Source organism: Ascaphus truei, chromosome 5 (genome assembly GCF_040206685.1).
Source record: "Ascaphus truei isolate aAscTru1 chromosome 5, aAscTru1.hap1, whole genome shotgun sequence".
Classification (NCBI taxonomy): domain Eukaryota; kingdom Metazoa; phylum Chordata; class Amphibia; order Anura; family Ascaphidae; genus Ascaphus; species Ascaphus truei.
Genome location: NC_134487.1, coordinates 183,956,957 through 184,029,045, shown reverse-complemented (window position 1 = coordinate 184,029,045; position 72,089 = coordinate 183,956,957). Strand labels below are relative to the sequence as shown.

General features: G+C 42.8%; 1 long non-coding RNA gene across 1 annotated transcript; it reads right to left on the bottom strand.

Annotated features, from left to right (window-relative positions):
* Positions 1-44,939: 44,939 nt before the first annotated feature.
* On the bottom strand, positions 44,940-62,535 carry LOC142494513 (uncharacterized). Its single transcript, XR_012801501.1, has 3 exons — positions 61,001-62,535; positions 48,449-48,491; positions 44,940-47,802 (listed from the first exon to the last, which is right to left on the bottom strand). It is a non-coding gene; the product is annotated as an uncharacterized LOC142494513 (long non-coding RNA).
* Between the last annotated feature and the right edge of the window lie 9,554 nt (positions 62,536-72,089).

The following is a 72,089-nucleotide window of genomic DNA, read 5'->3' as shown; positions in this document are numbered from 1 at the left end:
GTAGGTGTTCTCATGGGGCTTTTAGTGCAGATGTAATAGTTCTGGCAATAGTATTTGGCTTGTATCTCTTCTGTCTGAACGATTTGGTCAGGGTTGTGAGATGCCTGTTTCTGTCTTCAGTGTCAGAGCATATGCGGTGGTATCTTATAGTCTGACTGTGTATGACACCTTGTTTTGTATGAGTGGGTTGTAAGCTGGAGTTGTGGAGGTAACTGCATCTATTTGTTATTTTCTTGTATACAGATGTGTGTAGTATCCATTTTTCAGTGTTACTGTTGTATCTAGAATGTTAGTGTCAAGGATTGGACTTCGGCTGAAGTGGATCCCAGTGGCAGGAACAGCAGGGAGCGAAGTAGGGTTCACAAGCAGAGATCAGAGGCAGGCGGCAGGTAGCGAAGTCAGGAAACAAGCAGGGGTCCGAGGCAGGCAGCAGGTAGCGAAGTCAAGTAACAAGCAGGGGTCCGAGGCAAAGAGGAAACTGGAACAGGATGATAGCAATAGCTAACAAAGCAGTAAACACAGGAACCTTGCAGGAGTTAAGGAACCAGTATAAACAGGCAAGGAGGAACAGGAAAGGGAGGTTTATATAGGCAGGCTGAGAGGTGGAGCACAGGTGCAGAGGTGTCAGGTATCAGGTTCTGGAATGTTCCTAGTTTAGCAGCAGCAATCCCGGTGGACAAGTTTAGGTACTGCAGGCTATAACAAGACATTTAGAGTGGCAGCAGTCCCGGTGACCAAGCATGGGTACAGCAGGCTAGAGAATATGACATTACTCCCCCCTCCCAAGAGTGTTCTCCGGACGATCCTTGCTAGGCTTGTCTGGATATCGTCGGTGGAAAGCTTTGACTAGTCGCAGACCATGTACAAAATCTTTGGGTTCCCAAGACCTCTCCTCTGGGCCATAGCCTCCCCCAGTGAACCAGGTACTGTAGTTTCCCTCGGTGTAACCTGGAATCCAAAATTCTTTCCACAATGAATTCCTCTTCGTTATCCACGATGACGGGTTCAGGGGGAGGAAGTCTCCGTCCAGGAAACGGGTACTCATGGAAAGGTTTCAGCAGAGAAGAGTGAAACACAGGGTGTATTTTGATGGTCTCAGGAAGCTCTAATCTGAAGGACACTGGATTTATTAGTGCTGAGATGCGAAATGGCCCAATGTATTTTTGGCCTAATTTAATGGTTGGAACCTTTAGACGTAGATTTTTTGTAGAAAGCCAGACTTTATCCCCGACTTGAAATTCTGGGGAGGGTCTGCGGTGTTGGTCTGCTGCTCTTTTGTACTTTACTTGAGTCTCACGAAGTGTCTCTTTGAGGGTCTCCTGGATGTCTCGCAGAGTCTCCAGTTTCTCTGTAACTGCTGGAATGGGGCCCAAAGATGGAAAACACGGAATAAAGGTTGGATGAAATCCAAAATTTGAGAAAAAGGGGCTCTTCTGAGTCGATGAATGATGTGAGTTGTTGTATGAAAACTCAGCTAATGGTAGGAAATCAATCCAGTCATCCTGGAGATGACAAACAAAACATCGTAAGTATTGTTCCAATGTCTGATTGGTCCTTTCTGTCTGGCCATTGGTTTGTGCATGATAGCCAGACGATAAATTTAAACAAATTCCAAGAGAGGAACAGAAGGTCCTCCAAAATTTTGAAGTGACTTGTACCCCTCTATCGGATATGATCTTATCAGGAACCCCGTAAAGCCGAAACACCTCTTTCACCATCAACTTGGCTGTCTGGTCTGCAGAAGGAAAATTCTGTGCTGCAATGAAGTGAGCCATCTTTGTAAGTTGATCCACCACTACCAGGATGGTATTATGTCAATTTGATCGTGGCAGGTCAACAATAAAATCCATTGATATGGACCCCCAAGGACGAGTTGGAACCGGAAGAGGCTGCAGTAAACCCACAGGTGATGCTCGAGGGGTCTTGGTCCTAGCACAAGTCTCACAGGAGAGGACATAGTCTTTAACATCTTGTGCTAATTTAGGCCACCAAAAAGAGCGAGACAACAGTTCCTGTGTCTTGAGGACACCTGGGTGACCAGCGGGTCGGGAGTCGTGCATTAATTGGAGCACCTCTAATCTTACCTCCTTAGGGACGAACAGACGATCATTACAGTTCCAGAGACCATCACATAGAAATAGTTCTGCTTCCGGAGGAGGGTTTTTAAGAAAAGTGTCATTTGAGTAGGCTCCCTTTATTCGTGTGAGGAGATCGGCAGAGAATGTGACGCCCAAAAAAATTATTTTTGGAAGAATAGTTTCTTCTTGCTCTTTGTCTGAACTAGGATTTGGAAAGGACCGTGACAAGGCGTCGGCTTTCCCATTCTTGGAGCCAGGGCGGTATGAGATGTGGAACTGAAATCTTGCAAAGAAGAGAGCCCATCTGGCTTGTCGCGCAGACAGTCTCTTTGCGGATCGAATGAATTCTAAGTTCCTATGATCCGTAAAGACCGTAATTGGATGATTGGCCCCCTCCAGTAGATGTCTCCACTCAGAGAATGCAGCTTTTATTGCCAAGAGTTCTTTGTTTCCGATGTCATAATTTCGTTCAGCTGTTGACATTTGGTATGAATAAAAGGCATATGGATGAAGGAGCATCTTGGGTCCAATTCTTTGTGACAGAATGGCACCAACAGCGGAGTCGGATGCATCCACTTCCAAGATGAATGGTAATTCTGGATTTGGATGGATGAGGATAGGGGCAGATGTGAAGAGTGACTTCAATTGTTCGAATGCCGCATCCGCTTTAGGAGACCATTTGAAGGGGAATTCCTTCCGTGTGAGTTGGGTGATTGGAGCAATAATGCCAGAGAAATTTTTAATAAAACGTCTATAGAAATTGGCAAAACCCACAAATCTCTGAATGTCCTTTTCATTTCGAGGGATTTGCCATTCCACCACGGCTTGAATCTTACCTGGGTCCATACTCAAACCCTCGGGAGAGATGATGTAACCGAGAAATTGCATGTTGGTCTTTTCAAATTAGCATTTTTCTAACTTGATGTACAATTTGTAGTTACGGAGACGCTCAAGGACAATTCGGACATGTCTCTGATGATCCATGATGTTATCTGAGAAGACAAGGATGTCATCCAGGTATGCCACTACGAATTGGTCCAATAACTCTCGGAGGACAGCATTAATTAAATGCTGGAAGGTAGCAGGGGCATTACAGAGTCCAAAAGGCATCACCAGATATTCATAGTGCCTATAACGGGTTCGGAAGGCTGTTTTCCATTCGTCACCGGGTCGAATGCGGACCAAATTATACGCTCCTCTGAGATCTAATTTGGTAAAGATTTTGGCTGACCGAATTCTTTCCAATAGTTCAGGTATCAGAGGTAATGGGTACCTGTTCTTCACCGTAATCTTATTAGTTCCCGATAGTCAATGCAGGGGCGTAGAGAACCGTCTTTCTTTCCCACGAAGAAGAGCGCAGCGCCTGCTGGAGAAGTAGAGGGTCGGATAAAACCCTTTGATAGGTTCTTCTGTAGGTAGTCATTGAGGACCTTCAATTCCGGTTCTGAGAGGGAATAGATTCTTCCAAACAGAATGGCAGCACCCGGTAATAATTCAATGGGAGAGTCATAAGAGCGATGTGGGGGAAGCGTATCTGCATTCTTCTTGTCACACACATCTAAAAACTCAGAGTAAGGAGCCGGCAGAAGATTTTCTTGAGACGAGGAAATCTTATGTGTTCCTACACACTCTGGTATAGGAGTTTTAGGTAGACAGACTAGCTGACAGTGCTCCAAGGGAAACGTGAGGGTCTTTGTCTTCCAGTCAATTAGTGGGTTATGGATCATGAGCCATGGAATTCCCAGAATCACTGGAAACAAAGGTGATGGAATGAGACCAAAAGAAATCTTCTCCTGGTGATTGGGCTTCATGATTAGTGTTAAGTTACTGGTTTCATGGGTAACAGGTCCAGAGCTCAAGGGAGAACCGTCAACGACTTCCATCCTTTCTGGCGATTCCTTGGCTACAAATGATACCGAATTGTTCTTGGCGAATTCTATGTCCATAAAATTCCCTGCCACCCCTGAGTCAACCATTACTGTGGTTGAAAAACGATGTGTTCCTTCCTCGATTATAATAGGAACCAGGAGGTGAGGGTGGAGCGAAGGAGGGTTATCTTTCCCTTGAGAAGCAGAGAAAACAGTCTTTGAAATAGCGTGCAGCTGATTTCTCCTAGGGCTCTGGAAAGAAGACCGCCTGGACTTGTTTGGGCAATCAGCGAGATAGTGCCCATCATTTCCACAATATAAACAGAGATCTTCTGTTCGGCGTCTATTCCTTTCCCCGGTTGAGATGGGTCCCCGCAGTGTATTTACTTGCATCGGCTCCTCCTCAGTCTCCCTGGAACGTCTTGGGGTACTGACATCTCTAAACTCAGGGTTGCTTGGTATGAACCCCTGTCTCTCCAATCGTCTTTCCGTAAGCCTGCGCTCAATTTGGATGCATAAACGGACAAAGTCCTGAAATCTATATTGGGGCTCCACCCGGGCTAGTTCGTCTTTAACTTGCTCCGAGAGACCCTGCCGAAAAAGATATTTCTGCGCGGCCTCATTCCAATCAGTATCGTTAACCCATCTGCGGAAATCAGCGGCGTATTCAGCTGCCGAGCGTCTTCCTTGACGAAGATTGTTCAGAGTTGCCTCAGCGGTTGCACTACGATTTGGGTCATCAAAAATAAGACTCATGGCTTCAATGAACTCCTCCAGGTCCCTTAGTAGTGGGCTATCTTGTTCTAACATAGGGGAGACCCATGCAAGGGCCTCATCCTTGAGCAGGGTTATGATCAGTCCAACCTGGGCTTCTTCGGTATGATAAATGATGGGCTGAAGCTTGAACACAAGTCTGCATTGATTAAGGAAATTCCGGAAAGACTGTTTTTTCCCCCCAAATTTTTCTGGAAGGGATATACGGGGTGCGGTTTGCACAGGCACAGTGTTTTGACCAGACAAGGTGATTAAGGCTGCACGTAGTTCACGATTCTCAGCTTCCGCAGTGGCGGCTTTTTCTTCCAAGCGGCCAAGACGATTAAACACGTGTCTTTGTTGTTCCTGGTAACCAACCATGATATGTTGTAAGTCATGGAGTGTCTGAGCCTGAGTCGGGTCTGTTCCAGCAGAATCCCTGGTAGGGCCTGTTTATTCTGTCAAGGATTGGACTTCGGCTGAAGTGGATCCCAGTGGCAGGAACAGCAGGGAGCGAAGTAGGGGTCACAAGCAGAGATCAGAGGCAGGCGGCAGGTAGCGAAGTCAGGAAACAAGCAGGGGTCCGAGGCAGGCGGCAGGTAGCGAAGTCAGGAAACAAGCAGGGGTCCGAGGCAGGTGGCAGGTAGCGAAGTCAGGAAACAAGCAGAGGTCGGCAAAGAGGAAACTGGAACAGGATGATAGTAAACAAAACTGTATGGTGCTCTAACATAGACCTGACCACTTGCTGGGTTTTTATGCATTATAGGCATTATTCCATATCCTTGAAGTGTCCCACACTATCATGGACCATCTATAGATTATCACACCACATCCATTACATCAATAAACTGGAAGAGCAACACCTCTTGATTGATGAATACTCACACTTGCTTGTGTCCAGTCTCATGCATTGAATAGGATTTCTGTGGTGTAAAAGGAGCAAATCACTCACTGTTAGTAGATGGGTCTTCAGTGGGTCTTTTTCTTCACAGGTGTGTGCTGCCGGTTCTCTAGAATTTCCACAGGTTCGACAGGGAGAGATGGAGCACTACAGGAAAAAACTGCTAGAGAGTGTGTTCCCAAAAAAAAGGTTTATTGGATCAGAGCATAGTACACAAAAAATGAGCCCTAGGGCCCCCACCAACGCGTTTCGAGCTTCTGCTCTTTCTCAAGGTGGAGCACAGGTGCAGGCTGAGAGGTGGAGCACAGGTGCAGAGGTGTCAGGTATCAGGTTCTGGAATGTTCCTAGTTTAGCAGCAGCAATCCCGGTGGACAAGTTTAGGTACTGCAGGCTATAACAAGACATTTAGAGTGGCAGCAGTCCCGGTGGCCAAGCATGGGTACAGCAGGCTAGAGAATATGACAGTTAGATACTACAGTAACACTGAAAAATAGCAAACTACACACATCTGTAGATGGAATATGGTTACCAAATAAACCAAATGGATTCTTTAAATGTGATTAGTGCAAGGCCTGTAAATTTGGGGTAGAGAAGACCGATTTTTTAATTTCAAATGTGACTAAGGAAACATCCAAAATAAAGAGTTTATACATTGTAAAAGTTATTTTGTAGTATATGTCCTTATCTGTCCCTGTGGATATCAGTATGTGAGCCGTACTATTCGCCCATTCAGGGTCAGGATTTTGGAACATATACAGAATATCAGATATCAGTATAGGATTATAGACCCATAATGTGTCCCTACACTGTAAAAAATATCATTCTGGTCCTTCTGGTCTTAAGTAAATGGGTATCGAACAGGTGCCTGCCCACTGGAAGGGTGGGAATAAGACAAGTAGCCTTATCCAAGAGAAAATCCTTTTGGATCTATCGTTCAAGTACTCTGCAACCTAGAGGCTTTTGACATAAACGCCTTTTTGGTTTAAATACTTTATTACCATCAGTATAATTTGTACTCTGTTATCATTATATTGGAATTTAGTATTTATTATTTTATATTTTTTATTGAACTCACTTTGATTAGTTTTATTTTAGTTTCATTTTTTCTTCTTTCTTCTTAAATTGTATTAAAAAGATTTTTTGTGGTAAGCATTATTTATGCTTTTAAATTATGGTTCATTTTAAATTAATATTGACGATGTTATAAGTTGTATATATGAATTAATGAAAGGGGTTTTTATGAATATGTACTCCATTTTTTAATGTAACAGCTATTTGTGTTTAAGCACATATTTATTTGTATTTTAGATGCTACCGTTTTTTAGACTAGTTATTATATATAATGTTGTTGTATATGTTACAATTTTAGTGTTGTGCTTATTGTAATATATTCTGCTCAACCCAGTTATAGCGTGATCCGCTACAATGCGAATCCGCTACAATGCGAATCCGCATATAACGCGGTCTGAGCGTGGCTCCCGAGATTTGAAAACCTCCATTTTGCTGCACAAGGACATACGGCATCTAGATCTCTCTCCTCTTTGCTGTCAACTCTCTCCTAACTTCATAGGGCTGTGTCCATGTGCTCTTCTGTCTGTAGCTGTCAGATCTCCTGTGCAGCATTGCAGAGGAGGGTCACGATACACCTTGATAAAAGGCACACGGCCTGAAACGCGTAGGTGTGGTATTTCTAAGCGCTCTAGGGGTTATGTTGTATCCAGTTCAAGAATAAAGGATTGATTTTATTGTGAGCCTCATCCTGTCTTTCTGGCAGTGCACTGCCCTTTCCATTTTTCACCTGTTTATCCTCTGGTGGATTTGCACGCCGTTTGGAACCGCAATTGAACTGTACTGAGGACCTGGGAATCCTAACAGTGAGTTACCCTTGTGGATTTATACACTTACCAGCTTTATAAGGGACATTATTTTTACTATACATGTGTGCCAGAGAACACAAGGTACTAGTCCCCTATCCGCTGCCAGGGATGCTGTATTCATATCCTATATAGTGAATGGTCCAAGCGGAGATTCAAACTTTATGAAAAAGGATTCAATCTGTTTCTGATGCACTGGTCACCTCTATCTGTTCACTTTTACCCAGGGTGGTCTGAATGCTTACCTCAAAGACACTTATGTAAGTGCGTTACTTTGTGTTTTATATTTATTAAAGCAATCTTCACTCTATTTGCTTTGTCTCCTATACGTGGGATTCCCCTCCCTCTCTTCTCCTCTTCTGATCATATGGAAAATCGTTTCTGGATGTATGAAGAATCTAGTCAGTGGGGGACGGGGAGGGGGGAGTGAGGGGTAAGGAGGGAAGAATCCTGCTCAGCTCAAAATAGACTTTCTAGGGAGGTGCTATCAGGGTGAAACTTAGCGTATAGGAGGAGAGAGAAAGAACCCTATGTGATGCACTCAGCCCTACTAATAAAAAAAATAATAAACTTTTATTTATTGAAAATTGCAAACATAACAAATATATTAAAACCTAAAAAGTGTACTGTGCAGTTCTGATGTGCATTCACTCTGAATGACCAGATAATGTCATAACTCGTGTGATGCACAGTAGATAAGAGAGACTGTAGACTCTCACAATGCTAGTGTGTGAATATAGTGGATGCACTATATTCACACACTAGCATTGTATGAAGAATCTACCAGATGTTCTTCTAAGTTGGTTACTCTATATAACCCCACTGTCTGATTGTCACGTGGAGCACGTGAGTTTAATTTTCAAAGAATTATCCGATTCTGTTTCATATTGTGTATACTGTGTTGCACTATTATTATTATTTATTTCCTTTATGTCTCTGGATGAAATTTGCTCCCTGATTTTTCGTCATTAATTAAATGCCTGGGTAAACAGGTAGTCTTTGAGCATCTTTTTTTTCTCTTTTATAGATTTCCAGAGAGGGGACTAAACTGTACAAGGCAAACTGTACCAAAAAGTGTTATTAGCGTGGCTAGAAGCTCGGGCCCCCAAGGAAGTCAAGGAGATTCTGAAAACTGTTAGGAGTCAGTAAACCTGCAGATTAAAGTGAGAGAATGGTAGCTCTTTCAGATAGCTGTGACCCTGGTCATCTAATGCTTTGAATGTCAAAAAGTCAATCTTGAAATAAATGTGCCATTTTACAGCCAGCCAGTGCAGAGAACGGAGAACAGGTGTATGTTGCAGGAACAGGTCTGGTTAGTTAACATTGCTGCAACAGCTGAAGGCACCACAGCTCTGTTTCCGGAAGACCCAGGTAGAGTACATTGCAGTAGTCCAGGTTTAAGGACACAAAGGCATTAACAAGCATAGTAAAATCCTCTGGGGGGTTCAAGTGCTTCATCCTGGCTATATTCCTCAGGTGGAAGAATGAAGATTTGATCACAGCTGAACCACCTGTTAACCCCCATTTAAAAGAGTGCAGACTCACAGGACAAACTTAGAGTATGTACCTTGAGTTTTTAAACTCCCCATTCTGTCTGCTATAGATCACCATCTATATCATTGGAAAGTTGGAGAATCAATGGCAACACTACAGTACATCTACTTTTACCAAGTTCATTATTACAGATGCAACATGATTAATTGTTCATTCTTGATGAGAGATGGTATCATATGTAGTCATATTCTGCGCTAACACTGCTATTGAATAATACGAAGCCTTTGTGATATTCTGTGTTATCCGATGGAATGTCTCATGCTACATCTGTTGATCTTTGTTTTTTAGCACTGCCAATCCAGCATTAAACCCAAGCAGAAAATGATAGCAGATTTCCTTGTAATAAGTATAAGACGGTTTACTTAAAGAGCTCCTGACACCTAATGACAGGCTGAGTGTGTTATGTCTGCAGGCTTATTGCTCTTGGGATCAGGGGATGGGAGGGAGGAGCGCGATTCATGGGAACATCAGCTAATTGGTAGAAGGTGACAAATCCATGCTCATTAATTTCAGCATACACGTGCACATTGGATGCTAGACAGCTGTAAATACTACTTCTAATGGAGTTATGACATGATTGCCAATAAAAGTCATTTTCTTCACAGTATAATAGTTAATTATACGCAGCTGGAGTCATTTATTTTATGTCCCTTGTTATGTTTGACTGGCCTCATTAATGGAGAATGTGGGATTGGTTAATCCAAATCTTTGCAGGCATAATATTAAATTAGGAAAATAGAAATATTGCTTAACTACTGTGTCCCCCTGGAGAGCCACTTCATGGGAGAGGTTGGCATAAGCATATAGGCCATCTTTTTTAAGCAGTGTTCTGCCATAAGAAATATTACAGCCCATTACTACTTAATAAATATTGTCCATCATCTGTACAGTACACAACTTACCAAAGCCACAAATTCATGTTTCTTCCTTATCAGTGTAATAGCACCAGTGTCCTGAGTACACTAACCGATTGGGTATGCGTAACACAAAATCAGGAAAGGCGGGTAGTTGCTGCTAAACATTTCTCGGATTTCAGAATGCTCTTATTAAAGTTGCTTTTTAAAAGTACAGTCTCTGGAGACTTGCGGTGACATCACTGAGCATGGACGCCTGAGCGAGGGGCTCCTGAGACCCTCCGAGAGCAAAAGACAAGATAGGGCAAAATTGAACCAGATTTACACTAAATCAGAGGAAACAACATACAGCCAGTCAGGACATTGCTGGAAAAGGAAAAAAAACACGCAAACCCCAGATGTCTCACAGTTTTTTGCTACGTGGCAGCGCACGGCAGAGGAGCACAACTCTGATTCGCAAGATGGCACTGCAGCATGCGCGCCAGGAGAATCAGCCCGTGAGCAGCCGTCTAAGCTGCAGATGCAGGAGGAGAAAGAAAGAAAACAAAGAAGTGACCAACGATTATTTGGAAAAGCTATTTGCAAAGATGAGACAGGGATTTCAAAAAGACCTGACCACTGTAATTAATGGACTCATATGAAATAAATTCCCTCACTCAGCGAACGGACGGAATGGAGATTAAATGGAGGAAATACTAATATCTCAATCCTCCGCTGAGGACAAGATAAACAGATTGGGCCACGAAATTAACACTTCAAAGAACAATATTGAAGACCACGAAAACAGGGACCTCAGGCAGAAACTGCGAATCCACAATATCCCTGAGGCAGTATCAATAGAAGCCCTTCGACCTTACCTGTGTGAACTGTTCCTCCTACTGGTTCCAGAGCTTGATGTTCGGGACATAGAAATAGATCATACCCACAGGGCACTGGGCCCAAGATCCGAAGATCCAAGAAGAAGGCGAGACTTAATCGTAAAGCTCCATTCCTATTCCACAAAGGAGAAAATAATGTTCGCACGCAGGGAGAGAGGAGAACTGCAATTAAAAAATGAAGCTTTATAAAATTTCAGTGACCTATCTAAAGTCACAATCGCAAGGAGAAGAGAAATGAAACCCCTTACTAAAGTTCTGAACGACCACAAAGTCTGATACAAGTGGGACTTCCCCTTCAAACTTATAGTAAAAATAAATGGAAAATACAAGTCAATTTCTCATCCTGAAGAAACGTCAAAGTTTCTCAAAGCCCTAGGACTGCCAGTTCCAGAACGACAGGAAGAGACCAATGAAGGCCAAAGGATCAACAATTTCTCAGGTCCCTCATGGGCATCGGAACGTTTGACTAGTCAGAGAAATAGCAGAACAGGAGACTGAGGACAAAACAGCACCCCAATGAGAAGAAATCTGTGAATGGATTTCAAACAATAAAAGAGGTTACACCTTGAACTTTTTCTGATGAACTCGAGTGAGCACTTTCCCCAAGTTGATGTTACTATACTCCATTATTTCCAAAATTCCCTTGTTGCACTCTCACCTAATGGGGATATATGAAACCTGAGTATACCCACCCCTGCGGAATCAAAGCCATAATCAACGAAAGCCTGGATCTGTTATTCTTACGACTGCCTAACATTCTTGCCATCCGGACACATGCCCCGGTTCCCCTACACCCCCTAGACCATACAGAAAAAAGGACTGTAGTAATAGCTCACCCACAAGTATCATACAATCCTGGGGCTCCCTCTTCATTCAGAGATTTTTGCAGGAGGGAGACCGGGAACGGTGAATGACTGTGGAGGAAATTGCGTCTACACATTGAAAAACAAAAAAGTGAATCCCTGCGCTTCTCCCTTTTGGATAGCAATCAATGGGGAATATATATATATATATATATATATATATATATATATATATATATATATATATATATATACATATACATATACATATACATACATATACATACATACATACATACATACATACATACATACATACATACATACATATATATAGCAACTGTAAATATTACTGTATATTCATTTGCATGTCTTAGACAGGTCTGCAACCCTGTCTTTCCCCATTGTCACCCAGCTTACAGCACTTCCACTGCAGCAAGGGATTCTGGGAAATGACATGCAAATGAGCACTCAGTGCCACCTTTTGTCTCAAGCTCGTATTACACAAGCCAATCCTCAAGCCAATGCATGCTGTTTTAAACACAGCTTTTAAACAGAGGCTGGGATGAGATGCAAAGCCATTAGACCTACTCACATACATGTTTCAACCTTGATGGGTATCATCAGTGTGAGGCTGGTCTTAATGGCTAGCAGGTTTGAGACTAGACTAGGTAATCACCACTGTCATTAAGGTTATGGTGGGTAAAAAAAGTGACAAAACCCTCCACAGTAAAGCATAAAGCAACTGTAAATATTACTGTATATTCATTTGCATGTCTTAGACAGGTCTGCAACCCTGTCTTTCCCCATTGTCACCCAGCTTACAGCACTTCCACTGCAGCAAGGGATTCTGGGAAATGACATGCAAATGAGCACTCAGTGCCACCTTTTGTCTCAAGCTCGTATTACACAAGCCAATCCTCAAGCCAATGCATGCTGTTTTAAACACAGCTTTTAAACAGAGGCTGGGATGAGATGCAAAGCCATTAGACCTACTCACATACATGTTTCAACCTTGATGGGTATCATCAGTGTGAGGCTGGTCTTAATGGCTAGCAGATTTGAGACTAGACTAGGTAATCACCACTGTCATTAAGGTTATGGTGGGTAAAAAAAGTGACAAAAACCCTCCACAGTAAAGCATAAAGCAACTGTAAATATTACTGTATATTCATTTGCATGTCTCAGACAGGTCTGCAACCCTGTCTTTCCCCATTCTCACCCAGCTTACAGCACTTCCACTGCAGCAAGGGATTCTGGGAAATGACATGCAAATGAGCACTCAGTGCCACCTTTTGTCTCAAGCTCGTATTACACAAGCCAATCCTCAAGCCAATGCATGCTGTTTTAAACACAGCTTTTAAACAGAGGCTGGGATGAGATGCAAAGCCATTAGACCTACTCACATACATGTTTCAACCTTGATGGGTATCATCAGTGTGAGGCTGGTCTTAATGGCTAGCAGGTTTGAGACTAGACTAGGTAATCACCACTGTCATTAAGGTTATGGTGGGTAAAAAAAGTGACAAAAACCCTCCACAGTAAAGCATAAAGCAACTGTAAATATTACTGTATATTCATTTGCATGTCTTAGACAGGTCTGCAACCCTGTCTTTCCCCATTGTCACCCAGCTTACAGCACTTCCACTGCAGCAAGGGATTCTGGGAAATGACATGCAAATGAGCACTCAGTGCCACCTTTTGTCTCAAGCTCGTATTACACAAGCCAATGCATGCTGTTTTAAACACAGCTTTTAAACAGAGGCTGGGATGAGATGCAAAGCCATTAGACCTACTCACATACATGTTTCAACCTTGATGGGTATCATCAGTGTGAGGCTGGTCTTAATGGCTAGCAGGTTTGAGACTAGACTAGGTAATCACCACTGTCATTAAGGTTATGGTGGGTAAAAAAAGTGACAAAAACCCTCCACAGTAAAGCATAAAGCAACTGTAAATATTACTGTATATTCATTTGCATGTCTTAGACAGGTCTGCAACCCTGTCTTTCCCCATTGTCACCCAGCTTACAGCACTTCCACTGCAGCAAGGGATTCTGGGAAATGACATGCAAATGAGCACTCAGTGCCACCTTTTGTCTCAAGCTCGTATTACACAAGCCAATCCTCAAGCCAATGCATGCTGTTTTAAACACAGCTTTTAAACAGAGGCTGGGATGAGATGCAAAGCCATTAGACCTACTCACATACATGTTTCAATATATATACATACAGTGTTTGACAAACCTATACATTTGCACGCCCCGGGCGAGTGGATTTAACATCGTGGCGAGCTTCTATTGGCCCAAGCAGCACACATGTGGTACTAGGTGGTGAGTAGATTTTTTTGTTTGGCGAGTAGATTTTTTGGTGATTTGTCGACCACTGTGTATATATATATATATATATATATATACACACACACACACACACACACACACACACACACACACACACACACACACACACACACATATATGTGTATGGTGTAAATACCTATAAGAAATAAGAAAAAAGGAGGCTTTTGGTATACATCTTTGATCAAATAATGCCAAGCCTGCTAACCACGTCAAGGTAAGTCACAATAGCAGGTCCCTACGTTAAATGCATATTAGTGTTATGTGAAATACAGTATTTCAGTATATACTAGTTTTATGTGAAGTCTACACATTGAAGTCAGGTCTGATTGTATAATGTGTTTTATGTTTCTAGCTGCACCCCCAAAAAAAAAAAAATATAGGGTCCTGGTACCCCCCCCCAACCTCCCTCCAACCCCTACATAAGTTCACAATACTATTAGTTAACAAAGCTGATTCCAGTCCTCCATCCCTCTCCCCCCCACCTCTGCTCCCCTTCTTCCCCTCCCTCCCCTCCTTCCCAACCCCCACCCTCCATTCCCCTCCTTCCCCCTAGATAGATGCCAGAATAGGATGCTATGCGTTTAAAGCTTTAAGGATACTGCAATAATATAAAGTTTTGCTGCCCTCGGGCGCCTTTGCCCTCCTCCCTCCCCCTCATATCAATGAACACAAACTATACAAGAAGTTCTATTAAGTCTAAAACATCTCCAGACCGAACAAGAAATTATCTAAGCGTGCCACTACACTGAATAGAAGATATAATATTCATCCCAAGATTCTCAGAAGCAGCCCCTTTAAACCACCCACCCCCCTGTTTCCCTTCCCCCCTCCCCCAGAAATAAAGGTTATAAAATGAAAAGGTTAACTCGGTACTCTATACAATAAGGTAAATGATGTTCTATAAAGATGAATAACAACATAAAAAACGTAAAGTATAGTATGTTTTAAAAGATATATTGTTTCTTCACTGTACAGTTCATGTCTCTGCAAAATTGCAGCCCCCCCCACCTCTCCCCCTCAAGCTGAAATGGAAAAAACTGTAAAGCTGTTTTTGCCCCTCCAATACTATCCCCCCCACCCCCCAGCTGCCCACCCTCCCCCCTCCTCTCCCCCCTCCTCACCCCATCCCTTCCCCCATCCCCCCAGAAGTAAAGGTTCTAAAATGAAAAGGTTAACTCGGTTCTCTGTATAATAATGTAAACAATGTTCTATAAAGATGAATATCAACATTTTAAAATTTAAAGTATAGTATGTTTTAAAAGTTATATTGTTTGCTTTCACTGTAAAGTCCGATGATGTCAATATGTCTTCATATCTCCATGCTTCTGCAAAACTGCAGCCCCCCACCCCTTCCCCTAAGGCTGAAAAACACACCCACCCTCTCCCCCTCCCCTGCCCTCCACTACCTTCTTCCTCCCCCCCTCATCAACCACCTCCCTTTCCCTTCCTCCCCTTCCCCCCATCCCTCCATTGCCCCTCTTCCATCCCCACCCCCTCTACCCACCCTCCCCCTACCGTTCATCCCCTTTCCCTCTCTCCCTCTCCTCCACCCCCCCCCCCCTGTTTGTCCCATCCCTACCCTCCCATACTAAGGGGCCATCAATACTCTTAGAAAAGAGGGTTAGACACACCTGAGCTGATTGCCAGATCCTCCCATGCAAACCAAGAACCAAGCAGCTCTAAAGAAATCCCTGCTGAGGCTCTGGCCCCCTATCTCTATCCCTCCCCCACTCCCATCCTTGTTCCCCCCTTCCATCACCCGCCCACACCTTCTCATCCAGGTTCAATCTTAACTCAGGTCCCCTAGCTCAGCAAATTCCTGAAGTTCATAATATTGCTTTTTATGCTGTAATGTTGCTGTTTCAAAAACTGGTTGTTATATGGTTTCAGAGGGTCCTCTGCGCTTTCTTTTGGCGACACCTGTGCGTGGTTAGAGGGGATTTCTCCCAAGGGCAACTTGCCTGCATACCTTATCACCTTGGTGATTAAGGCTTCCACTTTGGGGCTATAAATAATCCCACTCTCTCTTTTTCTTTTCTTCTCTTTTTCTTTCCACCTCCCCTCCCCCCACCCCTCCTGGTCTGCCTCCCTCCTTCTCCCCCTTGTCCTGCTGCCCCTCTCTGTGCCCACGGCAGAAAAGCTGAAACACCAAAGTAGTACCCCTGTAAAAAAAAACGTGAAATAAATCAAGGCCTCCACCGTGGGAAAGTGAAGGCCCATATTCTCAATTAATCAAAAAAAGACTATGTCAAGCACAACCTCTGTAAAGCCAGTATCACTTAATGTCAAAGGTCTAAATTCAGTTAGAAAATGGAGAAGCTCTCCTAGAATTAAATAAACAAAACAAAATATATTGTTCATCCAGGAGACTCACTTCAATACTCCTCCACCACATACATTTAAGAATATGTTTCCTCAGACATACTATGCTTCTTTCTCCAGTAAAAAAAGAGGGGTGGCTGTCCTAATTAAAAACACCACCAACGTGGCATTGGACCCAGGGGGCAGATATCTGATTGTTTAAGGATTCCTCTCGGGAGTCCCTGTTACTCTCGTTAACGTATATGCCCCTAACGAAAACCAAATTGCCTTCCTAATAGAAGTACTGAAATCCCTATATCAACAATCTCTGTCTTCACCAAAGACAGCAGGAGACATGAATATGGTTAGCTCCCCAGAGCAGGATAAGTCTACTACCCTGGGTACCTCCCACTCAATTCAAGTTCAGGGAACAGCCAAAATATTTAAGTAGCTGATGAAAGATTTCTCCTTAGTGAATATATTTTAGATCACAACATCAGGGTCAACGGGATTATACCTTTTCCTCAGCTCCACAACAGACCTACTCAAGGATGGATTACTTTCTGGGTACCAAAAATATTCTACAGGCATCCTCTTAGTCAAACACAGGCCCAATAACCTGGTCTGACCATGCCCCTATCGAGTTGGTCCTCTCTTTTACCTTTGTCAAAAATAATCCATATCAATGGAAACGTAATGACTCTCTATTGCAGTGGTGCGCAAAGTGGGGGGCGCACCCCCAGGGTGGGTGCTGGATTTGTTTGGGGTGGGGGGGGGGGCTGTTGCAGAGACCCTGCACTCTTCCCTGAGCCCCGCGCTCTTCCCTGAGGCATTTAAATTAAATGCCAGGTGATCGCGTAAGGCCTCTGCAACTCACTTACCGTGATTCTGCACTACTGGTAAAACGTGTTGCTATGGCAATGCGGCATCAAATTACGCGTAAGCGAGGGGGAGCAGGCAGGGGGGCGCAGCAAAAAAAGTTTGCGCTCACCTCTATTGAACTGCCCAGAAATAGAGAATACAATTAAACAGAAATTATCGGATTACTTTTCCATAAACAAGGGCACTGTATCATTACCCTGCTATGCTATGGGAAGCTCACAAAGCATGAATTACAGGAGCCTTTTATCCATAGCTTCATACAGGAAAAAAATCAAACAAACAATTTAAAGAAATTTCAGACAAATTTGTTAAGCTATAACAATAACATAAAAGTAACCCATCCCAAAAGCTTTACAAACTGTTAGCTAAAAGAAGAACAGAGCTTAAACAGTTTCAATTCTATGAGGAGGAGAGAGCATTAAGATTGACAACAACAATACTACGATAAGGGCAATAAGCAAGACAGGTTATTAACAAATAAATTCAGAGGTTTGAGAGTTAAATCCCAAGTCACGGCGATTCGAACAAAGACAAGACACTTTACTTATAATGAAAAAGATATAGCTCAAGAATTCACAAAATTTGACTCAAAAATATAACTTAGATTCCCCGGAAGGTTCCCCTACAGGCACCGAGACAATATCCCAATACCTAAAGCAATGCAACATACCCAGGTTATCTAAGAAAGACTCTCAAACATTAAATAGGAAAATTACGCAAGAAGTATTATTTGAGGCGATCAAAACTCTAAAGCTAAATAAAACCCCAGGCCCAGACAGCTTTTCTAGCATTTATTATAAGAAATTCCAAGCGATTCTATCTTGTATGTTCTTAAAACATTTAATTAATTTTTGGTAGGTGAGCCAATCCCACCCTTAATGTCTATGGTCAATTTATAAGGAAGGTAGATACCCACTACAATGTGGAAACTATAGACCAATATCATTACTCTATTCAGACCTGAAAATCTATAGTAAGATCCTGGCAAACATGTTGTACCCGATTCTACCAAGGTTAATATATATCAACCAAGTAAGTTTTGTAATGGGCAGACAAGCCTCGGACAACACCCGGAAGATCATAAACATCATTGACCACGTGCACTTGATTAGTACAAAAGCTATAATATTAAGCTTGGATGCCGAAAAAGCGTTTGATAGAATAAAATGGTAATTTTTAGATCAAGCTATGTTAAAATTTGGATTCAAGGGCCCATTTCTAGAGGGTGTTAGATCTCTATACCAGTTTCCCACAGCGTATGTCAAACTTCCAGGAGGAGACTCAGACCCTATCATAATCAAAAATGGAACCAGACAGGGATGCCCTTGTCCCTGCTTCTCTTTGCCTTATCGATTGAACCCCTACCGGCCACAATTAGGGAGGAGGTCATAAATACAAGGAATCCCAATTGATGGAATACACTACAAAATCTCCCTATTTGCGAATGATGATATACTAACGTTAGCCAACTTATTGACATCCCTTCCAAATCTTTAATTCACACTAGATCAATTCGGTAAAGTCTCGGGCTACAAAATTAACAATGATAAATCTGAAGCCCTAAATATATCCCTTCCACCCCAAGAAATTAAGCTATTGCAATCAAACTTTAATTATAAATGGAGCTCTTCATATATCAAGTATCTAGGAGTTAAGATTGCAAACTCATACAAATCCCTATGCAAATTTAACTTTCCGCCCCTTTATGCTAAAATTAAAAAAGATTTATAGACATGGAATAAACTTCAGATCTCTTGGATGGGGAGAATCATTTCCACCAAAATGAACGTCCTCCCCAGACTTCTGTTTTATTTTCAAACCCTCCCGATAAATACTGTGTAAATATGTAAAAACTTAAAAATACTGTATAAATATGTAAAAACTTGTACAGTATATCCCTGTAAATACATTAAAAAAAAAATTGAAAAAAAAAGTACAGTCTCTAATAGGACTAAAATAAAGTAACCTGTTTAAGCAAATTAAATGCAGGTTATCTCCTCTTTTATAAGCATCAGACACATATCAGTATTTTAAAATGTGTACATTTACATCTGTAAAGGGGCAATCCCTCGGAGACACAAAATGAATTAATTCCAGTGATATGTTTAAGGGGGTCTCATTTGGGTAATTGATACCTTTCTTGCCCAAACCTTACACCTATAAGCATGTTTTATTTATTTTGTTACAGTTAGACTTGGGAGAGGTTTGATTTCCTATGACTACATCCTTTTGTGTGTTCTAACTGTGTGTTCAGCAAGTGCTTTACATTTCTTTAATACGTATACAGTAGGATAAGATAGGGTTTGATTGACAAACACTTCCACATTCAGAGACCCTTAAGAAATTCAACTGGCCAACTACTGTATGTGGGATTGCAACTTTAATACAATCGTTTGTAAGTTCAATTCTAGCTCCACCAATTTATGCTAAATCTTGATTTGTGTCTAAATCACTTTATCTCGCTGTGGTTCATCTTTAACCATCTGTATAGAAAACATATCACTTTTCCTATCTCTCCTCTCTCCTTTGCAGGCTGCCTACCAGTCTTGGTTGCAGTACCGAGGTGGCTGCATTAATGTCTCCCGAGCAGAATTGTAAGTCGCTTTGCAATTGAAAATAGCTACATAAATTCATCACATGATTATATTATTCATATATATTTTTTAAGCCTCTCCAAAATGTTTCACTAATTTTTCTCCTTATTTGTCATACGCTAATAGTTTCAGTCCATGTTCATGACGGGTTTTAATCACATATCTGATTAAGCTAGGCAACTGGAACTTCTTAAGACATTATAAGGAAAGGACTCCCACCTCTTGCATGTACATACTGTATACATGAATCTCCCTTTTTTTCTCCCATTCTTTCCTTCCAGCAGTGCTGGTGTATAAAATTTTATGATAATTCAACATGCTTTTGCTAACGAAGACTAATTGCTCGCATAAATTAGCACAGTGATCCATTTCCGACCGCTGAGAGCGGGTCTGGCTGTTAGCACAAAGATCTCAATGATTTGTGTTTACAGTCCCCGGCAGCTCCAAGTGCCTTTTAATTTAAGGAGAAATTGGCAGCCCACTGGGTCAGCAGGACTTTGTAACGTGGGCAGGTTTCTTCTGGAATATGCTAATAATTACTGCTGTGTACTGTACTTTGTTATATGCAGTTAGGAGACAGGAACATGAGGAAACAAGCTATAGAATGTAAACAAATGTGTTGCAAGCTCCCCTTGTCAGCTAACGTGTTTAAATTGATCTTTAAAAACAGTTGATAAGCTCCTTATAACATATTCACTGCTGGAAGTTACTTTACCTTACTAATATGATGGGGTGGTGGGAGTCATACTAGGATAAGGGAACAGCTGCACACCTATAACAATCAATATATAAAGATACAAATACCGGTGCTCCTGGTTCAGGATTCTCTGTGTAGTAATCCAATAATCACTGGAAAGGTTGAAAAGAACAGGGCACTAAGGATTTTAGAAGGCAAATTTATTGTCAATGGTTTTGACATGACGTTTCGGCCTCACGTGGCCTTTCTCAAGAGCAAATGGCATCAAGAACCATTTGCTCTTGAGAAAGGCCATGTGAGGCCGAAACGTCACGTCGAAACTATTGGCAATAAATTTGCATTCTAAAATCCGTAGTGCCCTGTTCTTTTCAACCTTTTCAGTGGTGGGAGTCTTTCCACGTGTTTGGAGATGAGAACAAATTTAGGGAGCACATTTTATTCTATAGGAGGTTTATAGATGATCTTCTTTTTATTTAGGATGGTGATGTGGCGACACTATTATGTTTTATTGATGCACTTAATCTTAATGATTATAACCTTAATTTCACTTACACATTTAAATATCAACATATACACTTTCTTGAATTATTTCTATATATTGATACTGCATTAGATATTCAAACCGACATATATCAGAAACCTAATTCACACACATTTCTTCGGGCGAGCAGCTGTCACCCCAAGGCCCTACTTAAGGGTATACCAAAAGGGCAGTTTATGCGCCTTAAACAAAACTGTTCCAACGAGCAGGATTATGGAATCCAAGCTAGGGATCTTTATGATAGATTCCTTAAAAGGGGTTACAATAAAAAAAAGACCTAGACAAATCATTCCAGGAAGTCTCCACTATGAATAGAGTAAGCTTGTTGAAACAGTCTCCATAGAAACCTCTAATAATTGAAACCCCCTATTCATTACCTCCTATAGAGCACAAGCGGAGCAAATTAGGTCGATCTTTTAGAAACACTGGGGACTGTTATCTCTTGATCTGTTCTCAAGCCACTTATTTCATCAGACCCTAACATAGTCTTTAAAAGAGCCAAAACAGTGGCCAATTCCCTGTCCCCAAGTCTATTCACAACAGAGGTTGAGATTAGATCCAATCTTCCTAAAGGATCTTTCAGATGTAACAAATGCAAGATTTGTATTAAGATGAACTCAACTGATACCTTTAGTTCCACAGTAACACGTGAAGTCCACAAAATGCACACATTTACTAACTGTAATTCAACATTTATTATTTACTTACTAACGTTTGGATGTGGTCAACAATACGGGGGTAGGACCACAAGGTGCCTTAAAATCATGATAATGGAGCACCTTCGGCTTATTTTGAAGAAGGATCTCAATCACCCTGTCCCTAAACACTTTTCTGGTTGTCCCAGAGGAGGCATTGAGAATATCACTTTTCAGGGTATTGTGTGTTCTCCCCTTACCCAGAGGAGGTAATAGAAGCAAAGCATTAGACCCATGTGAGGCATTCTGGATCTTCACGTTGAGAACTAGAACAACCCATTGGCTTAACATAGACTGGGACTTGAGTCATATTCTTTAGTTATAGATGCAGTGACCGTTATTCGAACATTTCACGAGTTGTATACCTGGGAATACCCATGTCAAGGTGTGTGATTTCTTCCATATTTACCGCGTTAAGACGCGTGTTGACTAGTGTTTTATTGAGTGCAGAAAATGGCAATTTAGCATTGTCTGCAATACCGTAGAGAAACTCAAGGGGCCGATCGCGAGTTGTTGTCTTACAAATCTAATAGCAATTCAACCTGTCTTTTATTGAAGTACAGTACTTCAAGTGCAGGTAATTGTAATTTGAAGATTAACGTTACGAGTTCATACTGTATACTGTACATGGGAAAGAAGTCCTTTCTGAGGCTCCTTAGCCAAACACAAATCCTCTAACTGTAGAAGATTAAAAATATGAGCACACACAACAAAAAGTATTTTTAACAAATGAAATGTTGTATTTGTACAGAATAATAAAGGAAAAAGGAATAATACAAAAAATACGTTTCTTCTCCTTCCGAATCTAAAATATTTTTACCGCGCATGCGTGTACTACAGATGCCTGCGGAACATGTGCACAAGGCAAACAAGGCACGCAAAAGCACAATATTACTCTGACAATCTCTACCAAAATACATCAAACCCAGCTAACTTCTGTAAGGTTATCAACAATATATTCCAGCCTTCTAACCATCAACAACAAGTAATATCACTAAGGGGGATATTACTCTGACAAACCTCACTGACATTGCAAATGCATTCAATGATTACTTTGTGGGGTGTGCCACTAACTTATTAGCAAAACGCAGCCCAAACCACAAACCTGAATCTCATCCTGGGACTGCCCAAATAGCCCCACCCCCTCTCAACACTGCCCACAATTTTCAATTTGGCCCAGTATCTGAAGAGGAGATTACACAAGCGCTCCTCAAACTAAAACTAAGCAGCCAATGTGGACCTGACTTACTACAATCTGGGTTCCTATGACTTGGTGCCCCAGCCATTGCCAAACCCATTGCTTCCATAGTCAACTCTATTCTGTGTGCAGGCCATATCCCTAAGACCTGGAAACTGCCAGAGTTGTCCCAATCTTCAAAAGTTGGGACAAAAACACTGTCTCAAACTACAGACCAATCTCACTTCTCCCAATTCTATCCAAAGTCATGGAAAGATGTGTCCACTCCCAATTAAGCGATTACTATACCAAGACAAATTTCCCTAGCCAATTCCAATCTGGCTTTCGTCCCAAACACTCCACCGTAACTACCCTGCTAAAAGTTTGCAATGAAATCCAGTGTGGAATGGAACGGGGACAAATCACTGGTGCAGTATTCCTAGATTTTGCAAAGGCTTTTGATACAGTTGATCATGCTATCCCACTTAACAAACTCCAGAGCTCTGGAATAGGGTAGCGTGCTTTAAACTGGTTTCAGTCCTACCTATCAGGAAGATCCCAACATGTGTCCATCTCAGGCTCTAACTCCAACCCCCTGGATATCACCAGTGGTGTCCCGCAAGGCTCTGTTCTGGGGCCCCTACTCTTCTCAGTGTTCATTAATGATCTTCCCACAGCTTGTAAGGAAGCCTCAATACACATGTTTGCAGATGACACAATCCTATATGCACACAGCCATAGCCTCTCTGACCTTCAGCACATACTTCAGTCTGACTTTTTGAGACTCGAAAACTGGATTTCCCAAAACAAACTGTTTTTAAACACTGACAAGACTGTAACTATGGTATTTGGGACCAAGACTAAATTTTTAAAGCTTCCAGCGACTGAGCTCCAGATTAGAACCAACGCTAACACCACCCTAACCCCTGTCACTAGTTTTAAATACCTGGGCTTATGGTTTGACTCCCACTTAACATTCGGAATGCACATTGATACCCTGACAACCAAGACCTATGCCAAACTAGGGGTACTTTACAGGAACAAATCCTCCCTAAGTCTCCTGGTCAGAAAGCGTATCGCACAGCAGATGCTAATGCCAATTATTGACTATGGAGACATAGTATATGGCACGGCACCTCAAACCCACCTTAGCAAACTTGACATCCTCTACAATTCAATTTGTTGTTTTGTTCTCCAATGCAACTACAACACACATCACTGCGAAATGCTCAAAGAACTAGATTGGTCATCACTAGAGTCTAGGCGCAAAGTTCACCTTTCCTGTCTTGCCTTTAAATTCTTTATGGGCAAGCTACCCAGCTATCTGAACAAGCTCCTCACCCCTACCACATACAGCACTTATCACCTGAGATCAGACTCCAAAAGACTGTTCATGGTCCCAAGGCTCAACAAAGTATCCGGCCGTTCCTCCATCTCTTACCGTGCACCCCAAAACTGGAACAACCTACCAGAGACTCTCACATCCACCACCAGTTTAAGTTCTTTCAAATCTAAGGCTGTCACACATTTTAATCTGGTCTGTAACTGTTTCATTCGCCCATAATATATATTTTCTTTAACTGTGCATGCAATGTCTTGTATATAATGTATACCCTGTTCATTTATGTAACTGTATTTGTAACCATGCATTATTTGTCCTAAGTCTGTGTCCAGGACATACTTGAAAACGAGAGGTAACTCTCAATGTATTACTTCCTGGTAAAATATTTTATAAATAAATAAATAAATAAGTGTATGTCTAAGGGGAATCTTGTTCAAACGCATATGCTTGTCATCACATGTATGCACATGCGTATATGTCTAATTGCCTTACAAACAAAAGCGAATAAGTCCTTCATGGGGATTTGGCAAGAATGACTTCCCATTCAATGTGAATTTCAAGTCTGAAAACAAAAAAAAGGCATCCTTTTTTGTTCTTTTTTTCTTGACATGGGCCTATTGAATGAGTGATGTTAAGAAACCATTATGTGAAGCATGTTTTTTATACTTTATCAATTTTTGCCATTCTTAATATCCCTTGCTTTTTAATTCTACTGTACTGAATACCGCACAAGGTGGTACTGATGGAGCGGCCGTTATTTGAACGGATCTCGAATCAGTTTTCGTGTTGACCGCTGTATTCCATTTGGTATTTCCGCGTTTTGACCACTATTCATGTCGCGTTCGCGCCATCCGGCACCGGGCAGCCACATGCGGTTGATCTGTTTAATTTAATTTAATGGTTTATTGTTTCTTTGGATGCAATTCTTCGCATATCCACCATGTGGCAGAAGTTAATGAATTATAATTTGGTTGCTATTCTTTGCGTATCCGCCAGGTGGCAGAAATTAATGAATTTAATGAATTGTATTAAATTGTAATGTGCATGGTACTTTGCTACTTTGTAAGGGTGCAGGTGTTTAAAACAGATAGCACCCACGTCTATACTGGTACATACTTACAGTGGCCCATTGTGAATTGACCTTGATTTTTCGAAGACGTTATAAAATTAGGCATTCTTAATAAAAAGCTTTAAATACTCAATGTGTGCCTTTTTTTTACATTCTTTCCCCGCTCAATTGCTGAGTGGACATTATGGCTACACCACATGCGTATAAAAAACCTGACTGTAGTTATGTATTTCTAATATATTCTGCAGTAAATGCTGCAGCAGATAAGATGGAGACTGTATCTGAAATATATGAATATTTAATTTCGAGCTACGATTTTTACAAGTTTTCACCAGATGTTCATGTGTGGAAGCGTGCGATAAGAAAAACCTTAAGTAACGATCAGTGTTTTTTTCACATTGCCCCTCCTACCGGAGAGATTTGCGGATATTGGGATGTCATGCCAGAATTTCACAGAATGTTTGATCATGGCAATTTCAAAAGAAGAAAGGTCGGTTTTAACCCATATCAGAATCGTCAATCCCAATCCAGCAATGTGCCAGCAACAGCACCAGCACCGGCCAGTCCAACCTTCAGTGATAACCTGGTGAACGGCAATCCTTTGTACCTGTCCCCACCAGAATGCCTGGAAAATTTCCAGCCTGAGCATGATTTCGCGTACAGGTACCAGCAAGCTTGCATTTACCAGTACCAAAATGATTTCCAGCTTCATCAGCTGTCAACTACAAGTGTACCAGGCCAGCTGTCACCTGTCAACTATAATGCAGACTTGAGGAGTCACAGTGAGTCCTCACCACCCGTTTGACAAAGTTTATAATGAAGGTACTGCTGCGGCCGAGTTTATTCGAGCATTTGCCCATTCTCGGCCGCAGCAGTAACCTGGCGCGCGCCGGAGGGTGCCGGGCGCGCGCCGAAGCAGCGGAGGAGCGCCCTCCGATCGGGGCTTTCTCCCTCCCGCTGCCGGGTCCGCCGGGTCCCCCGGAACCCCCTGCCGCCGTCCCCCACATCGCGGGACACCAGGGCTCCCTCGGGGAGCCCTCGACGCGCGTGCAGGGGGCGCAGGCACCCGATGATGCGTGACCGCTCATCGGTGATGCGCGGCACGCTGAGGGAGTGCGGCTAGCACGCCGGGGCATCCCCCGGCTTGCGGTGCTAGCCGTGCTCGGATAAAACGTGTCGCCTGTGTAAATATACAGTACAGAAATGTACTATACTGTATTAAACTAAATTTGACAGTATTACTGTAAATTTGGATCTGCAGTTCAAGCTGCCGTGTGTCAAAACAAAATTATTTTTTAATCAATACTGTACGTACTTTACAGTATTGTACAGTAATGTATGTGCATCAATACAATACTGTATGTGAGTTGAGGGGATGTTTCTCTGTTGAGTGCACTTTGAAGAATGATTTGATTGGCCGTCAAAGTACGTGACGCTACTCCAGCTTAAAAATGTAGGGAGAGGGTGGGGCTGAAGAGTCAGAGCCAATCAGAAGTTTGTTCTCATCCTTCAGACACAGACGTAGGATATTGCTTTAATTCCCAATGACGCGACTTGACGCATGCGCAATATCGGCAATAATAGCATATTTTTTTGTTTTTCCCCAGAAAAGAAACTTTGACATCAAGCGGAAAAAGACAAAAAAAGGGATTTGGATGGACCCCCAATATCGCTTTTTTAAAAAGTTGCTTGCTGTAAGGAATCCACTACTGGCTTTGACTATTTCCTTGCAGACTTATGCTGTTGCAAGCTTTCCCTGGCAATCTATGGCACATGTGCGGCCTCTCATTGCAGCTTCTGCCCTGTGCTACATCATTGGAGGAATACTCACACACCCTCCTACTGTGATTGGATCTCCGCCCTTTATATTCTAGGCGTCGGCACTGAACCAGTGCCGAGCATAACCATTCCTACCTCTATGTTACTGTCTCTGCCACAAACCACCCCAGGCCTCTCTCCTAGCGTTCTTACCTTCCAAGTTCCTGAGTATCCAGAGGCCTGTTCCTGGACGTCCGTGCTGAAGCGTTGTTGCCAGCACTGGTACCTGCTGCATTCCCTCCTAGCAGTGGCTACCCTTTCTGTTCCTGCGGCCTGCTGCTATCCCCCTGCAGTGGCCTGTCCTGAACGTCTGTTCTGAAGCGTTGTTGCCAGCACTGGTACCTGCTGCATTCCCTCCTAGCAGTGGCTACCCTTCCTTTCCTGCGGCCTGATGCTATCCTCTTGCAGTGGCCTGCCTTGGATTTCTGCGCTGAAGCGTTGGTTCTTCCCGACGCTGCCCTGCGGTGAACTTCAGCCAGCCTGCTGTCTCCTCCTGCTGAGATCAGCGTCATGGGCCGAGGCCGCTCCTCCCGCAGAAGCCACCCCCGCGCTCACGCTCCTTAGCTGAAACGGGGAACTCCTGACTTCCTGTTGCCGAACGCCTGCTTCATTAACGACGATGCTGCCTTCTCCAATCCTGACCCTGCAAGGTACGACTACGAACTGCGCACTCCGGATCAGTCTGCGTGGACTAAGGTCGGTGATTATATAACCCCACCTCAGCCCCGCGGTCCGGTCCCGGTTTGTGGCGAGCATCGGCGTAACACTTGCGCATTGTTTGCCAAATAGACATTTAGTGACAGTGCCATTTTTATTGATAGAACAATTGTGAGCTTTATAGAAAACCTTATACTGTACAGTATGCTGCTTTTTTATGTAACCATGCTGTAAAATGGTTGCAGTCATCTCTCCTGCTGACAGTAAGGCCTGGTAAGTTATGGGCATGCCAGCAGTAATCATGGAGGTTTGCCCTCACACCCTAGTGAGGTGCCCTATGTATGGATGGGAGTGGTCACAGGTTCTGACTCCCTGGTTGGTGATGTCAGAGTTGTGTCAGCCCCCAGAGGATACATAAGGCACAGCACTGATTCAAAAGTTAGTTGAGAGAAGGAGTTGCCAAGTGATTAGGAGGAGGAGAAGTAGTTTGCTAAGTGGTTATGTTATAGTAGCTGAATGAGGAGACTGTGACCAGGGACCTGGCACAGAATAGATATCCCTGCGGGGATAGGGAATCCCTACATTAGAAGGACATTACCTTTCAAAGGGAAGTACGGTGAACAATGGAGGGCTGAAGACACCCCATTGTGGAGGGCAGTTGGTCCACCGTACCAATAAAGATGACTCTGATAAAAGATACCCTCGTGTGTAAGTGTGGAGTGATTACACAGGGGGCTGCACCACAGAGGAGTTCCTCATCAGATTCATCCACAAGCGGACGCTGGGATCCTGATGAGGTGGAGGTGCTGCACTGGATCTAGGTAGGACTCAGCACACACCCTCAGCTGCCTGTCTGGGTTGGCAAATCCCCACACACCATCATGCGGGAGACTCAGGAGTCCTGTTGTCAATAGGTGCACCACCAGACACGACCATGTAATGGGGACTGGTTAGACCACAGGGGCCAATGTGAGATTGGGTGGGTCAGGCCAGGTCAGAAAATCCGTTACATTTAATATTCAAATCTTTTTTTTACATTGTACAGTAATGTCATCATCACAACTTTTCTTATAAACACCAAAAATAAAAATGTATATCTTTTATTCTTTACAGTATGTATTATTTATTATTCAATGCTTTCAACTTTTGCAACAGTACTACTGTTTTTCTTTTACCTGTATGCGCATGCGTGTACAGTAAAGTACTGTACTGTGCTGTACTGTACTGTGCTGTATGTCTCATTTGGACATTTTTTTTTTAATAACCGGTAAGAGATGCGGTGTGCAAATCTCACCACTTCTACTTATGGATCAGATGTTATGAACGTACTTCACTATTGTACTTTTCTCTTTTATCTCTAATCTTCCCTTTCAACGAGGAGTGCTGAATATCTTGAACATCTGTACTATGAGAACAAACTTGTTGCATTTAAAAAAAAAAGAAAAAGGTTTGAAAGACATTTGTAATGTTTCTAATGTACTGTAGGAAGCATTTCCAAAGTGACAGCCCCCTTCCCATTCTGATAGGCTCTGGCTATTGAGCCCCGCCCTCTCCATAGCAGTTCACCAATTGTATCTACTGTAGTAACTGCTCAGTCAATCGTATTGCAGGATTACATTTTCAATTATGCTGTGCAAGAATTGAATGAAATAACCCTGAGCAAAGCGATTGGTTAAAGGAGAACAGACGATCTGCAGTTTACTGTAGCTAATCACTTGTCTGTCTGCATATTGTATTGAGGCACATGTTGTTTTTAAAAAATAGAATAATTAAAAAACTTAATACTGTACTGTGTAGTGAAATACAGTATACTGTAGTACTGTACATTATATTTACCTTCATTATAAACTTTGCCAAATGGGTGGAGATGAGCCACTGTCACTCTTGTAGTCTGCATAGTAGTTTGCAGGTGACAGCTGGCCTGCTACACCTGTAGTTTACAGCTGATGAAGCTGGTATTCATGTTGGTAAGCATGCTGGTACGTGTAATCTGGTTGGAAATCAGGCTGGAAATTTTGCAGCTAATGTGGCAGGGACAGGAATCAAGGATTGCCATTCACTAGGTTTTCATTGACGGTTGGACCATTATTGTAAGCCGGTGCTGGTGCCGCGCTGGCACATTGCTGGATTGGGATAGACAAATCTTATATGGATTCAACCCGACCTTTCTCCTCTTGCAATTGCCATGATCAAACATAGTGTATAAATCTGGAATCGCACACCAATACCCTCTTGTATCTCCGGTAGGAGGGGCAATGCGAAAAAAACAATGATGATTAGTTTAGGTTTGCCTTACTGAACGCTTCCACCCACGAACGTCAGGTGAAAATTTGTAATAATCATAGTTTGAAATGAAATATTCATATAGTTATGATAAAGTCGCCATCTTATCTGTTGCAGCATTAATTGCAGAACATATTAAAAATGCATAACTACAGTCAGGTTTTTTATACGTGTACGGTGTACACATGGTGTCCAGTCAAGTCAGAAATTGTGCAGGGATAAGAATGTAGAAAAAAGCCCACAGCATTGTGTTCAAGAGGTTTTTATTCTGAATGTATTCAGCGTCTTCAAGGACCAAGGTCGATTCACAATGGACCACTGTGGTACTGTAGACTTGGTTTTTATCTTTTTTTTAAACACTTGCAAATTGACACAGTAGCATAGTACTGTACACATTACAATTCATTCATTTCTGCCACCAGGCGAATATGCAAAGGATTGCACCCAAAGAAATCATAAACCAGGTAATTCAAAGAAATCAACCGCGGTAAACACAGGTGTGATTGGTGTGATTGGCGGCATTCACGGCAGCGTTCCCGGAAGAATAAAAAAGTGAATGCCGCGTGGAATACAGCAGAGTTCACGAAAACGGCTCCGTTAAATGTTCGAATAACAGCCGCTGCATCTGTAGTCAATAGGGCATTGCATTCCCCTTCTTTTTTCTTTTTTGCCTCTTTTTTTCCTCCCTTCCACTTTTCCCCCCTTCTTTTCTTTATCTCGCCCCCCCTCCCTTTTATTCTTTTCTTTAGGGATGTTCAATATTGGCATAATAATATTATTTATATTTCCTATATATTAATTAATGTATTTCATATTTTTGTATGTTTATATTATTTAAATATACTTTGTGATTTTTTTATTATTTGCCAAGATGTGCGCTATCATTTAAACTGGTTTTATGTTTCTGTTGTAAGTGGGTATGTCGGGATTCCCAGTATTTCATGCAGGTTGCGTGATGGGTTACCAGCATTAATTATGTTCTTTAATTACTATTATTATATAGTTATGGGTTTTTAGCTTTTTATTTTGGCTGTCAATCAATTCTCTATATACCATAATGGATTATATCCCAACCTCATGTTCTATTTTTTTCCTATATATCCTTTGGGTATCTAATATGTGCTTATTATAACATTTGCATTTGAATTGCTCATAGTCTTATAGTCTTTTGTTAGATCAGGAGGACGACTCTATATCACTGATTAGACTGGATTAAATATGCACTTGGGTATATAAATGGCTTTAAGAATTAGAAGAAATACACCCTAATTAAAACTTAACTTTATTATAACTGATTAAAATAAATTGTTTGGAGAAACCACATATATAAAACAAACATACAAATAATAATTAAAAGACGGAGAGTTGTGATAGGGTGTTTAGTGGAGGTGTAATTATATATAAATACCTCTCTATTAATACTTAATAAACCCTAGAATGTGGGTGATCTCTATACTAAATAGGTATAGGTACATATATCTGGACCCCTATAACCAAAGCAATGGAAAGAGGTAAGAGCAGGTGAATGTGCTTAACTGCTGAATGGAGCAGTGAGGCTGAATATAATGGTGGCTGAGTTGAAACAGCCACTGCACACCTCACTTAGTATATAAATGTACACTGTTATAAGCTCTATTGCGACCAGTCTATTGTGAGACCAGCCAAAGTTTTAATTAGGGTGTATTTCTTCTAGTGCCACACTAAAGGGATTCTTTCTTTCCTCTTACTCACTGTGCATATATTCCCTGTGAGCACCACCCTTTCAGCAATTGTTTGGATCAGTCTGCAGCTTCCAACTGCGTGCAGATTTTCTTTTCTGCTTTAAGAATTAGTTCTGTTTTGCTACATGCATATAATATTATCTATGCTAATGTGCTAATATGCTAATTGATAATGTGCTATTGTCTATTTTTCTTTTTGCCTTTCATTTCACCATTTTCTATCATCATCTATGCATATTATTTCAAGTATCTATAAGTCTGACAGTGTTATATACAGTACATGTTTTTAATTTATTGTTTATGTTTTCATTGTTTTATTCCTGTTTTTGCTATGTTTGTCCATTTAGGGACTGATTAAAGTTTTTTTATTTTTGGTCAGCTTACACTCCGGGCCTATGGGGCTGACCTTTCGTCAGCATGACCTGTTTCTGGGGCGCACGCCGATGACGTCACGCCTGGCAATGAGTGGCACGAAAAGGTAAATTATAAAAGTGTTTATTTTTTATATGTAACTCACACCTTGATAAACACATAGGTGCATTTTTTTTCACCTTCCATTGTGAGCTACACTAAATAAATTAATCTATATCTGGAGTTGCCCTGGAATCCTTTTTTTTTCATCCTGGATCCTGGCTGTGCTCCTGCTTCTACCCATATCTTCTGGCTTTACCTTCAAGGATTGCACGCCCTGGGGTGACTGGACTGGACTGTCCTGGCAGCATACTGGCAGATAATGGGCAATAACCCTGTACTATATTACTGTACCTACTGTATGCTGTACTATTGATTACATAATATATTATTCCCTTGGGAGCAAAGTATTAGGGCCATTTATTGTGGTTGTCAGGAGGACGTCATTAGGCTCCTATCTCCCGTGGGTTATTTTGTGCATGGACTGCCTTATTGGGGACATTTATACAGCACCCTGAACATTTATGGAGCGATCTGATTATTCACACAGAGCATACATGTGATTTGGGAGCATCATTCGTAACCCAACTTTACTAATATTTTGCATGTTATATTACAGACCTGTCATTTTCTGTGAGTCCCACTGATTTGGAGTCCGTCTCATGGAGATTTAGCTCAGGTTTCATAGACTTAAAATGAGTCATATTGATGTCAGAATTGTCCAATTAAAATGCAATTTTTTGGTCAAGAACACCCAAATCTTACAGATTTTGATCCTCAGAGGTCAACATCTCTGATGAAATGTTGTTGTCTCTCGTCTGTACTGTACTGTGCTACGGAATGTGTTACTGCCTTGTAAGTAAATGATAATAAATGGCAGGCATGGCTAGCACTGTAGGTCTTTAAGGGCAATGTGCATTTGGGGATGTGGGGGGTGTATGTTTAACCCACTCCTATAAATAAACATAGGCTTACTGTGATAATGCTAGCTGTTTGTATAAATTGCAAAGAGTTTAAAGTAGAGGTAGAAAACAAATAATGGGCTAGTTCTAACCTTCAAAGGAAACAACATGTTTGGGAGTTATAGCCTTTATCCCCTTGTGAAAATACAGTAAATCTGTGGGCTGTTCTTGGCCAAAATTCCCCATTAAAGTAAATTGGGAATTTTGTCTTAAAACTGTCCAATCGACTGCTTCAGCGGATATAGAATAAGCTAATTAACTGTATATATGTAACCATATGCAGATACTCCTTTACCCCTTTGCTTCCAAAGGGTCCAACACCTCCACTGTGTGTTGTTAAGGGGAATTAGACCATTACTAGTAAAGAAAATAAAAATCTCATCAATGTGTTCAATTTTGCTCCCATTACGTAGGTTGGAGCCCACATTAAATCCAGCTCTATGTGTGACTTATTTCCGGGGCTCCATACGAGCAACATTCCATGATTTGTGATATTTACGCTGCCTTTTCATCTCCCCCACTCCCTGTGATTCATGCTCATTTTACTCTGGTCTGTTACACGGGTACAAATGATAATTTTTGCAGATGCTTTTTGCAATTCATTTACAGTCAAAGATTTCACACCTCTAACTAATCCCTTTAGCAAAACAAATCACTTACTTCACTGACATTTAAGCTTCTGACAGCCCTGTTTTCTCGAAGGGTTTCTGTATTTCTCTACCATGACTGGAGGAATTATAGTGTCACAGTTCATGAATGCAACCAAATAACAGGTCTGTATTATGATATATTATTAACTGTATATACAGTGTTTGGTCGGATTTTGGATTTTAGTTCACAAATGGAATTTTGTTCGAATGGTAAGTGGAAATATTGCCCAAAAATGATACCTTGTAGTTTGCAGTAATGAGTTACTCAAAAGTCCAGACTGATCACAAGAAAGTGATATAAGGAATTTAGTGTATAAAGGAGTAGGAAGTAGGAAATATGCAAATTTAGAATATAAAAGAGGAAATCTCACAGCGTTAAGTTTTCACAGGCTATTTAATAAATAAATAAAAAAAGTGTGAGGTAGAAGCTGTCAGGAGAACTCTCACAAAGGTTTTACAGGCGGTTGAAATTGATAATTTGGCTATGTTAACGTGTATAGATATGTTCCGTCATAAGTAGAATAGTTTATCCAGTGTCCTTGCTCAAGGGGAGAAATGCTCTATTCAGCTACTATCAAGGAGTAGGGAAAGAGAGCATAACACCAAGATTGTCATGAAATCAGCATGCTAATACATTTGTTTATTTATTATGTAGTTTACAGAAAAAAATAAATTGAGAACTACCTCTTGTTTTCAAATATGTCCTGGGTACAGAATATTATGACAGCAGTATATATTACCATTACAAACATGTTTGAATTATGTATCAGCCAAGTTGTGAGAGGTCTTTATATAGGTGGGGTTTTTGTGAAACTCAGATAAATTGTCCCAGAAGTGAGGAGCTCCGTAAGAGAAAGAAGGGAGAGCTGTTTCTTTATTGAACATTGAAACCATAAGCAGGCTTCTGGAAGATAATTTTAAGTGATACAGTACAGCAGGGGTGAAAAGCCAGCTCAGTTAATTGGGTAACGTGTTAAGAAAGTAGTTGATAATAAGACAGGAACAATGGACCTTGTGTCTGCACTCAAGGGATAACCATGTTAACATTTCATGATAGGTGTTGTAGAGGCATAATGACATAAAATGGCATATCAACTTGTATAGAACGTAAAGTTTGCTGAGGTGAATTTGGGGTGCTGTGCCATGCAATATACCCCAATATTCAGTAATTTGCCTTGGCATCTGCTGTGCAAAGCACTATCTGAGTGGCTCAGGTAAGATTTATGTCTATAAAGTACTCCCAGTTTGGTATAGAATTTGGCTGTCAGCAACAGTGTGCAAATATTCAAAACAAACTTTTGATGGGATTCCAGCCATAAGCCCAAATATATATATTTTTTAAATCTAGTAACTGAGGTTAGATTAGTGTTTTAGTTTTGTCTCTGATCAGTAGCTCTATCATTCAAACTATCGTTTGAAGTTTTAGAAATGTTGCATTAGTCCCAAATACCATAGTTGCTATTTTGTCAGTGTTTAATACATATTTGTTTTGAGTGATTCAGTTTGTGACCTTTGAGAAATCAGATTACAGTACATTTTCAAGGTTGAAGAGGCTGGAGCTTCTTGCATATAAAATAGTATCGTCAGCATACATGTGCATAGAATTTGTCTTACAAACTATTTGAAGATCATTTATAAAGACAGAAAAGAATGTGAACACCACAGGTAACATCAAGGTGATAGAGTTAGAGGCAGAGAGACACATATTGGGATATTTTTGATAAATAGGACTGTGAGGGATATGAAGAAGTTAACTCCCTCACTCTTCAAGGCCCAGGAGACCACTTTCCCAAGCTTCCAGGTCTGCTAGGGTGTTCCAATCAACTCTTGATTGGAACTAAAGGTCTATAAGACACATCAGCTTCCCTGTCTCATTGATCCCCCACCTACAAAGAAGCAGGTTCGAATTCTTCTAAGAAGAAGGGTGTCAGGTCCCTGAAGGATTGCCTAGGAACATTAAGTCATTTGTCACCGGATGTGAGTTCCCTGTTGCGTCCTTCATCAAGTGTGATACCAAATTCGTAATTGATGTTTTGAATTGCGGATGTGGCAAACAGTATGTAGGCCGCACCACCAGGGCCCTGAAGGTACGCATCAGGGAGCATATGGGACTCATCAAAAAAGGGGACCTTGATGAGGCGCATGCGCGATGGTGAGGAGATAGGAGCCCTGACTACTGAGCTCCGCTCCCATCGGCACCATTAACGCAAATTTATGTAATAAAAACTAATCAAATTATAAATATAAACATACTGCCTGTGACATAAACCTCTGAGGATGACAGCAGGCAAAACTACACGGGCGAAGAGCCAGCCGGTATCTACCTACTTAAAAAAAAAAGGGGTAACCCCCTCGGAGAAACCGGAGCTTAACGCGCTGACAAACAGTATGGACCCCGACAGCGATCCCTCCATTGATGACGGCCGAGATGAAGAAATGGTCCGCCGTAAGGATTTAAAAGAATTCTGTGCCCAGATGCAAAAGTTCTTTAGAACCGAACTTTGGGCTTTAAAAAAGGAGGTTGATGCGTTAGGGGAACGAACGGACTCTCTAGAGAAACATGCAGACGAAACAGCCTCAGCAGTCACTCAAAATTCAGATCAAATCTCCATAATGCAGGACAAAATCAAACTGCTAGAGGACAAAGTGGAAGACGCCGAAAACCGGGACAGGCGCTGCAACATAAGACTGAGGGGGGTACCTGAATCCATAATGGACCTGGAGGACTTTACCAACAGCTGGTTAGAATCTGTCTTCCCGGACAAACCAGAGTCCGAAATCCGCCTGGACCGCTGCCATAGAACCCTCCGAAGCAAACCCCAAAAAGGAGACCCCCCCAGAGACATAGTGGCCCGCTTCTACCACTTCCGCACAAAAGAAGCAGTCTGCAGAATTGCCAGGGAAGATAGCTCCCTAGAGTTTGAAGGAATCAAACTCCAAATATACCAGGATTTATCCCCGGCCACCCTGGCCAAACGAAAGACATTCACCCCCATAACAAAAATTTTGAGGGAAAACAACACAAAATACAGATGGCTGTTCCCATGCACCCTCATGTCCATCAAAAATGGCGTGGCGCACACCCTATGAAGGATTGAAGATGGAGAGGGATTTCTGACTGGCCTCGGAATTACAAGTTCCTTCCAAAGCCCTCCCTGCCCATCCACAGAGAGCTCAGTGTCTACCGCGCCCATCTGGAGTCAAGTGGGAGCTGCCCGAACAAACACCAAGGCGGCGTAGTCTTCGACAATTAATCCCAATAAAATATATAATTCAAATCCCCAATAAATACTACACCATAAGTCCTAACAAGAACCTCCACCTCTACCTGACATGGACTGTATCCCGACTGTGAGCTGGATACCTGCATTCACCGAGGGTTCCGGAGCCTTTCGACACACATACAGACTTGCCCGAGACTTTTCAGCCGGCTGAGAGATCGAGGAGAGGGCCTTCAGTCGGAGCGAGCCTACACCCAACTTCGGAGCGGCAGCCATCTTGTAGAGGTCCTCACCGGTCTCGAGCGGGAAGTATAATGGCTTTCGCGCGCTTGAGACGTGACGTCACCGCTGAGCGTCCGGCTATCGCGAGATCTCGGGCGCCTCCCTTGTGACGTCATGACGCAGGGCTCAAGTTGTGGAAGATGGCCGTCTCCGAGTTGCCGGGACAAAACAGAATTGGAGGAGAGATGAGACAACAACATCTCTCCCTCCAATTAACCTAAAACCGTCAAAATTAATAAAGTTGACACTGTTCACATTAATACACAGCCCCTGATACTTCCCCATAGTATACCTTTCAGCCCAATAATTAAAAATTATATCATCATTATAAAATCTTCCTACAGGAGTAATATCATGATGTCATTATATTGTACTATATTGTATTGTAATGTCTTAATGTAGTATTATTGTGAAATTGTGGTAGTACTGTAGTATATCATATACGATACACTATGGTATATTATTACAGTATATAATATTATTAAATTGCCCTAAGTCACTAAAAATCACTCTAAACATATTACCCCATATTAATTATATATATATCAATGCTTATATACGGTGTTGTATATCATTAGACACATTAATTGGTATATTATTATATAAACGTTTGTGATCTCATGAATAGGATTTTATATTATACAGTAATATCGTGTGCTATACTTTACCACATAACGGGTATTATATAACAATGAAAAGACGAGAAGCTGATAAAGAGGTTGAATCAGACAAATAAGTTAATCAAGGGGATATAAGTTAGGTATAAGTTCTATTTATAAATTATAAACATAGTAGATTTTAGGCACGTTTTAGATATGCTATAGTTGATATTCATGTTAATTAAAGTATATATACAAGATATAAATTATAAGTATATATACCACACTGTGCAAATGCTATGTATATATACATGGCTATTGTTGGTTGTGGTAATTATGATTTATATAATAACTATATGTTAAATATGACAGGGTACTTTAAACATATGAATCGAACGTGCACTATATCCGACATGTCCCTAAGCAACATATTGCTATATCCCCTTACTAGAAAGATCACTATGCAATAAGGAGATACAAGGCAGGAGATTTAGGGGACACATTATATGTTTTGGCCTAAGGTTTGTCATAGTTCTCAGGTTTTATTATTATTATGTTATTTTACTATACTAATGTCACTGACATATGTTTAGTCACAATTACAAAGTTCACACATTATTGAATGGTGCTGGGGGAGCCACTCACCTTCGAACATGTGGCCCCCCTTTCGGTCCCCAGTTTTAAGGGCCCGATTACAAGACCCAGGGTTGTCATCCTCCACGTTTGGAGACTGGCTCATCTTCGTGAAGAAGCCACACGACCCACCCTCTGGGCGCAGGAGCTACTCTCGGGGGCTCCCGAGATGTACTCTTGCATTTTGTTTTTTTCTTGTTATTTATTTATTTTTCGTTCTTCTCACCCTTCCCATTTTTCCCCACCCTCGTTCTACACCTCTCGTTATTTTCCTTGTCTTGTCTACCTACCCCTGCCCTCTCCCTCACCTCCCCCCACCCAGGACGCATTGTTCCCGGCGGGTTCCCCGTGGCGATGTGACAGATATAGAAACATCTTCAGGAAACCATGAGAACAGCACCAAATGTAAGTATACAGATCACTCTACATATCACCTCCTACACCATAGGATATGGCGCTAACATTAATCTCACATAATGTGAAGGGCTTTAATAGTCCGACCAAAAGAAAACTGGCCTTCACAGATTATAGGAGAAAAAAGGCAAAGGTGTTGTTCCTGCAGGAGACACACTTCAGTAGGAACAACTCCCCTAGGTATCTAGACAAAGGTTTCTCCCAGTTCTATACGGCCTCAGCAGCAGTCAAAAAAAGAGGGGTAGCCATTTTATTTCACAATACCGTACCTTTCGTGGCCCAGACAATCAAAAAAGACGCAGAAGGTCGTTTTATTATCATAACTGGAACAATTCATGAGCAGCCCATCACACTAGCCTCTGTATATGCACCCTGCGTTCAAGAGGCATCTTTCTTTGATAGATTCTCCCTCTTGTTACAATCAGTAGCCAAGGAGCACATCATAGTAGCTGGAGATTTTAACATTACTCTACAATCTACCTTAGATAGATCAAGAGGAGGCGACTCAGATAACAAAAAAGCCCAAGGTGCCCTACGCAGTGCCTTAAAAGGCAATCACCTCGTTGATATTTGGAGGGAACTCCACCCTACATCTAGCGATTATACTTTCTACTCCCACCCGCACACATCATACAGCAGGATCGATCACCTCTTCGTTTCGTGCCACCTGGTTCCTAAGGTCACACATACAAAGATAAATGATATTTCATGGTCTGACCATGCACCAATCGAGCTTTGGTGCAACAATATTCAGACCAATCGATCAGGCGCAAACTGGAAACTTAATGAATCTATTCTCAAAATACCTGACATATGCAACACAATTGGTCAAGAAATAGCTCAATTTTACGAGTTAAACACAGGCACTGTAGAGTCCCATATAGTATTATGGGAGGCTCACAAAGCAACTTTAAGGGGCATACTAATCTCCACCACGGCCAGTAGGAAAAAATTAAGAGACTCCAAAATTCTGACGCTTCAATCCAAATTGCATACCCTGCAATCAAATCATAAGAACACCCCAGACCCAATCCTGACTCAGGAACTAAAAGACACAAAAATTGAATTAAATATGCTATTGACTTCCCGGGCAGATAATTCTTTATGTTGGTCTAAGAGGAAATTTTACGAAAAAGCAAACAGGCCGGATACGATGCTGGCTCGGGCTTTGAAAGATAGGCAATCTAAGTTTAATATCCAAGGTATACGCTTAAAATCGGGCACAGTTACAGCCAACCCCAAAAAAATAGTAGAAGAATTCGGTTCATTTTATGGTTCCCTTTACGATGGAAAGAAAGTGGCACATAATAATAACACAAGCAGAGCATTGAGAAATTTCTTAGCCAGCTCAAAACTTGAGAGGTTGACAGAGCAAGACAGAGAAGCTCTGGGCGCTGACTTCACATTGGAAGAAGTGTCGCAGGCCATAAAGGAACTTAAACCATCAAAGGCACCAGGCCCTGATGGGTTTTCTGGGCTCTACTATAAGAAATTTTCCGAGTTACTTGCCCCGAGGCTGCTCCAATTGTTTAATGCTATCTTAGCAGGAGCCCCTATTCCCGAGGACATGTTACGAGCGTCTATATCGCTTATACATAAACCTGGCAAGGACCCGCTAAATTGTAAAAGCTATAGGCCAATATCTCTAATCAATACTGATATTAAATTATATGCTAAATTACTGGCCAATAGATTAAGTCTTATCCTACCCAGACTAATACACCCAGATCAGGTCGGTTTTGTTAAGGGACGGCAGGCTGCGGATAACACCCAACGATTTATTGATCTGTTGGAATTGGCTAACAAAAATAACACGCAAAGCATGCTATTAAGTCTGGATGCAGAAAAAGCTTTTGATAGGATAGACTGGCCATACTTAAAAGAGACGCTCGTGGCATTTGGCTTCGGAAATCGGGTGAGTACAGCGATTATGTCACTATACTCAGGCCCAACCGCCAGGGTCATACATCAGGGCTTCCCCTCAGTCCCTTTTCAAATCCAGAGTGGCACAAGACAGGGTTGCCCTTTATCTCCCCTCCTGTTCGCCCTATGTATCGAACCCCTCGCGGCACGAATTCGAGATAGTCCGGATATCTCAGGGTTAAACGTTTACTCCCAAACACATAAAGCGGCCCTGTATGCTAATGATATCCTATTAATTATCTCCAAACCCCTTACTTCATTACCTAACCTGTTTGACCTACTAGATAAATTCTCTAAGGTTTCAGGTTTCAAGATCAATCAATCCAAATCTGAAGCTCTGAATATCAACCTCCCTAGACATTTAGAGAAACTACTGAAGCTAAATTTCAATTTTAATTGGCAAAAGAATTCAATTAAATACTTAGGGATCCACATCACCAAAGATGCAAAAAACATCTACAAAGCAAATTATCCCAAACTGATTCGGACTCTAAAACAAGACCTCATCAGATGGTCTTCCAAGAAAATCTCTTGGATCGGAAAGATTCACAGCGTTAAGATGAATCTACTTCCTCGTATCTTATACCTCTTCCAGACATTACCTGTGCCACTCAAACTGAAGGACATACTCTCACTTCAGTCTGAAATATCGAATTTTATCTGGGGAGGTAAAAAAACGAGAGTAAATAAATTAACTATGAAAATACCTACCTCAGCTGGTGGCCTAGCGGTACCCTGCCTGTTGTCATATTTTAATGCGGCTCAATTAAGTCAGATCATACAATGGCATTCTGACCCCAAATTAAAAAGATGGGTAGAGCTCGAACCCGCGGCCTGCTCCCCTATAGAGCTTAACAACTTAATTTGGCTACCTAAAACCTCAAGGAAAAACACTATTTTACCACTTAGCTCAATGACTAACTCCATATCTGTTTGGGAAGCTTCAAGATTAAAAAACTCACTCACCTCAAGAAGTTCTCTGATGTCACCCATTTGGAACAATCCTAGCTTTGCGCCTGGTCTTATTGGTTACACTCACACAATTTGGAAACAAAAAGGCTATGAAAGACTCAAAGATCTGGAGGGATATGATCTAAAAATTAAATCTTTTGACCATCTCAGATTAGAAAAAGACATCCCCCACGCTGAATTCTATAAATACTTCCAGCTCAGATCATTCTATAATAAATTCGCCCCATTCCCCCCATTGACGAATTTTGAAAAGCTCTGTCGGGCAGAAACCGACACTAAGGGACTCATTTCTACAATTTACGGAGAGGTGGTCGAGCCTGCAGCCTCAAAGCTACAACCACCTTCATTCTGCACCCAATGGGAGAGAGATTTGGGGGAAACCCTAGACAGCGAAGATTGGACTACTATATTCCTGGGAGCCGCGAAAAGCTCGATATGCACCACACTGAAGGAGAACGCATATAAGGTTCTCATGAGGTGGTACCTCACCCCACTCAAACTTTCTAAATTTATACCAGGGTCCTCCCCATTGTGCCCTAAACAATGTGGAGGAACGGCTGACTTGTTACATATGCTGTGGTCCTGCCCGAAGATATCCCCGATATGGGAAAAGATCAGAAATTGGATCCAGAGAATATTTGATCTCACTATTCCCCCAGACACTTGGCTGTTTCTTATGAACAGACCCATAAAGGGCCTATCAAAATCACACAATAAACTTATTGCACATTTTGCTCTAGCTACACGGTGCGAGATCGCAGCATTATGGAAACGCCCCGAAATCCCAATTATCCCAAAAATTCGGAATCGTATTTGGTTTATCTGCCAGATGGAAAATTTAACGAGCTTAGTTAATGACACTTGCGACAATTATCTAAAAGTATGGGCTCCCTGGCTTGCCCAAACAGACATCCCTGGGGTAGAGCGTAACACAATTTGGCTTTAATAGTTCTAAATGCGTTCTCCCTCGGGGGCATAAAAGCCAATCTTGCAACGAGAACATCACACTCCCTATACCCATTCATTTATACTGCGGAAGGACCGCGTTAGCTGATCCACAACCTTCACGGCGCCGCGTTGCCTCCTGGAAACAGATGTATCTTTATCCTCAGATCCCCCCCTTCCCTCTCTCCTTCGCCTCACCCCCTCCCCCCCCTTTTTTTTTTTTTCTTTTTCTTTATTATTTATAATAATTATTATTTACCCCAATACCTTACAGTACGAATGAAAATTCTCACTCACGTGGTTAAGTAGGGCTCGAAAAACTACGTGAGTTTATTATGACTTTGTTATTGTTTATGATATGCTAAATATGCACCTGATGTATTTTTTTTCTATGTATATCATGCATTTATGTATAATAAAATACAAGTTATAAAAAAAAAAAAAAGGAGTCCTTATTCATCCGGTGTCATACCATTTTACCAATTATAAAATGGGTAGCATTGATACTTTCAATTATATGGGGATAGAACATGTGCCAAGCCCAGTCAGAGGTGGTAACAGAGTGGAACGTCTGGATAAACGTGAATTATATTGGATTTTCACCTTAAAAACAAGAATTCCCTCTGGTTTAAACTCTGATTGGGACTTGGCACCATTCCTACATTGATTTATCATATAACATGCTTATGAAGGGTTAAGTGCATATATTTCCCTTCTTCCCTCTGCTTTTTCTTCATTGTTATTATGTTGAAGGAGTATACAAATTCCTCCTTTCTTTCCCACTTCATTTATATTTCTGCATATATAACTTTGCATATATTGCCTATACGTTTGCATGTGCTAGTCAAACCTTTGTCATGCTTATAATGAATGAGCTCATTGCTATAAACAACTTTTCATAGGTATTTTCCACCCATTTTAGGTCTATACTAAGTGGTATGTTGGATCCTTAATACCATTTGAGAAATTAACCTATAAAACAGAATTTTCAGTTTATGTTAAAATACCATCTTTTTCTATATGTAGTCCACAAATGTCACTTCCAAAGTTCTCCACACTATTACTTTTTCTTTCTTCAGATGGGTAATAATGATGATTTTTATGCATATTTTTTTTTACATCATTACAAACAAATTATGTATATACATATAATGTTAGGTTACACATATTTGTGTGTTTATATACATTTCTACCATCTAGTTTATCCATTTGGTTAGGTATGTTATTTCTTGTTTTTAGTAGAAGTATTCATGTTTTATTTAATGATATTTCCTTTTTAATAAGTATTGTCTATCGTTTTTTGTTTGTTCCTACGCTAGGAATATATGCCAGGTACTTCCATGGGCATTTTTAACATTATTGATGTTTTTTTGTTCATGTTATTAATAAAGTTGTTATCTTTTGATTTTTTTTGTATCCCTCATGTCGCGTGCTGACGTCATCACGCAGACGTCACTCTGAAGGTTTCAGGAAGTGAATGCTGATGAATAGCAGCACGCTTCAAAGGGCTATAAAAACGGGCATGTGAGTACTTTAAAGTCACCTTGAAAAAGAGCTTACGCTCGAAACGAGTTGTTGGGGGGGGCTATGTACCCCATAATGTTGTTGTAACCCTTGCTGGAATCCATTTAATCATCTTTTTAATGGGCACACGCTCTTTGGATGTTCCTTTATTATTTTTTTGTTCCTGCTTTGCTGGTGCCTGCTTTTTCCTATCTGTCTTCTTAGGAATATCTGGGACTCACAACCAGCACCAGAACCAAGAGCGCTACAGAAACCTGCTAGGAAGCAGGGTTTCAGTTCCCATTATGGACTGCCTCAGAATGGCTTGTACTCACACCCAATAACAAAACCACAACTTACACAAGCCTGCAAGGAAGCAGCTTCACAAGCCTGCTAGGAGGCAGGGCTTAAGTTCCCAGAAAGATTGACTGAGAGTAACACACCCAGCACAAAAGATAGGGACACTCTATGTTGTTGCAAATCTATGTTGTTTGTTTGCTTGTTTACAGTTGGTTTTCCCAGTCCAGAGAAATAAGGGACTCTTTATTTGAGAGTACATGGTGTCTGGACTCGGTATTAACCCTACCTTGAAGGCCAATCTGGCATAAGGAGTTAAGAGAGTTTCCAATTCCAGAGCACTGAAGCTTTTTTAACATGATAGTTTGGTCAATCGTATTAATAGCCTTGGCAAAATCTAGGAATATTGCACCAGTCAACTGGCCATGCTCTATTCAACATTGGATTTCTTTGCATATATATTCAAAGGGTTGCTACTTACTCTGGAGTGTTTTGGGTGGAAGCCATATTGAATTGACTGAGGAAATGTAACTTCTTATAATAGTTGATTAGTTGGCAATGAACACATTTTCAATTGCTTCAGATAGTATAGGTAGAGTAATATAGAGATTGGTCTGTAGTTGGAAATCATGTTTTTGTTACCACTTTGAAAACTGTGGTGGCTATTGCAGTTTTACAGGCCAACATTCTGCAGCATGGTACAATGGGGGACAAAGTTATATCTATTACATAAACTGTTACATACAAATGAAGACAGACGTGCGCAAACAGATACATTACAAAGGGGTAATTAGGGCCCTAAAAATTAGTTAAAAAAGGGGTAATGAGGGCCCTGCTCGGAAGAGCTTACAATATAGAGGGAATGAGGGCCAACCTTGAAACAAGAAGCTAAAGTGGCTGCTCATTGTAGTATGGAGTGTATCACAGGTTGCAATATGTCACAATATACTCTTTGATAAAGTCCCATGCTAGGGATGAAACGCGTCAGAGTGGTTCTACTATGATGTCCAGCCTTTTTTTCTAAATAAAGCATTTTTATTTTACTAGCTTGTAGTGTTACTAGGAGTAGTGACCATCCGCTTTTCCTACTTCCATTTACTCTACTGGTATGGAGCACACAGCAGTCTCTGAGGCTACAGGTGATTATTATCAACACTAAACGGAGGCGGTATCCAGCTGATCTGCACTACGGCAACACCCTGCATGCAGTATCCCAAGTCCCAGCACGGCCGTTTGCTTCTGGAGGCAGACCCAGTGAGATCGGAGGGTTGGAGCGCTCTACCCGGGGACCCCAGTGCAGTACAGCCGGTGAGCTCTGTGACACTGCCTACACGTCATCTGCCTTGGTCACAGCACGGCTGGTTGCCTTGCGGTATAGAGCCCTAGTGTTATTCATGGGCTTGATCGCACTACCCGTGGGACACCAGTACAGCGCGGCCGTGGCTATCGGTGACGCAGCCCCTACGTCATCAACATCGGCGAGCTGAGGGTTTTGGCATACACGCCAGGCAGCAGATGAGTTGAGGTGTCTATTGGCAGATCAGCGAAAGGAGCACCCCGGTTCTTTGATTCCTCTACAGCTGGGATTCCCCTGCCATATACAGGTTGGAGGGGATTTTTTCTTCATCACATCCCACGGCTGAAAAGGTGGCAGGATTACCGGTCGGGTCAGGTTAGCATTATTGGGACTATTATTGATCAATAGTTGATGTGGCTGCGGTCTCACTGCTTTGTATCTCTGGTTCACATTTGCAATTAACCCCCGACTGGTGTGCCCATACCTTCATAGCCACCTTGACTTTATTCCTTTATACTTATTATCTTACACCTGCCTAAAGACATTCCTAGTTACTCCTGGACAGTGATTGCATTTTTTGAGCATTTTTTGCTTGTTTTTTATGATTGCAGCATTGGAATATTGGGGTTCACTCTCCATTTTTTTCTATGCAATATGTCACAGCTTGACAGCTTGTTCCATTAATATCTTTGGGAGGGGGGGTGTCAGATATGTTACAGAGGGTGGAGATTTGTCCAGCTGCACCGCTGGTCTCAATGGGTTTAGAAAGGGGGGTGAGGGGGAAGAGTTGGGTGTTGGCAGTATGACAGGCTTCCTTTAAATGGTGAGTTTTCAAGGAGTTTTTAAATATCTAGAAAATGTCCACTTTGGGAAGCCTTATATGTTATTATATTTTCGATGCCTAATATCCCACTATATATATATAGCATAAAATATTAGTTCCCAGTTTGTAATGAAAAAACAAATTGACCGGCACTTGCATTAAGAAACAAAGACAACAGTATAAATAGTAATCCCTTATCTGAATCCACTTTGCGTTGTGTTATATATAGTATTGCAGTGTCTGAAGGTATTTTTGCCACTGTCCTGTGCTGCTGCAGATATAGAATGTGGACAGTCTCCTCCTCAATAATACAAAAACGCTCTTCCTGGATGCCGATGCATCTCCATATAGAATCTGCTGCTGTGCATTGCCATCCATATCCTGTGTAAACAGTGTCTTATGGTAGAATGAAAATGAATGCAGAACTCATGATCAATGGCCCATAGATTGCTCTGAAGATTGAAAACAAATTTATTAAGACAAAAAGGTATACAAATGACATAGAAGCCTAAAGCCCAACTGGTTTCGGTGTTACTCACACCATTCTCGAGGGATACACAATACACATTGATGTTCACAAAATTTGTGAGAAAATTCACTTTCAAAACACCATCAACCTTTTATCCTAGTTTTTGTAAAGAAATTTTTGTAGATACGTTCTCAAACGTGGTCATTGATGACCTTGAGCAAACAGCTGCTAGTTTTTCCAGTAAAACTAATAATCTCACTAAACAAGGAAGGGAGTGTATTAGGAAACTTGAGCCCAACAATGTAATTGTAATAAAAATGGCAGCCAATGGGGATGGAATTCTTGTCATGGACAGGTCCTATTATATAACAGAGGCAGAGAGGCTCCTGGGAGATGAGGAGACATACCGAAAAATTGAACAGAATCCAACAGCAGAATTATTGGGGGAACTAAGAGACCTTTTAAAAGGGTAGTTGACTGTAAAATACTAACGGAGAAGGAATACGAATTGCTGGATTAGAAATATCCTAGAATTCCGGTATTTTATTTCATACCTAAGATTCATAAAAAGCATTACTCACCCACCTGGTAGACCCAGGAATGAAACCATTGACTTCCAATCTTTTACAATACTGTATATTCACTACTTACTCCAAAAGTATGTTTTGAAATTGCCATCTTACTTGAGGGTCATGACTCGTGCTAGAAATAATAAAAAAAACATTCAATGTCAACCCCAATATATTTGGGGAACGTGCGATGTAACATTGCTGTATACATTTACAATTGGGTCACAAGACCATTAAAAGGTTACTAGAAAAAGATCCAGAACTACCAAAAGATTTAATAGTATTTTTACTTGATGCATTTATATACATTCTAGAGCACAACTACTCCTGTTTTGAAGGGCACTATTTTTTGCAGGTCTGTGGAACGACGATGGGACCCAGGTTCACATCAAGTTATGCCAACATCTTTATGGAGATGTGGGAGAAATATTATATCTAGTCCCACAACCCCTTTGGTGCAAATCGCCACCCTGACTTGACTGTTCCTATCATTGTTTTAACTGCCTAAATGAGTGGCCTTCTAGTAAGTGCACACTCTATGGGCAAGGTCCACATTTTATTGTTTAGATTAAGTTGTTGAATCTACATCTGCATATGCTGTTCTTTCTCTTTCCTTGGAGGTAAACCCACACATCTATATACACCTTGTACGCAGTGCCACTGATGGGATTCTGCTTTTGTATACTCACCAGAATGTGAGTAGAAACATTGAAGATTACAACACTCCATTATTTAATTTTATGTTAGACATATTACACTATTGGTATTTTATGTTTTACCTTTTATGTATGGTTCGACATCCCCCGCTGCCTCATCTTGGTCCTATCAAATTATTTGAAGAGACATAGAAACAGTCTTTTTTTGAAGGTTGAGTGGAGGTTCACAGCTCATTATCACTATATTATACACATCACTGTTATCACTTAATAAGATAATATTTCAATTAGCCACTTTATTATAAGGCATTTTAATTGTGCACTTTTATGGTTTCCACCTAAATACAATGTACATTCACCATCACTTTTGCCAATAGAGAGCGCCATGCTATACAGCTTTCTTGACAATTGGATAGAACTAGCAGGCAAATTAAAAGAAGACTGTGAAAACACATATATAACATCAAGAGAGGTCTGCAGAAGCATAGTGTGTCCAATCATTTCAGGTAGCTACATAACCAAGACCCCAAAGGTCTGAAATATATAGGAATCAAATGCCCGAAGTCCAACTGGAGAGGAGGCAGTAGGATATTGCAGATCTCCAGAATGAAGACAGTCTGGATTCATCAATTAAAACTTTCTTCCCCAAAGGGTTGAACCAAGACTTTGATCTGGTTTCGTACCTAATGGATGAATGACAACCTTCGTGCTATACCCTCATTGAATGTTATGAATCCCATTATTGTAACTGATTATGTATCAATGCCAACAGCCTTATATTTTCAACATGTATGAAGGAATATATTCCCTCCTAAATTTCCTCTTTCAATTTGTTTAGGATATCAACAAGACATTTAAAGTGTCATGCATTGTACTGTAAAACAACTGATTAGATTAATTATACACAATGAGAAGTGGACATTGATATATATCATAACTGTTATGATTTATGTATATTTATGATTAGATAGTAAGTTCAACTCCTTACCCAAAATGAACCCCACCATCAGTGTATACTGATGTTGGTGCATACATGTGAGGTAGAACAGAAGCCTGAGATATCCACGGTGGTATAGGGAGACATCAGGACAGGCTATCAGAGATGGTTCTTCGGTCAGCACAGCGCCTCCAGCCCAGGAAGATCCTGTTGCAGCCAGGATGAACCTCATAGGCAACTCTTCTTGGTTGTTCACACTCCAGACATCACACCAGAGAGGATATAACTGGAGTTTATTAGCTTCCATTCCCTGAACGCAGTACCCCAGACTTGAGGACTTGAGCACCCCTTCTCAGGTAAGGCCTCATCCCACTCCTATCCAGGAGAGACTTACTGCTATGTCCTCATAGCAGGGAGGGCAGCACAGACCTAACTCCCAGAACCCTCGCTCTAACCTCTAGAGGGAAACCCCCTCCTTCCCAGGGGAGTAGCTTGTAAGCCAGCCTCCTATAAAACATAGGCCCCCCTTGTAATACCAGGCTACTCCTGAACTTTATTAGGCAATACAGAGAATTAGTAGCCCAAGAGGGCCAGAGAATTAGTAGCCCAAGGGGACTTGGCTACATACGTAATTGAAATAGCATTAACTGTGAGACTCCATGTATAATTAGAAACATCAGCACCAGAATAGTCAACATTGATCTGGCTGTTAATATGTGTATGATTATGGGTGACCAATTATAGTTACATTGGCATAATTATTTAGCACAATATCATATTACACACAATTGTGTAATATATTGAATTTCCATCCACGTAGATTAATAGGTTACTTAATGGAGCAGCACATGGTATGCTATATACAAGGTGTTATCCTTGCATGTTATAGTGATTAAGCATCTACTATAAGAGGTTAACATTTCCCAGTTGTCTTTTCTGAGGAACCCCTGAAGAAGTCGCTTTGAGCGACGAAACACGTTAGAAAAGCTGTAGCAGCATTACGTCATCACTCCCGGACGCTCGATCAGGGTCGGATCCCGTCTAGAGCTTGTTTGAGGGTGAGATAGGTGTATGCTGATTGCATTAGCTCTACTCACCAGGATATGAAAATTCCATCTTCGCCGCCTACTCCCCAGCTGATCTTGAGTTAGTCTAACTAACAGCAAACTCGTGGAGGACTCTGACTCTCTGACTGCCGAGGTGATGTTATTCACAAAGCACTATTGAATTTTACCTTTGTGAGTACACTTGTTTCCTCCCCTTGTCCCCTTCCTCATATTACATATACCTTTTTTTCATTCTCTCTCTTTAAAAAAAAAAAAAAAAAATATATATATATATATATATATATATATATATATCAAATGGAAATATAACTGTATGCTCATTTGCATGTCTTCGACTGCAACCTGGCCTTTCACCATTATAACCCAGCACACAGCACTTCCACTGCAGCAAGGGATTCTGGGAAATGACATAAAAATGAGCACACAGTGCCACCTTTTGCTTCAAAACCATTATTTATATATATATATATATATATATATATATATATATATATATATATATATATATATATATATATATATATATATATATATATTGTGACATAGTCCAAAGATGTTAGGCAGCTTTCTGCCCCATTTTAGGTCAGAAAGTGCAGGAATAGTAAAAAATGATCCGTTCCACAGCTTCCCATTAACTCAGGCAGCTGGATGGAAAATCCAGACCACAGATTACAATGGCTCTAGTTCTCCCTCACCTGCTCTTCTAATCACATGCACAGGTATTTAGAGCAGAGAGGTTTTGCATTTCACTCTCTCTCCTTAGAGCCTGGAGGCTGGGGGTATCGCTGCTTCCCGGAATCCAGTTCGGGGTGGACGGCCCCTCCAAGTATCACAGTACCAGAGGATTTGCCTTGACACTTGGGACCGTGTTCCCACCACGAACAGATAAGACAAAACAAAACAGATGTTTATTGCTGTTGCTAAAAGACTGTGCTGTATCTAGTGACCCTAAATGAGAGGGCATTGTTTTAAGCTGGGGAACCAGGTTAGTTGGCCCAGTTAGTTCGCAGTTAGAGGCTGATTCTGATGTGTAGTTAGTTCCCTGAAAGGGATAGGATTTCTTTATATGATTTGGTTTTTATTTCTTAAAAGTGACAGTGTGAAATGCTATGACACTGATATAAGTGAACTGCTGAATGAAAATGTCTGAGTGCCTCTAACCTACGCATGTTAAAGCTACGGTACCTTACTTGGATGAAAATAAAGCAGGCAGAAGCCTGACTTAAGCAATATAATACTTTGCATGATCCTGTTTGTTGTATAATTAACCCTAGAAGACTGTGTCGGGAAGAACCCAGACAGACGTCAGCACTACAAAAGAGGGGCGTTTGTTACAATATATATAAATATATATATATGCACACACACACACACACAAAATTCTGCAAGCAAAGTCTGCCCCACTGTGTATGATGAGTTGTGCTTACAGGATACACAGGGAAAGATATGAAGAATTGAGGACATAGGGCCTCATGCAGTAAGCCCCGATAAGGCTTTTTCGGCATTTTATAGCCGTTTTTTGCCCTCCTGATTCAGTAAGCCCCGATAAGTGGGAATTATCAGCAACTTTTCTTCCGAAGAAAATTTTTTCGCCACCCGGCTGCCGATAAGCCACTTATCAGGACTTTTTTTTCCCGCCTGAATTCAGTAAGCCCCGATCAGCTTTTCGGTGCTGATCGGCAGGCCAGATTGGAGATTTTATGGCCAATCCAGCCCGCCAACTAAAGTTGGCAACTTGCTGAAGGAGAAGCATCGGCAAGGGCGACACTTAGGATAAATCAGCCCTTTTTCCTGCCTGTGATTGATGCCGGGGGTCTCCGGAGCTGATACCCGCACCGGAGCCCCCCGGCATGCATCCGAGGCAGGAAAAAGGCATTTAAAAGCCACTTCATTACCTTAGCGGCTAACCGCTAAGGCAATGAAGGGGTTAACCCACCGTGCCAGCGTTATTGTGGGTAGCGGGGATGGGTGAGGGGGGTATTTGGCCCTGGGTGTGAGTTTAGGACTTGCGGGGGGGATGCGGGGGCACTTAACCCTTTCACGACCATAGCGGTTAATACCGCTACGGTCCTGAAGGGGTTAAGGCCTCCCGCTACCCACCCGCAAGCCCTAAACAACCACCGTTGGGGCTAATGCCCCCTTCACACACCCCCACTACCCACAATAACAAAATAAACACACACCAGCCCCACAATAACGAATTAAATAAATAATTAAATAATTTTATATATATATATATATATATATATATATATATATATATATATATTTACCCAACAACACCTATACCCCCCTAACATACAGTATAGTAATGGGCAGAATGACTATTATCCACAAATGGATAATAGTGCAGTTGTCCATTTAAAATACATACACAACAATAAAGACATTAAATACATATAGCACTCACCCATGTCCCACTGCCACGATGAAGGCCATCCTCATCTTCATCCTGCCCATGCCCCATCCGCTTCTGCAAAACAAACACAAGAATTACAACATCCAAATTAATGTCCCCTAACCCCTTAATCACCATAGCGGTTATTAACCGCTACAGTTATTAAGGGGTTAAGCCACCATCACCCACATACCCTCCCCCACAAAGCCCCCCAACCACCCTCACCCAATACCCACAGGGGAGTCCTACCAAATACCCTTGGGCCTAATACCCCCTCCCCCAGCACATACAGTACAATAATGTGCCAAATAACTATTATCCACATAGGGATAATACATTATTTGGCCATTATTAAACACATTCAATACCGTTAAAATGTAATGAAAATTGTACTAACCTCATCAATAAGAAGTCTCCGTCGCCAGCATCATCCTTGGGGTCCGTTGCCAACATTATAAATAGCCACAACATTTGAATATCATTAACATAACACTGAACCCCTTAATCACCTTATCGGGTACTAACCTGAAAGGTAATTAAGGGGTGAAGCCATCCTGCAATGCCTACAACAGTTATGCATAACATCCTCAGTGAAATAAAAACCAATTGCCTAACCAAATTCCATTTAATCATTCAATCTGTAGGCTCACATGCCTCATAAAACATTGCATTTACAGTGTATACATGTAGCATAACATGTAAACTGCATGTACACGCTGCAAATCAATGTTAACAATACAATAATCCCACTCAAATCGCCATACATCACAAGAAGTATATTATTTTATCCAATAAACTCACCATCAATGAATTACCACACATCACTTACATCCCTAAACAATTAAAATACCATCCATACCAATTACACAATGAACTAAAGCTATCCTAACAGAGAACAACTTCAAAACATAGTCAAAAGTACACCAACAATTACAATATACTAAAGCAAGGCTTTCCATATCCTACTGTACGGCCTGGAAGCCCAAAACTTACATCTGTCTAAAAATAAAATACATTTAGCACACATCAATGCCTAGCCACAATGATTAACAATACAGAATTAGAAGCTTTAACAACACTATCATTTCTTACCCTGTATATATATCTGTACACATACATACAGACATACATACAGTGGGAAGAAATGATATGCATTATAAAAAATGAAAACATGAAAAAGCAACAAAAAAAACAGTTACATTAAGTACATTTCTTTATTTAACTTACCATTACTTGCCCCCACCGACTCCCGTTGATCAGCTTACTCACGAACCAATCCACGACACCATCCACGACACCATCCACGACACAATCCAGGAACAAATCCACGAACCAAACCAGGAACCAATCCAAGAACAAGTGCAGGAAGCAATCCAGGAAGCAAGCCACGAAGAAATCTACGAAACAATCCACGACACGATCCAGGAACAGGAACCCATAAAAGAAAAAAACATAACAAATTAAACATTAAAATAATAAAACATGACAATCAAGGGTTGTACTAGTTTTATTCTTAGTGAATCTGTATTAAAATACCTTGTTCCGGGGTCTTCTTGACGTCCGGTGCCACGCCCTGGTCTTCAATCTTCAGGAGGAGGTCCGTCCTCCTCGGCATCTGCCTTCAAAATGAGACGACATAGGCTTTTAAAGGCCTATGACGTCACATTTGTCGTCATATGGTTCCCACGGCCCTGATTGGGCCGTGAAAACCATGTGTTTTGGCCGATGTAAAAAAATTGATGACGTCACTTAAAGGCAATGCCAGCACAGCCAATCAGAATGGCTTTGCTGCTATTGCCTTTAAGAAAACGTCATGAAATGACACATGGCCGGACTCACATGGTAAGCCAGCCAATCAGAGTAGGGATGGAGTTCCCACGCTCTGATTGGCTGGCTTACCATGTGAGTCCGGCCATGTGTCATTTCATGACATTTTCTTAAAAGCAATAGCAGCAAAGCCATTCTGATTGGCTGTGCTGGCATTGCCTTTAAGTGACGTCATCAATTTTTTTACATCGGCCAAAACACATGGTTTTCACGGCCCAATCAGGGCCGTGGGAACCATATGACGACAAATGTGACGTCATAGGCCTTTAAAAGCCTATGTCGTCTCATTTTGAAGGCAGATGCCGAGGAGGATGGACCTCCTCCTGAAGATTGAAGACCAGGGCGTGGCACCGGACGTCAAGAAGACCCCGGAACAAGGTATTTTAATACAGATTCACTAAGAATAAAACTAGTACAACCCTTGATTGTCATGTTTTATTATTTTAATGTTTAATTTGTTATGTTTTTTTCTTTTATGGGTTCCTGTTCCTGGATCATGTCGTGGATTGTTTCGTGGATTTCTTCGTGGCTTGCTTCCTGGATTGGTTCCTGCACTTGTTCTTGGATTGGTTCCTGGTTTGGTTCGTGGATTTGTTCCTGGATTGTGTCGTGGATGGTGTCGTGGATGGTGTCGTGGATTGGTTCGTGAGTAAGCTGATCAACGGGAGTCGGTGGGGGCAAGTAATGGTAAGTTAAATAAAGAAATGTACTTAATGTAACTGTTTTGTTTGTTGCTTTTTCATGTTTTCATTTTTTATAATGCATATCATTTCTTCCCACTGTATGTATGTCTGTATCTATGTGTACAGATATATATACAGGGTAAGAAATGATAGTGTTGTTAAAGCTTCTAATTCTGTATTGTTAATCATTGTGGCTATGCATTGATGTGTGCTAAATGTATTTTATTTTTAGACAGATGTAAGTTTTGGGCTTCCAGGCCGTACAGTAGGATATGGAAAGCCTTGCTTTAGTATATTGTAATTGTTGGTGTACTTTTGACTATGTTTTGAAGTTGTTCTCTGTTAGGATAGCTTTAGTTCATTGTGTAATTGGTATGGATGGTATTTTAATTGTTTAGGGATGTAAGTGATGTGTGGTAATTCATTGATGGTGAGTTTATTGGATAAAATAATATACTTCTTGTGATGTATGGCGATTTGAGTGGGATTATTGTATTGTTAACATTGATTTGCAGCGTGTACATGCAGTTTACATGTTATGCTACATGTATACACTGTAAATGCAATGTTTTATGAGGCATATGAGCCTACAGATTGAATGATTAAATGGAATTTGGTTAGGCAATTGGTTTTTATTTCACTGAGGATGTTATGCATAACTGTTGTAGGCATTGCAGGATGGCTTCACCCCTTAATTACCTTTCAGGTTAGTACCCGATAAGGTGATTAAGGGGTTCAGTGTTATTTTAATGATATTCAAATGTTGTGGCTATTTATAATGTTGGCAACGGACCCCAAGGATGATGCTGGCGACGGAGACTTCTTATTGATGAGGTTAGTACAATTTTCTTTACATTTTAACGGTATTGAATGTATTTAATAATGGCCAAATAATGTATTATCCCTATGTGGATAATAGTTATTTGGCACATTATTGTACTGTATGTGCTGGGGGAGGGGGTATTAGGCCCAAGGGTATTTGGTAGGACTCCCCTGTGGGTATTGGGTGAGGGTGGTTGGGGGGCTTTGTGGGGGAGGGTATGTGGGTGATGGTGGCTTAACCCCTTAATAACTGTAGCGGTTAATAACCGCTATGGTGATTAAGGGGTTAGGGGACATTAATTTGGATGTTGTAATTCTTGTGTTTGTTTTGCAGAAGCGGATGGGGCATGGGCAGGATGAAGATGAGGATGGCCTTCATCGTGGCAGTGGGACATGGGTGAGTGCTATATGTATTTAAAGTCTTTATTGTTGTGTATGTATTTTAAATGGACAACTGCACTATTATCCATTTGTGGATAATAGTCATTCTGCTCATTACTATACTGTATGTTGTGTATTGCTGCTATGTTTATTGGGGGCATTTGTCCCCAATAAACATGCTACTATGCGTTAACCCCTTCATTGCCTTAGCGGCTATTCGCTATGGTAATGAAGCAGCATTAATGTATTTTAATAATATTGTGCGGAAGCAGGAGGCCCCCTGAGCTGAAGCGCATTTATTTGTGGCTCAGAGACCCCCTGCCTCCCGAGTTACAGGCCCCGGTTTGGGCCATCGGTTACAGTGTGGACGCCATGTTTATTGCGGGGACGCTATAAACATGGCGGCGACACTGCCACCCGATGACACATACCGGGGCCTGTAACTCGGGAAGCAGGGGGTCCCTGCTCCACAAAGCAATGCGGTTCAGCTCAGGGGACCCCCTGCTCACTGTACAGTATAATTAAAAAGACATTCATGCTGCTTCATTACCGTTGCACATAGCCGCCAAGGTAAGGAACGAGTCTTTATTGATGTGTGTGTGTTTTATTTATACTGTACATGTGCAGAGGGTCTCCGGAGCAGAACCTGGTTGGTTTGAGGTCCGGGGACCCCCTGCCCCCCGAGATACAGGCCCCTTTATGGGGTGCCGGTATCCCTCTGGTTTGTATACAGGTCGCGGTCACGTGATCGGGACCTTTAAACGCCGAGGGATACCGGCACCTCATAAAGGGGCCTGTATCTCGGGGGGCTGGGGGTCCCCGGACCTCAAACCAACGCGGTTCAGCTCCGAAGACCCCCTGCACATGTACACTATGAATAAAAGTTGTTTTTAAAAACTTTTTTTGGTGCCGATGTTTGCGCTGAGAGAGCGGCTTGTCTCTCTCAGCTGCAAACATCTATCGGCACCAAAGGCTTATCGGGAGCCTTATCGGGAGCCTTATCGGGAGCCAGGCTGTATCGCCACAGGTCATCGGCAGCTTTGCTTTCGCAGTGCTTCAGCAGGGATCGGAAGGATTCGGCCCTTACTGAATACTGCGAGGGCAAATCGCCCAAAAAAAGCCTTTTCGCAATTCGTGCCGAAAATTTTGTATCGGGGCTTACTGCATGAGGCCCATAGCATCTCCAATAGGTCAAGGTGAAGAATACACCTAAAGGTAGAAAATGGAGGATAAAATGTGTTTTATGTGTTATGTGCCTGGCCACACAAAACAATGTCCCTTCAGGAATGGGTATCACGGCGTGGTCCCGCAAAAGGAACCACAATAGAAATGTTTATGGTGTGAAAAGCTGGACAACACCAAAGACTGCCCTTCAGGCTGCATGAGAATGATGGTGATGATTGTGGCCTCCTACAGGGCCCCACATTAAGGACATTCTCCATTTTCAGCAGAAGCTCCAAAAAAAATTAACCCGTGTGTTCAGGAAAGTGTGGGTCAGAGAAAAACAGAGATGAGCCACATCCCATAGTGTTTGGCGCAATAGTCATGGACATTATGAGTAGCCTTGAGATGACAAAGGCTACCGTTACTGCCATATACAGAAAGCCAATATAATTAGAGAAAACAAGTACTGACAGGAATTGTCAGGAATACAAGGAATTGTCCCAGAAAGATTTGCAAAACGTCATCACAGAGTTAGAAGTTTCTCAGCAAGAGGCTCGCGCGCTCAATGCAGAGCTTGGTAAGGTAAAGAGAAAATTTAAACAAGAACAAAAACTGTGGAGCCAGTTGCAAGAGCTGCATGTGTGTCTGCAAGAGACCAAGGTGAAACAGGCGGATGCTGAGGAGATACGGCGAAGGCTACAGAAGGAAAGTTTCCAGGGAATTCCAGAAGTAGTGAACTTGTGTCACGAAATGCGTTGGAGTGTTTTATTCTGACCCAAATAAGTTAATTGGGTTTACTGAGCTCAGTTGAGCTATTCTGGACTCTTTATCTAATACTGGACACTTCTGCTACATGCTGCCCGATCGTATTGCTAAGCCTGGATACAGAGACTGTGCTGTTTTCCTTCTGCAACTGGAGCAGTGATTGGCTGTGACACGATATATGTTATCCTGTGGTCCCACCTGCAGATGCGTGGAGTTCCCCTTCTTTGCTGAGATGATCAGAGAGTGAGACGTGATATACGTCATCCTGTGGTCCCGCCTGCCGATGCGTGAAGCTCCCTTTCTATGCTGAGATGATCAGAGAGTGAGACATGGAGTGTCTGGGAGCTGTGGCTGCTGGGGAGAGCGGGTCTCTATTGATGTTCCTCCACTCACTCCGCGGGCTCTGGCTGTCCCGTTCATTGGAGAGGCAGAGAGCTGAAGGTGAAGGAGGACGAGGTGCACTCTGCGGATCTGGTGCAGCAGATAGAGAAGCATATTGTCCACTAATGGTTTTTATACCTACATGCCTATATAGTTTTTTATTCTGTACATGCATATTTACCTTCTTTACATAAATTGTATTTTTATATATTACACTATGAGGGTCTTTTACTTTCTTCTTTATTGTATACAAAGTACAAGTGCTACAGGAATGGCTGAATACCCAGTGTGTCCCCACAGAGCAGTATGAGGAGCTGAAGTCCACGCTGAGTGTCACCAGAGCATCGCTGGAGGCGCAGCTTAGATGCCAGGTGACTGTATGATAGGGAGCGGGGAAAAGGTCCAGAAAATGGAGCAAGAGATGGAGAAGCAGAGAGGCTGCTCCATCCCCATGAGTCAGTACGCCAAGGAGAAAGAGGCATGGAAACCAGAAGCAGCGGCGTTCCTAGAGACAAAAACTGCAGAGCTCCAAAATATGAAGGAGGCGCTGATGCAAATCCAGAGCAAGCACCGGGAAGAGGTGAAGGCCCTGAGAGGGGACTTGCAGGATCAAACTGAAAAATTGCAGATGCAGATTGCTGAGTGGAAGATACAGCTCACCGAGAGGGAGGAGGTGTTTGTCCGTCAGATGGCCTGCATGACATGAAACCGAGATGGACAATTCCCACGAGCTGCTGGACCACACGGCCGATGAGAGGGCCAGGCTGAAGCTAGAGCTGGACAAGGTCCGGGATGAGCACCGACAGCTGCAGGCCAGAAATCAAAAAAGGGAAACAGGTTTAAGTCTTGTGCTGAATCAGCTGAGAGATGTGGAATCACGACTCGCCGTCAAAGAAGCTGAACTGGTAGATGCACTGAGCGGAAAAAGAAATGCAGAAGGACAGTTCCAAGACCTGAGGAAGGACCTAGAGTCTGAGCGTGCTGACCGCAAGATGGCAGAGAAACAAAAGAATGACATGGGCAATGAGCTCGAGGCTCTGAAGATTGAATGGGATGCTACTCAGATGAAGTTGGAGAAAAAGGTATTGGCCCGGCCCAAGCGCCTGTATCCCACAGAAACTAATGCCTGTGTAGACAAGGGTACAGTGAGAGCTGGGGACACTGCTCAATTGCCAAACAAGATGACAAAGTTTGAACCGCCTGAACAAGTGAGGCGCTCCAGGAAGCGTGACTGCAATACCTTTGCAGTACTACAGTCTACTTTCCACAAGGCACAGAATGGGAAGACAAAGTTGCGAAGGAGTAGCACAGTAAGAATCCAGTCATACTGCAGTGCCCATAGAACTCAACGTGGACTCCTTGCCAGGAGGGCAGCCGCTGTGAAGAGATAATCGAGAATATGACAGAAGTGTGTCTGTGATCGTGATGAGAAAGACCTTACAGATTGTTCAGCAACACTCTCAATGGAGTAAGTTAAGGTGTCAAGAAAGAAAGGCCCAAGCCTACGAGTCTGCTGACTGTAATAAAGAGGCGCCATGGGGTGCACTTGGGGTTAATGAGAATCCCACCCAAGTTGAAATACTTCAGTTAAATGGTGTGGAACCAAATACAGAACTTGTGGTGAATGACCGGTCTGTAGTCTCAAACACTGAAGATACCCTGATGGAGAAAGGTACAAAAGCCATCACCGCTAAAGCGGAGTTGCTGTCTTCACAAGGGAATGCCAAACAGCCACTGGCAAGTGAACGCAATGAGCCGAACAACGAGGTCAAGGCTCTTCTACAGAGTAAGGGAGACTCTGAGCTCAAGAGGAAGATGACAGAGATGCATCTTCAGGATTTGCAGATCAAGGTCACATAGCGGCATAGAGTCCTGGCAGAGAGAGCTAACAGACAGCAGGATGCTCAGGAACCTTTGCGCAACTTCAACCCTAAACTCAAACTGGCACAAGATAAGGAGATAGCGAAGTACCAGTCTGCAGGCACAGAAGGCCTAGTACTTGCCTCGAAGAAAAAAACACTTGTATGATGCTCTGAAAAAAACATGGCAAATCATGCTAAATTAGCATTGATGTAGATATAATGTTCAATCGTGTACCCTTCCAGGAACTGGATGAAAAGAACTAGAGTCTTCAGCACCTAATGCACTAACTGGAGCAATCCCATTTTGCACTGCTGTGAAGATTACGCACTTCCTAGTGTCCAAACAATTATGTGCATTGCTGATGATTATTGAAATAAAATGACTCACATATAGTTGTGCTTGCTTGAGGGTCAGCTTCCACGTGTCTGGGGTACCACCGTGCATCCACTTGAAATCAGCAGCAGGTAAAATGAAGAGAGGAAAGCAGAGCACTTGTCTCTATTGAAAAAACGAATTTGAGCAGAGAGAGTTGTCCCAGAGTATGCAAAATATATTAATAATGGAAAAGAAAATGGCCTGTCAACAGAACCTACGCGTTTCAGGCAAAAAAGCCCTTTATCAAGGTAACTAAGGGACACTTTTTAAGGGAACTGAAATCCTTATTGGAAGAGGGCTCAATATTAGGTGTTTTGGACGCAAACGAATTGGAGTTTCTATATGAGGCCTTTCCTATAATCCCGATCTTTCACCATCTCCCAAAGATCCACAAGACGTTGGTCTCCTTTCCGGGGAGGCCAATAGTCTCCAGCATTGGATCTTTGGGAGATGGTGTATCGAGATACGTGGATCATTATTTACCGAGTATTGTCCATGAGCTGCCCTCTTACATCAAAGTTAGTGGGGATCTCCAGTTACAATTAAATTCATTTAAATGGGAAAGGAACCATATTTGGCTAATGAGGGATGTTACATCCCTATATACAATCATAGCACACCAGGGGATGGCAGCTGTAAGGTTTTATTTAGAACATTCTCACTTATCACTTGCACAGAGCACTTTTATTTTGGATGCCATACACGTTTTACTCACGCACAACTATTTCTTGTTTGATGGGTTTTTTTTATCTCCAAACGCGTGGGACCGCCATGGGACCCAGTTTCGCCCCCTCATATGCCAACCTTTTCTTAGGTTGGTGGGAGGCGGTCCACGTGTTTGGAGATGGAAACCCCTTCAGACAGCACATCTCTTTTTATAAGCGTTATATTGATGACCTTATCTTTATTTGGGGTGGTAACACTGATACACTTTTATTATTTATTGATTATCTCAACAATAATGATTTTTATTTACGTTTCACTCACAACTATCACTCACATTACATCCACTATTTAGACTTACATTTGTTTATTAATATGCACATGACCATTAACACAGATGTATTTCATAAGTGCAATTCTAGAGACACGTTTTTGCGAGCAGACAGCTGCCATCCCAATTCTTTACTGAAGGGGATCCCCAGAGGGCAGCTGATCCGACTAAAAATTATTTGTTCTAACAATGAAAACTTCCTTAAACAATCTCGAGATTTGTTAGCTCGCTTTGAAGCAAGGGGCTTTGCTGCTCACATTTTTAAGAAGTCGTTTGAAGAGGTTAATGCCATGGACAGAACACTCTTGTTAAACAATCAACAGAGAAAAGTATTGTTTTCAAATCCCCATTGTTTATTACAAAGTACAATACACAAATAAATCAAATCAAAAAGATTTTTGACAAGCAGGGGTTTTGTCCACCGATCCTGCTTTAAAATCAATATATTTGGAAGGCCCCACATTTGTTTTTAAAAGGGCAAAGACTATTGCCAATTATGTTTCCCCTAGCTTTTTTCAAGCTCAGAAGAAAACCTCTTGCAATCTGCCTAAAGGCAGTTTCAAATGTGTGTAGCCCTCAAACCCCCCCCCTCCGGTCGCAGATCGGACCCCCTAGGGTGTACTAAGGTCTGGCTACATGTATCTAGGTGGTGCATACCTGCTGGCAACAAGATGGCCTGAGTCTCCCGCAATGGTGTGGGGGAGAACAGGACCAGGTTTCTGGGGTACATGCCTTCATCTGTTCTCAATGGTGCAACACCTCCATCTCTGTGAAGCCCCAGGGATATGGGGTGGAACCCTTACAGAGAACTTCCCACACAGGGATGAGAGATGCCAGTCTCAGTCAGTCTCTTGGTTAAAAGCAGCAGCAGCTCTCTTTATTGTTCACAGCAGCACACAGCACACAGCAGCAGCAGTAATCACAGCAACACGCTGGTATCAGGTACAGGGTCTTCTCTCCTTCCAGACTGCACAACCTCAGGATGGTCTCAGGGTGCTCACTGTATCCCTGCCACCACCCCAAGCCCCGGGCGCTCAGGGTGGGGCTAGCTCTTCCCTCACCCCCTAGACAGGGTGAGAGGCATTGGTCCACTGTAGCTCTATCAACTCTAATCAGGGCCTGCCTGATCTCCTCCAACTGTATCACACTAACAGGAACTCTCTCTACGAACTGACACACAGAACTCACTAAATTGACTATGCACTGCCCTTTATGACTTTGGCAGGCCCGTCCCCTATGTCTCTTGCCATAGACATAGATATCGTGGCCTACCTCCACCATTCAGGGCAGGGCTTGACGTGGGGGAAACCCATGATAACTACTGGTAGCCTGCCCTTAGCAGGGCTTATACCAGTAGGAGGATAGACATATAGCCCTATTTCTTACCAGGGCTACACTCTCCCTCAGGTGGAATCCAATGGTCCCCATTTGGACCTAATTTTGGCAGCACCATCCTGCAGGTGAAAAATCTGGAAAACAAACACAGTTTATAAGTGTCCATACATCAGAATGTCCCACCCAGATGGCGAATTAAAGATACGGTAACTCCCAACATGGAGAACATAACTAGTAGTAATGGCGCGGGTCAGGCTTCCTAACTTCCCGCCCATTGTGATCAGTAACTTTTACATAATAGGGATGTACTGACCCATACTCCGGCCGATACACCACGCTATGCATGTAGATACTCCTCCCAACACTCCATGCCCGTATAACATCACAGACCTTGTCCTCGTTATGATAGCCCGCCCTACCGAACTTAGTCCGAAGGTATTCCATAACAGCCAGGTATCTCTCAGCTCCTCAATTTCTAGCTTAATGGGCTCACGTACATAGGGGAACTCATAGCCATGGGACTGCCTATACCTGGCCACTATGGCCCTGTCTGCTCTGCTGAGCTTGGTCAGCTTTCGGTCACCAGCCCTGCTTGGCAGTACCAAAAACTCAGGCTCCTCTGGGGCTACATCATCATACAGTACAGCGGGACCCTTGGGAATGATTAACTTTTGCTCAATGTCACTATACCGCTTATCCAGTTCGTCAGCAACCTCCTGGGGAGAAAAGGTGCCTACAGCCCACCAATGGTCAACTATATTGTTTTTAATGAGTAAGAACTGGGTACGGTCCATACCTGCATGGTACCCTGTAAACAGCGGTGCCCACCACTTCTCTTGGTGCTCATACCCTGATTCCACCATCATATCGGGATCTGACTCTGCCTGTAAGGACACACCTGATGTCGCTACCTCAGTAGACTGCGAGCCCTTGTGTCTACCTCTTGTCTCATCGGTGTAAATCGTGGGGTTCATATTATGCACTACCAAACTCACCCAACCCGCTGCTGCAGTAGTATGGGACCCTCGGGCCCTACCTCTAGGTACAGGAGAAAATGCAACAGGGTTAGACACATGAACAACATTAGCATATGGTATCTCCCCATCAGACCCTTCATCACTGAGTTCCCAATCCCTCCAATCCGTAGAATATTTGGGGTTCTTGCTCTGCTTATCCCCACTAGGACCCGGTGACATGACTCGTGACGGGGCAGGGGTAGTGGCCGGGGCAATGGCGCTAGGGGCAGTGACTGGGGAATCGGCAATGTCCGGTACAGTGTCTATGAGCCGGGCAATGCCACGACCAGTGGGCATCTTCCGACTTGCCCTGTCTGGCGTGCTTCGTGCTCCTCTGGTAATGCCTTGGGCCTTTAGTGCAGCAAGCGTGGCTGCCATGGCCGCTCCTCTCTTTGAAAACAAAACTTCCAGGCCTCTGCGCCAGTCGGACCCGGAAGTGACGTCATTGCTGGTGGCCGCGGAATCTCCATCCACTCCGTGGTCTCACACCGGAAGTGCGTCGAGGACCGGAAGGGGCGGTGGTGGACCATCCGACTCATGGACGGGCAGGTAGGCCACAAGCCTTTCTCTTTCTCCCTCTGCAGGTTCCGTCTTCGCCTGGCGGGAGTAAGGGGGTGGAGGTGTCTCCTTACTGCTCCGCTGCCGGCTCGTGATAGTTGGTTCCTCTGGAGAAATCTCGGATCCCATCTCCGCCGCACTGGGAGTCGCCACCGTCGGGGGACCTCTACACGGCTCAGGCCACACCAGCGCTCGCCGTCGGGGGCTATCCGTACTCATCTGCTTCCTCTCTCTGGTAAGTGGACCACCTTCTTTGTTACAGCCGCGGTGGTTGCCGGTAGGTGCATCGCCACCGATGGTAGGCCATCTCCTTCTTCCGAAGACGCCTTTACCGGTTCCTCCACTGGGGAGTCACCTGGATCTCTTGCTGCACCGCCAGTGGGTAGTGGTACAAAACGGGCCCACTCCGGTACATCCACTGCGGTCGCGCTCCTCTCGGGTACATCTCTTCTTGGCTGGGCCTTGGTTCCCACCTCTGCGGTGATACAGGGAACCAGGTCAGCCTTCTCCTCCGTCTCCGCCACCTCCGTTAGAGTTCCTGGAGAAGCACTTCGGGGTGTCTTTAACATAGGCCATGGCTCGACAGGCCATAGATAGAACGTGCCACATTGAGGGCATCGTGCTGTTGTGCTCGGGGCCGGTCCGGGTGTCCTGCAGTGTACGCACAGGCACAGGAGATGCTCTCGGCCATCAACCTCCACAACCAGGAAGCCTCCTGGATACTGAAATGGGGTCATGTTCAAATCAGCCATCTTTTGCGTGGGGGTTGAACAGTTCAGTTCTGCAGCTCCTTTCTCTTCAATAGTCAGGCAGAAAGGAAGTTCCTCGCTCTCACTTCCTGTCCCTCCTTCTGTTGGAGAGGACAACTCTGATTGGCTCTTGTCGTGCCCCCTCCCTCTGGTGAAAACAAGAGGAGGGGCACTCTCTCACTCTGCATGACGTGGCTTCTTCTGTCAGTCAGTCACTGCACAGGTGGGTGGGCTTTCGGCTTTCGCGCCGCTCCGCTCTTTTGACTCGGGTTCTGGGTTTGGCGCCAAACCCCTGCACATCTCTCGCCACATTTTTCTTGCAGCCTGCTTGCACACGGCACGTGCGCGATCTAGGCTTGGCGGGAGTCACCATTTTGGATCGGCTGCTAACTGCTGGGCCGTGAATGATGCTGCTGTCGCCATTTTTAACTCCTCCATGCCCCGCAGAGCTCATGTATCTGCGGCCGCCATCTTTAGTGAGCCCACTGAGCCCACAATAGCGCTACTCTTAGTGTCTACTGTGTAACACGTTCCTAGACACTGACTGCTCTCTGACTGCTCTCTGACTGCTCTCTGCATACTTTTACCCACAAATATGATGTATGGCATACTCCAGGCTAGGCAGAACTCCTTCTTAGTGCACCGCACTCGCTGACGGTTATTACAAGTACTCTGTGGTGTGCTTTCTAGGTGCTGGCTAGGGTACTGGGCATCTCCTCAGTACGGGGCATCTCCTACTGTTGGCCACTCATAGTGCGGACCCTGAGCCATGGTCCTTGGACTAGTTAACAGGCTAACCCCCCCAGTTGCCTCACACTATCTGCCTCAAGGGACTAGAACAGCAATAGCCATGCACCCAATTTGTAACACCCTCTTTGGGCACCCAGTGTGTACTGTGCGAGAGTCCACACTCCCCTGACTACCCCTGATATGCATGTGCGCCCTACTTTCTGCAGTACTCGCATGGAAGGTGCACTTAGTGCTTCCTGTAAACCTGTCCTGTTTCTAGATCTCAGCAGCCCGCCTCCAACTGTAGACCTCAGACCCACCCCAGTTGCAGATCGGATCCCCTAGGGTGTACTAAGGTCTGGCTACATGTGTCTAGGTGGTGCATACCTGCTGGCAACAGGAGGGCCTGAGTCTCCCGCGATGGTGTGGGGGAGGACAGGACCAGGTTTCTGGGGTACATGCCTTCATCTGTTCTCAATGGTGCAACACCTCCATCTCTGTGAAGCCCCAGGGATATGGGGTGGAACCCTTACAGAGAACTTCCCACACAGGGATGAGAGATGCCAGTCTCAGTCAGTCTCTTGGTTAAAAGCAGCAGCAGCTCTCTTTATTGTTCACAGCAGCACACAGCACACAGCAGCAGCAGTAATCACAGCAACACGCTGGTATCAGGTACAGGGTCTTCTCTCCTTCCAGACTGCACAACCTCAGGATGGTCTCAGGGTGCTCACTGTATCCCTGCCACCACCCCAAGCCCCGGGCGCTCAGGGTGGGCCTAGCTCTTCCCTCACCCCCTAGGCAAGATGAGAGGCATTGGTCCACTGTAGCTCTATCAGCTCTAATCAGGGCCTGCCTGATCTCCTCCAACTGTATCACACTAACAGGAACTCTCTCTACGAACTGACACACAGAACTCACTAAATTGACTGTGCACTGCCCTTTATGACTTTGGCAGGCCCCTCCCCTATGTCTCTTGCCTTAGACACAGTCAGGTGGCCTACCTCCACCATTCAGGGCAGGGCTTGAAGTGTGGGAAACCCATGATAACTACTGGCAGCCTGCCCTTAGCAGGGCTTATACCAGTAGGAGGATAGACATATAGCCCTATTTCTTACCAGGGCTACATGTGCTAGATGCAAATCATGTAAACATATGCTATCCACTTCCGAGTTTGTATCCACCTCAACAGGAAAAAAATACAGTGTCAAATCATTTATCAACTGCAATACCATATTCGCTATCTATCTCTTAAGATGCGGATGTGGTAAACAATATGCGGGACGCACCACGAGGGCCCTTAAAGTCCGCATATTAGAGCACATGCGTCTCATTATGTCACTTGACACAAACCATCCAGTGTCCCAACACTTTGCAAATTGCAATCTGGGGAGTCTGGATACGTTTTCATACATGGGCATAGAGCACGTTCCCTATCCTGTAAGGGGTGGCAATAGGGTGAATATCCTGGACAAACGTGAATTGTTATGCATATTCACCCTACAACCAGGATCCCACAGGGTCTCAATTCAGACTGGGACCTGGGTCCATTCTTAACTAAATATAGCTGTGTATACATCATGGGAACTTCAGGTTTAGCAATTTATGTTCATATGTGCTTACAAGCACCCTAAGAGATCTTTAAATGGACACTTGAGCTCTGCTAGTCAGTATCATTTCTCCCATTTATATACATTTGGGTTCCCTTCCGTCCTTCTTTTCCTCCCTCCCCCTTACCCTTTTCCCACTCCCCTTTTCCCTTTCCCCTCCCCCTTTCCCTTCCCCCCTGCCCCCTCCTCACCTCTGCTCCCTTTCCCCCTCCCTCCCCCCTTTTTCTTTTTTTGTTATAGGGAATTCCCTTTAAGTATATCCTGTGTATCTCTCTATTATTATTATTATTATGAACAATGAGTGTACAGTAGGTCAAGTCTTAAATATAAACTTACAAATATTAGTTATTACTCATGTTTCCTGCTATAATTTGAGATATACACAGTTATACTATTTCATATGTCTCTGTTTTTCACTTCTCCTGCACCTTCTCAATTTTGTCTACTCAGAAATTGTCAAAATCTATATTCTATATGCCTTAGCTTGTGCAATATTCAACTAAATGATTATACAATCAGGTTTCTGTTGATTAAATTCAATTTAGAATGTTATGAGTTTGATGATTTTGCTCTACTACAATGTGATGTTACATTTTTAGTTAATAGTGCAGTTTTTCAGATAGTCTGCCGCACAAAATAGGCTTCACACAACTAAGTGGCTTTAACATAAAAACATATATTTTTCAGTTGCTTTGTTTTTAATTTTGAAGGCATGAATGGGGTAACAATTTTCTTCACATTGCCTTAATTAACGTTTTAATGTCTTGTTTGTTTTAAACTATTTACTGTGGGACACTGCTGGTCTGTCCATTTGTCATAAATCGTTTGTAAATAAAGTTTTCCCTATTTTGAATACCGACGTTTGCGCGCTCACGTCATAGTACCCGCGTCATGTGATGAACCAGGAAATGAAGGGGATAAATCGGCACCAAACTTCGGTATTTAAACAGTCTGGTAAGTGTCCCTTAGTTACCTTGATAAAGGGCTTTTTTGCTTGAAACGCGTAGGTGCTGCTGACAGGCCTATATGTCCATGTTTGTTTTCCTTTATTAATAAATTTTTCATTCTCTGGGACAACTCTCTCTGCTCAACATCGTTTTTTCAATGGAAACAAGTGCTCTGCTTTCCTCTCTTCGTTTTACCTACTTGCCCCGAAGGAAAGACTCTTCAACTGGAAGGCAAGAAAAAAGAAGAGGTGGATGTCATACATCTCTGACAAGGAGGCTGGTGCATAGGAATAGTGCACAGGCCACTCACGGGACAATGTTTCGCTGGGGGGAGGGATATGTGATACCATCAGGTATCTCTAGGTGCCCTGAACAGTGCAGTAAGTGTGCTTTCCAGTCTACACAGAGTTAATCTTCCCCAGAGTAGCCAGGAACAGCTGCTGCATAATCAGAATTGACTTCTTGAGTGAACAAGGAAGTGTTGAAGGAAAACACAGAGAACCACAATGCTGCCAGAGAGACAATGCTGAGAACCACAGAGAGAGATAGCTGTCCCAGAGACGGGGACAGAGAAGTGCTCCCCAGCAAGTAAGGCTGGCACAGTTCCTTGGACCCGCTGGATGGTGATCGCAGAGTCTGCTGGGACTGCCTGGGTTTGAGTCCCAGAGGAAAGCAGGAAAGATGACAGACCGTGCTGAAACCAGGATGTCCTGCCATTGACAGTGGATGCAGAAGAGAGTTTTTCTAAGCTCACGTGGAGCCGAGTTCTCCTAGGAGGAAAGGACGCAAGGCAGTGCTGAAGCGGGGATGTCTGCTCCAAACAGATAAGGAAAACACTGTATTGTTGTGTATAGAGACTGTGTACATGGTTGCTTATGCCCGGGCATATTTTGGTGGTTGGAACTAGCTTAGCTGACCATCCAAGTAGTGAGGGTCGACGGCTACGGTGTAGTTAGCTAGGTATTTTTTTTTTCAACGTTATGTTTTATTCAGTTTTCAGACATACAGCAGTTATAAAGCATAGTATAACATGGGTCAGCTTCTTTGCTGTATTTACTGCCACTTCAATTCACACATAAACACACTTACACAAAGACTCAGGGGGCAATGGGGGGGACACACTAGGGGAGAGAGGGGAGGAGGGGGGATGGGGAAGGGGGGGACCCCCGCTGCTGCCGCTACCGGTTCTGCCATGAGCCACCGTTTTTCCAGACCTCTCGAACTCCTCGTGCGTCCTAGCTAACCACTTGATCTGAGGCTGCAATTGTCCCTATCAGTCATGTCCGTCCTTGTGGTGCGTCTACTGCAATTCGTTGAAGGAGAACTCACCTTGCGCTATAACAGCCAAATAGTGGCATTGCTCACCCCCGTGATGTCGGTTTGCGCCAGCCACGGAAACCAGACTTTTTGAAAATTTGAGCCAGTGTCATTGACCAAACTTGTCAATTTCTCCATCTGGCAGACGAACCAAATTCTGTTCCGAATCTTATCTATCGATGGAGTCGTGTTTTGTTTCCACAATGCCGCTGTCTCGCACCTCATTGCTGTCGCAAAATGGGTGACTAGTTTATTTCCTGTTCTCGACAGGCCCTCCAGTGGTTTATTTAATAGAAATAACCAGGGATCCAGAGGAATTTCGAGGCCCAAAATCCTCTTTAGCCAATTCTGTATTTGTTCCCAGGTCGGGCGCAATAAAGGGCAAGACCACAGCATGTGCAACAAGTCCCCAGGCTCTCCACATTGTCTAGGGCACAAGGGGGAGTAAGCTGGTACAAATTTAGATAGCCTAATTGGGGTGAGGTACCACCTCATTAGAACTTTATATGAGTTCTCCTTCAATGTCGTGCAGATCGAGGTTCTTGCTGCCGCTTCAAAGATTTCTAACCAGTCCTTGTCCTCTAATGTATCTCCCAGATCCCTCTCCCACTGTGTCATGTAGTCAAGTCTCTGTCTGCTGCCCTCTTCAAGATCGATCACTTCCTTATACAATCTAGAGAAAAGTCCCCGTGGTACATTCCCACATGCACAGAGCGTTTCAAAATTAGTCACTTTAGGACGGTTGGTGTGTTTGGTATAAAATGCCCGGATCTGGAGGTATCTAAAGAATTCTGTGTTCGGAATGCCTTTATCTGACTGAATCTGTGTGAATGTCTTAATAGTGATTCTACCCTCCAGATCCTTCAACCTCCCGTACCCACTCTGTCTCCAGAGTAAAAAGTGTCCCTCGTCCATCCCTGGAGCAAAGTCCGGGTTTCCAAATAATGGGGTCATCAGTGAGCACCTCGTGGTCAGGGCGCATTTAAATTTGGTGGCTTCCCAGACTGCAAATGAGTTGATCATTGAGGACAGCGGTCTCGAGATCTGCTTTAATCTACTGCTGCGACACACTTTATTCGAGCAAATACCCAGTATGTACCTGGCAGATACCTGGAATGCGCCGCTCCTCACCTCAGACAAGCCCCGTTGCGTTTGCCTTCCCAGCCATGGTTCATGCCTGGCTGATGGGCGGCTGATCTGTTAAATGATAATGATTAGGATTTAATAGGCTGCAATGCTTCGCGTGTCTACCAGATGGCATAAATTCATGAATTGTAATGCAGTATATATATATATATATATATACTGTGCAGTATTGTAGCCAGCGGGAATAAAATGCTTCAATCCCTGCCTGGAAAATAACGCAATGCACTCGGGCAGAAAACAGTCACAAACCTCAATACACCCGAGTATACCCGAATTCGTGGGACTAGCCGAGCTCGAATAAAGTGTGTCGCCAGTGTAAGAATTTCTAGTGGGGCACAGATATCCCTCTCCAGCTCCACCCATCTACGTAGTTTCGTGTCTGTGTGCCAGTAAATAATTTGGGTCAATTGTGCCGCTCTATAGTATGAGAACAAGCAAGGTACCGCCAGTCCGCCTGCAGTTTTGGGCCTCACTAATGTTTTTGCTGGTATCTTAGCTTTTTTGTTTTTCCAAATAAACTTAAAGATCTGGGCCTGCATGTTCTTGAAGTCTGCCCTCTCTAAAGGTATGGAGAATGTCTGAAAAAGATATAATAGTCTGGGGAGAAGATTCATTTTTACGCTATGAATTCTTCCAATCCAGGAGATACCATACGTCGCCCACTCCTTCAGCTCTTTTCTCAAAGATTGCAAGAGTTTAGGGT